We start from the raw sequence: 72089 nt of genomic DNA, 5'->3' as shown, positions 1-72089 counted from the left end.
GGCAGAGAGAGAGGAAGAAGCAGGCTCCCTGCTAAGCAGAGAGCCTGATGTGGGGCTTGATCCCAGGACCCTGGGATCATGACCTGAGCTGAAGGCAGAGGCTTTAACCCACTGAGCCACCCAGGCGCCCCACCCCTAAAGGCTTCTTTCAGAATATTAATCAAGTTTTTCCTAAATAAAGAAGTTCTACTATTGAGTGAACGTGGATGTATCTGATTGTTTTCTTTAGGACTCACGGATGTCTTCGGTATCCTGATGTGCAACTTGATTCTCTAAGAGCGGGCTCTACTATGTATCACTTCCCACACTTGTTGGCCTGGAGCTTTTTTTTTTTTTTTTTTTTTTAAACTCAACATCTATTACTGTCTCTCAGAACAGATATTCAGTGGAAGACCCATTGGGAATCACTATACTAGAAAAGAAAAAGGGTTATGCCCATTATTTTGATGAGGGACTGCTGTTAACTTCAGAGTAAAGGGGCCAGGAAAGACGCCTTAAAAAAAGGAAGGGTGGGGATAGCTGCCAATTCCACTCCTCACCCTGAAGAGAAACTCTTGTAACAGAAAGGCAACAAGTGAGAGATGACCAGGGTCATGGTGACCGTTTGATCTGGGAAGTCCGTTGTCAGCACTCTGTCTGACTGCCACAAATTCCTCCTTGAGGTCTTTAGTTCTAGAGCCTTCTGCACGCAATCATAGCTTGTCCTGCCATACCCCTCGTTAACAATGATGGAGACTGGCCCAGGAACACACTCGGAGGTTACCTGTAGGTCCAGAGTCTGTCTAGGCTCTATAAAGCACAGAATGCTGCCCAGAGTGGAAAGGAGTTGCCCTGTTCCAACTACGAACAAGCTTTCCTCTGGCCAGATTCTCCCTATGACTGCACCCCCCTGGTTCCTACCCTTCCCAAACCACTTTTATGCTCAGCTCTGTTTCCTCTTGGAAAAAAAGACAGACACCTGCCCCCTTCTTAGCAGTCCTGTGACATCCTGGATATGCCAAAACTCTTCTCTACCAACATTCTCATGCCCTAGCCCCTCGGTTGTGTATCACGAACACAAAAGAATCCAATCAGGTTAATTAATGTGCTCATGTATATTCCTCTGAAAAATTCTAGAGACAGGACTCCAGACCTGACACCTAAAGCCTACATTTGTTCTTGCCATCCTCCAGATCAATTTTTAAAGTATTACCAAAACTCAGTGTTTATGAAAAAAAAAATTACAAAACCTCAGGGTTTACTACCACCAGTCCTTATGATCTGTTTGTAAATTATGGGTGAAAAGCTGCCCCAATCCCGCAGATTCTGCTAGTTTTCAAGAGAAGTGTTTAAGTATTTAATCCCCAGGAAATGATGAAAATCATTAAAGGTTTAACAGGATGCCCTCTGGGGTCTCATTTATTAATTTGGCAAACATTTATTGAGTGCCTAAAATATGCCTGACAACTGAACTGGAACATAATGATAAACAAAAACACAAACCTGTTTTTTAGGTTCACAGAGCTTACGGTGAAGGGGGTGGGGGAGGATGGGGAGGAGGGTAAATGAAACAGGCAATTATAATAGAAACTGTTAAGTGTTCAAAGAGATGTCAAAATAGGTCGCTCTGGAAGGAAACGGTCAGGTCTTCCGGATTTGGCAGTGAGTGGGGGAGGTGTATGGAGGGGAGGCTTTCCAGAGAAAGGGACACCTGAAATCGGACCGGATGAATGAGCAGAATTTAGCCAAGCAGGTCCAGGATGGGCTTGGGTTGGAGGCGAAGGGGAGCTGCTCAGAGAAGGGAGAGAAATCTCAAAGATCACGTCAGCTAGAGGGAAGGGCCTGGATCTGGAGGGCATATGTAGTGTGCCAACTGTAGGGATTGGGCATGGAAGGAGAGCAAATGAAGCTGGAGAGCCCTAGGAAGACAGGGGAAAAAAAAAAAAAAACACACACACACAAAAAAAAACTTGATGCGGTGGCAAGCACTCTAACCTTAACCTGCATGGGTAGCAGGGACCCATTTAGGGTGTCTCAAAGCAGAAACGTGATGGGATAGGATATGCATGTTAGAAAGTTCCCTCAGGTTTTCTGGAAACCAGAGATGACCGCCCAGTTTTCCAAGGAGGGCGACAAACCAGGGAAGACTTACAGGAGATGCCTCCTGCCTGGGTTCTGTTTCAAGTCTCAGTTTTTCTGGGAGTTGTTTGGTTTCCATCAGCTAGGCAGCTTTTGGCCAGCCCCTCCTGGGTGACCAGGCCCACCCAGAAACCCAGCTGCACTGCCCTGGCTTTTTGCAGCGTGGAAGAGACGTTGTCAGCAGCCAACAATTTATCTCTGCTCTGTTCTCCAGGGCAGAAGTCAAAAGCCTTAAATCACTGGACACACCCCAGGAGGGAAGGTTGGGACCACATTATTTCATGACTAGGAGGAACATGAACTTTTCACTCGGGGAGTGGCACCAGCAGTCTTTCCGGGCCCCAGAGGGACTCCCCAGAGCAAGGAAGGTGGACACCTGTCTGAATTGAGTGACTGATCCACGCAGGGGCCCCGTAGCTGAAAAATAAATGCCCTGGATATTAGCTGGCTCTGATCCAAGAACTCCAAAGCCCTTTCCTCTCTGAGAGGGAGGCCACATCCCTCCCTGGGTGCAGCAATTTCCAATGACTTTAGGAGGAAGATGAAATAGGGGAAATCTCACAAGTGACAGCCAAGCCCCTCCGGGAGGCTTGTCCTGAACGCGCCTCACCTCTGAGTGCCTTGCGCGCTGCCCACCCACAGGCTCCTTTATGAAGTTCAGCCAACAGAGCCCCCAGCCCCCAGAGGGAAACGGCCTAATTAAAATCACACTTTGCACCGCCAAATTGGATATGCTAGTCCCAGCTCTAAAAATGTCTTGGAAAAGTATCTGGAGTTGAGTGAGGCTTGCCCAGAAGGGACTTTTTCTAAAAAAAAAAAAAGGTAAATTCAGCAGATGGAGGCAGGGGGAATCTCAGTTTTAAATATTCTGCTAGTCCATGGCTCACTCCCCTTGCTTTCTCCCTGTGCCCATTTCCTGTTACACGTTCTGGGGCATCCAACTCCTCCCCTCACATGAATCTTGTAAGAATGATAAGAGGGGACATTCATCATCGAGCACTACAGGCTGGGTAATGCAGTGACAGAAGGTAAGAACGTCGGGAACAGCCAACACTTGGGTTTGGTTTCTACCTTTTAATAACGCTCAAGGGACGTCATCCTGAAATGAAGCAAGAGGGATGCTAAAATACCTCAGACAGGTGAAAAGTGCTTGATACACTGTGAGTGCTAGAAAAATGATAGTTCTTATTCTAATTATCAGATTCCTTTGCATTACAGGACTCTGATCAATAGAGAGTCACTGGAGAAGGGCATGAGGCAATTATACATAATCCTTGAACACCTGCGAGTGAGCTGTTAGACCTGAGGGAAGCAGTTTGCCTCCAGGAACCTCCACTATGTTTGGTATACAAGAAGAATTTGAAATAAGCACTCTCTAAGATGCTTTCTAGCTCTAATATCCTAGAATTCAACATTTGCCAGAGATTTATTTTCATTGTTCGTTTACCCATTCATTTAACCAATATTTCAAATAAAATTGAGTGCTTACTCAACCCTCAGTGTACACCATCTACTGCATGCATAGCAATAGTGTATAGATACAGATCTTATCACGCAGTCCTCCTAACAATACAATTTGTAATAAAAAATATTTATTTTCTATTTTAAGATTTGCTGAGAGTCTCACTGCCCCCAATCCGTCTCCTCTGACACAGAGATGCTAGTCTTAGATAAGACTCTTCACTATGTAATAGAAGGGGAAATAATAACGCATTTAGTAAGTGTTTATTATGTGCCAGACGCTGTCATCAATTCCTTGCAGGCTGTCTCGGACACATCTTCTGCCCCATGGTGGACTCTCTCAGCGCTATTTTCTTCTAGCCCTCAACTGCCGGTACCACCTCAACTATCACAGCTCCTCCCCAAGGAGGGGTCATCAGCTTGTCTCAATGGACAACCACTTCTGCTCAGGTCTGCATAGTTCCTGCCTCTTGGAGGAGGCCGGCAGCTTCCCCAGGAGGGTCAGCCTTTGGTGGCCCATGCAGGGACAGCAGCATTTCCTGAATTTCAAGTTTTCCTTGCCACCCCAGACTTGGATGGAAAGCACAGCACAGGGATGGGGATGAGGTTTTCTGAACAGCTGCTGAAAGGGTCAGACGCAGCCATCCAGAAGTGTGTGATATCAGCTTTGAAAATCAGAATCAGGAGTATGAATCCCATTTCCTTCCTCTGTCATCTGATGGCCCTTTCAGAGGTACGGATTCTCTGAGCTAACTGCCTGGAGATGGCCCATGCGACCAAGTAGACCCACCCTCTTATGTACGGTACTGCTGTGTCTCTTCGACACTGATCATGAAACAGTGGACAGCACAGCAGGGCATCTCACCTTGCATTTATGTCCATCCTCCCATATGTCACTTTCCTTTCTCTACATTCTTGCTATCCTGGGATTGCACCTTCCACAATTAAGTATTTGCACTTGGTCCTTGCATCAGGCTGTTTCCTGGGGAACCTGGGCTAAGACCATACAATATCATATTTACTTCTTACGACAACCTATAGCATAGGAACTATTTTTATTCCCAATTTACAAAGGAGAAGAGTTTAAAGGTGTAAAATGAGTTGGCCAATATCACAAAGCAAAAGTAAAAGGGCGAGTTAACACTGAAACCATGGACTATCTTCTTTTCAAGCCAACATTCTTTTTTTTCCCCCACTCTTTTTTGTTTTTATCTTATTTTATTTCATTCCTTTTCAGTGTTCCAGCATTCACTGTTTATGCTCCACACCCAGTGCTCCATGCAGTAAGTGCCCTCCATAATACCCACCACCAGGCTCACCCAACCTCCCACTCCCCTCCCCTCCAAAACCCTCAGTTTGTTTCTCAGAGTCCACAGTCTCTCATGGTTTGTCTCCTCCTCCAATTTCCCCCAACTCACTTTCTTAACAACATCCCACCGGTATAATAAAATAATTTGCAAAGAAACATGCAATCAGCAAACACTTATTGAGTACCTCCTACAGAGCAGATGATTTTTTAGACATTAGAAAATTAAGGGTGTATAGAGACAAACATAATCCTGATCCCTAAGATGCACAATATTCTGTGAACACAGGTATTAGGGTAAGTAGCATTAGTTTGTATAACAGACAGTAAAATCTCAGTGGTTTAATATGAGAAAATGTATTTTTTTGCTCACATCACAGTGTAATGAGAGTAGTCCTGGTCATTAACCTTGTAAGAATAATAATGGAATTAAGGATAAGTTCAGGGTGGTTTGAAACCCTACAGAGGGGGTCTAGACCATTAGAGGAGCACAGAGAAATGGTATGCTTCTACTGAAAGTCTGGAGAACGAGTAAGAAGTGGCTGGGTAAAAAGCCTAGGCAGAAGTGGTGTTTTGTTTGTTTGTTTGTTTTTAAGATTTTCTTAGAATTAGTTTTTCAGAGAAGTTTTAAGTTTACATAAACACTGAGCAGAAAGTACAGAAAGTACATCTTCCTCCCCGCCTTCCTCCCATAGTTTCCCCTATTATTAACATCTTGCATTCCTGTGGCACTTTTGTTTTAATTGATGAACTAATATTTATAAATTACTATTAATTAAAGTCCATGGCTTACACAAGGGTTCATTCATTGTGTTAAAGTGTTCTTTTTCAACAATGACATGACAGGAAACCAACACATGGTGCTGTTTAACTTCAGTATGGTCTAGCTTTCCCTGCCTTCCTGTGCGCCTTACGCTTTGTCAATTACTCTCCCACGGAACTGCTCTAATTGTGAATTTCTGCTCTTCAGCATCCACTCACAGCTAACTACCCTGTCAAAGACCAAATCCCAAGTCCTTATTTTCCTAGATATAAAGGTCCTCTACATGTCGCCCACTTCTCCAGGCTCCTCTCCTCTGTGTCTACTTTCACTTGGTACTGTAGCAAAATTTCACTTTGGCAATTACATACTAGAATTTATGTGAACATATTTTTTTTTCTCCTTACCTTAAGCCATCCCTCTGCCTAGAATGCCTTTCTCCCATTGGCATAAGCTCACATTCTGCCATCTTGTAAGGGTCCACTACCAAGTCAGTGCTCAGATTTCCATGATTCCTTTCTCTCCTCTGGGTTCTCCTCTACTTAATCTTCCTGCTGATTATGAGACACTAAGTGTATCATTCCTTGTATTTCATTAAGCCCTTTTCTCTTGTTATCTTTCCAAAGGTAGAAGCCACACTTACACACCTTTGTTGCCTTCGTAACACTGAGTGCAGGCCTGCTCATTTAGCAGGTCCACAGTAAGTATGTTCTGTCTTGTGATTAGAACCTTCTGTGTCCTTTCTGCTTTCCCCATTATTGGATCCTAAATCAGAATTCTCAGCCTGATTATTCTAGGATGCACAACAGAGAATGGCTCTCAGGTCTTTGTATCCCTGGTGTCTAGCAGTATGACTAGCACAGTGGATGTTCCATAAATGTAGAATAAAAGAATCAGTTCCTGTGTCTCTGGACTTACAGAACCTTCTGATTCTAACCTGTCCCTCTATAGTCGTTGCTGTTGGTGCCCACACAGATTCCCTTCCATTCCTCTGCAGTTGTGAGTCTTGGCTGCTGGCAGCTCAGAGCACTCACAGCTAGAGTACTGCACTTGGCCAAGGATGAGTTGCCTTGCTCACCCCAACTAGGAGGTAGCCCTTGCCTTCACGCCCCTTGGAAATAGAGCAGCCAACAACTGATACAGGGTCAGAAAACCGGATCCCCTTCTTTCAAGGTGGCGCAATCATGGCACCAAGGATGCTTCAGAGTATCCCATTAGACCAAGCTGAATCTGTCTGGCTTCTTCCTTCATTATTAACAGAGATCTCTGTGCTTTTCCCCCAAAGAAGGGCCTCTACTACTGGAGGGTTTTAGAAAGCAAGGGAAATTGCTAGAAAAGTGTATATATATATATATATATGTGTATATATATATATATATACACATATATATATACATACAGCATTTTTATGCACCTCAAACACAGACAAAACTACCCATAACCCAAGCTTTGTATAGTATCAATCTGTCAACCCAGCAATATTCCCCCACTGATGTACCCTTTTGTTCTCTACATCTCCAAAGTGCTATCTTTGATTTGTTCCAGCTACAATTTCTCATTCCTCCGAAACTCAATCCAAGTCCTGGTCTACGATTTGTAACCCAGGCCATAATACTACGCATTTTGCATTTTTCCAAGAGTTGCTTCTTCTTCTTATAGCTTCTATATTTCTTTCCTTATACTTTTCTTTCCCCTGTGATCACAGCTGAATCTCTACTGGCTCTCAGGGACCAGGGAGCAATAATTCGAAGTGGCTTGGTAGAGAGCTCCATGGCAGAGGGCCAGTTCTCCCTTCCAACAGCTAAACCCAAAAAGAATGGAAGGAGAAAAATAGAGCACCCTGGAGGCAAGAATCCTTGAAAAGCCCCTTCTCACTTAGTGAGGCTGAAAAAGTTCTATTCATGACTTTTACCACCAGGTTTAGGCCTCTGCTGAAAAACAACAAGGAATTTCGAATATCTGTTTAAAATGAGTGTAAATATTTACCCACATATGCTGAAATATTCTTGTGACATTTAGTCTGATGCACACTGCCAGGAGAGAAGCAAGCTCCTGAGCCAAACACAGGAATTTTTTTTTTTTAATCTTCCCTGGGAGTACAGCAAACATTTGCAATGATATAAAATGTATTAAATCCACTGACCCTGGAATTCATAACTGGTTATGCATCAAGTACGATCATCTTGTTCGGAACCCCAGTGTTTGCAAACTCCACATTCCTTACTCTTCCCATTATCCTTTGAGAATATGGACAGGGTTATTCATATCATTCTCATAATTAGACAAGCAGATATGGATACACACATTTGTCTTAATGTTGTAACAATTACATTATGATTTTTGAATGTATGCCTCTATTTGCAGAATGCTCCATCACTGGCAAAGTATTTTTATACTCATGATCCAGAACACAGTAGGCACTCAAATGTTCACTGACTTCATCAATCACTCACATTTACTGCATGACAGGCTCTTTGCTAAGCAATGTACATGGGTTTTCCGGTTTATTAGGAAGATGGATGAACTAAGTAGGGCCAGTATTATTTTTTATAAGTATTCCTTTATAATTATTACTTTATAATATAAGGAAATAAGAACACTGAGGCTCAGAGAGGACAAATGAGTAGAAAAGGCATCTGATTAACAATCATGCATTAAATGCCCATGACGTATCAGATACTGCACTGGGTGCTGTGTATTTCCTGTGTATTTCCACACACACACACAATCTGCCCATGCCATGGAGCCCCCTACTCTGTGTGTGTGCACACCCATACTGGTGGTTGTCTGCGTGCTTAGGAGATGAAATGTGCACACTCTGTCCATATTTATTTCACCTTTTCAAATTATTATTTTTGACATACCAAAAGCTGTGCATAATTAATGTATACAACTTGGTAATTCTGGAAATAAAGGTATACACATGGAATGATTACCACAATCCATGCCATAAACCTATCTATCACTTCCAAAAGTTGCCTCCCAGCTTCATCATTACCACCACCACCACCACCATCATCATCATCATCATTTTGTAACAAGAACACTTAACATGAGTTCATATTTCGGCATGTATGGGGTATGGGGGAACTCGGTGAGGATAGAACTGAATGTTTAGCCAAAAGCAGTAAAATCACAGAAATACTTCTATTTCAAACACATTCAGTGGCTTGAGTCAAGCTGAGAAAAGTTATGTACTGAAAGATACAGTTGAAGATTCCAAAGAAAAAGAATGTTTGAGTTGGATGGAAACATTTGTAGTTCCTTAGAGCTGCTACAGTGTTTGGATGTTGTGTGTTCTTTGTAAGTTGCTGGCGTTTCTTGGGGACGTGTTTACCAGGATGTTTTTGTTTATTTGTGTTTTTACTCTGATGATGCTTTGGAACATCCCGTGAGGTCTGCTGTCCAAGCTGAATGATCCTCAGGATTGAGTTAATGAGATCGGCAGGAGGCAGCTCACGTCCGAAATCTGTCCTGAAGTCTGCCCCCCACTTCTTTGTTTGGCCAATTTCTATTCATTCTTGAGTTCTCAGAAAATCTTTTCTTGAGCTCTACTGCTTAGACTGGTCCTCTAGGTATGCACTTTTCTAGTACCTTGTACTTCTCTGTCATGTAATATTTTGTAGCTATAGTTTAAATAGTCATTTCTCTAATTGATGGCCTAGTGTTTATGGCCTCTCCCCACCACTCCACGTCATGCCTGGCCACAGGAAGGGTCTGGTTCACTGCCGACATCCAGTCTTGGTAGGACACTCAATAAGCATGAGATGAATTAATTAATTAGAATCAGACTAAAATCAGAATAGATCATCATGATAGCCAATTCAGAGTTTAAATAAGCCATTATAGCATCTGAGGGTTCCACTAGTGTTTCCAAAGCATAAAATCAACCTTGCGGTTTTAAGAATGATGGCCTCAGTTAATATTTATTGATTATATACTATGTACTAGGCTCTGTGCTAAGCATCTGACGTGTATTTTCTCATTTAATGTTCATGGCAACTTTATGAGCTGGTAACAGTGGCGGAGATAGAGATCTGTGCTCTCCTTCCATAATGTAAAGTTGATGCTGGGACTTTTTCCAGTCTGCCCTTGCAAGCATGTCCGTGGGGCAGAGTTGAGTTAGCTCTGGTCAATGAAATGGAAGCAGAGGTGACGTGTGTCACTTCCAGGTTGAGGGACTCAGGTCTCTGGTGTTCTGTCACCTTGGTCTCCCTTCACTTTCTGCAGTGACCTTGGAAGCCACAGGCTGGAAGGACACTGGGTCCCTGAAAGCCTGCATGATTTATAAAAATCTCCCAAACCTGGCTAATTTGTATTTGACTAGCATGTGAATAAATAATCTTTTGCTTTGATGAGGATGTCACTTGGATTTCAAAGTTTATCTATTATAGCATTTAGCATGACTTGTCCTAACTAATACGGGTGCAGTGAGTATGGCCAGGGTGCAGAGGAGGAAAAATAAGACTTGAAGAGGTGAAGTATTCTCCCCAAAGTTAGGCTGATGACAAATGTTAAACGGTTATCAGTGAGGACGCCACAGTTTCTTGGGGGTGGGAGGGACGTAGGCAACCATCTGTTTGGAAAAGTGTAGCTCAGGAACCTGAAACTCTGTTTGCATAACAGGGTAGGCATGACAGAGAAGACTTCAGTTGTCCAATATCAAATACTAGGGGTGTGACGAATTGGGGGTATGAGAGGCAGTATGAGTAGCAGTTTCGCGTCAAGCCCGACTGTGGCACCATCTTTGGTTTCACGCATTAGTATTCATACCTGCCAGGCACAGGGTATCAATATCTCTATTACTCACAGAAACTGTTAGAGGCAGAGGGTGTCTGCCCATTTTGCAGATGACAAATGAAAGCCTGAGGGAAGCCAAGGGACAATGCCTCTGTGGCTAATGAGCAGTGGAACTAAGACTCAAGGCCAGGTCTCTACAATCTTCTTTGTATCTTACGTGCCTGCCTCTGGGCTCAAAACGGTTCGATTTTGTTAGTCTCAAACTGAGGCATACAGAATATTAAATGCCTCTTTTTTTTTTTTAAGATTTTCTTTATTTATTTGACAGACAGAGATCACAAGTAGGCAGAGAGGCAGGCGGGGGGGTGAAGCAGGCTCCCTGCTGAGCAGAGAGCCCGATGCAGGGCTCGATCCCAGGACCCTGAGATCATGACCTGAGCCGAAGGCAGAGGCTTAACCCACTGAGCCACCCAGGCGCTCCTTAAGTACCTCTTTTATCCTCTGCAAATGTATGCATGTTTCACAGCCATGACGGATAACATCGGTTCTTCACCATGCCCTGAAGTGCTCATATGCTCTCTAACTTTTGGGGACCTTATAAGAATCTAGCCTGATAGACTTCATTTCCTTCCTTTTATAAATGAGGGGAAACGGAGTTTGGAGAAAGCAAGCAGAGCTTGCCTGAAGCCACTCAGTGAGGAGGAGGCTGACCTAAGATTTGAACATGGGTTGGCTAAACCCATGGTCAGAAGTGTTTTTCTAAAAATAAATAAATAAATAAATAAAATAAAAAAATATATATATATATACACAATTTATTAGAGTGACAGAAAGAGAGAGAGAGAATGGGGGCAGGGACAGAGGGAGAGAAAGAATCTCAAGCAGACTCCACGCTGAGTGCAGAGCCCAATGCAGGGCTCGATCCCGTAACTCTGAGACCATGGCCTGAGCCTAAATCAAAAGTCCGACGCTTAACCGACTGAGCCACCCAGGTGCCCCAGAAGTGTTTTCATTATAACGCAGAAGCAGGGGACTGAGGAAGACCTCATGGAGTGGATGGGGACTGACATTTGCTGCTGTGGTCCTCAAAGATCACTGTGCATTACGACTCAACTAGATCTTGTTAAACATACTAACAAATGGACCCAAATTCAGAGCTTCAGCGTCAGTGTGGTTTGAATCCCACATTTTTCCCAGCTCCCCAGACCAATGTGCTGCGGGCGGGCCTCAGATGGACCCACTCCCGCCATCAGGCAGGGCTTCCGGTCTGGCATTTAGTGAGCCTCAACTTCTAAAATCCTTGATTGCTCTTCCCAGCACTGAGGGAGAAAATGACACGTCTCCTTCTGGAAGCGAGCGGAGGCCTGGAGCTTCCAGTCCTGAGCATTCTGAACTTGGCTTCCGTTCTCTGCGTCGATGAGGCCTTTCAAACCAATTAGCATTATATATTGCTGAGATTTATAGTCCTCGGTATTTGAGGTTACAGGACTTCCGTTCTCAGGAAGAAGCTCCATGCCATCACTTCTAATCAGCTCAGCACAATGTCTGATTTCCCCTCTGTAAGAGGGCATGCTGTTCCATTAGAGTATTAATAGCCAGGCAGAGTGGTCTCAATTGCAGTGCTTGGGGAAACATAAAAATTGGTTTTGGGGGGGGGTCCATATTTTTAAAGAACTGTCCTCCTTCTTATCAAAATTAATGATTCAACAAAGATGACTAAGGGGGGAAAAATCCCTGACTTCTAACAGACAGAGTGTACTATACAGAAAGTTAATCTCTCCATGGGTGGGCAAGATGGTCTTCCCTGGGCTTACCTATGGTAGAGAGGATAATTCTGGTCAAGTTCAAGGCACACATACTGCACAGCACAGTTTCAGGTATCAGTTTATTTAATACTTACTAAACATTGACTGAATGAATAAGTGAACATGCAGATGAGTACAAGACAGCTGGTGCGTGTATCACTGTCATTTGCTTGTTCATCCATCCATCCACCCACCCACCCAGCCATTTACTTGAAAGATTTCTGAATGCTACTGTCCAGTCATTATATCAAGACCATGAGAAATTCAGACATGAAACTAAATATTCCGTTCATAGGGAATCACTCAAGAAAGATGTGTGATGCTTCTCCATCGCCCATCCAAGAAAGAATTAACTAAGTCCTTCTACCATGTGTGCCTAGCCTACATGTCCAGCCTCATCCCAGTCCTTGGTCACACATAAAGGAGCCTACGTATCTTTGTTCTTCCTTCTTCCTCACACTAAAATGTCTGCCCTTCTTTGTTCATATCTGTTTGCCCAAACTCCATGCTCTCATGTGGGGCTGTTGAAAACCTCCCTGTTTCATGACGTCTGTCCTGACCCTCTCATTAGGTAAAATAATGCCCTCCTTTGAAAGGCCAAAATCATTCTTAACGTTAATGGGCATAATTACTCTTTGGTCTATTTCAGAGGTATTTTTGTTAATTGTCTTCTCATCTCATGAATTTTGAGCTTCTGTGATTAAAAAAAAAGCCTTAATAATCTCTATAACCCTTATAATAGCCTTGCCAATATTAAGAGCTCAGAAATTTCAGTGAATTGAATGGAGGCATTCAATGAGGGATTCCAGTTGGGTAGGATTATCCCCTAAGCCTGCTGTCAAATTTCTATCTTAACTCTGTTGGCAATAGTCATGCTGAAAACAATACTATTGATATTAACAATTTGTTGACTACTTACTCTTGCTAAGTAGGGGTCTAATTATTTTGAGATTTCTTAATTTCACATATCCCTAATGTCTCCTTGTTGAGGTAGTATGACCGCCCTCATTTTAGAGACAAGTAATCTGCTGCCAAGTGATCCAGTGAGGTCCAGATGTATGTGCTCCGGGACTTAGCTCTCACCACTAGAAGACAACCGCCCATGCTTTGGGTGAATTTTAGAGACTGGAAGCAACACCTAGAAAAGCATTCTCTCTTATGAAAGGTAGTTCCTGAGGTTATCCTGGGTCTGGAAGAGCAGGTGAAAAAGAGGAAACGCACCCTTACTTCCCTGCTTGGGAAGTACGGACTCTGTAGTGTCAGGGGAGCAACCTAAACAACTAAGTTGTTGGTCTCTATATTGCTTGATCTGGGCACACGCCACCAGTGAGTGGAAAAAGTGCTCTAGGATCCATGTTCCATCGAGAGTATACTGCTCTCCTAGAAAAATAATCCTCCTTCAGCCCAGCATAATTTTTATTCCATTCTAAGATTCGGTTTCTCTATATCCATACTCCTTTCCTCCAATGAGAAAACAGCTGGCCTGGCTGAAATGTAAAATTTTATGCATGGCTCCTACACTCAGAGAAGTATATAAACCCAGAGTCACGGAATTTAGAGTATCTAGCACAGCAATCCTGTTTACGTGTCATGTTACTTTACATAACCTAAATGCCCCCACTTTTTGGAGTCTTCAGAGTAGAAAAGACATAGTTACATTAAAGCTGGCTTCCAAGACCTCACAGCTTATCAGAAAAGTCCACTAGCTCTACTAATGCTTTACCTTGTATTCGCTTTCCCACTACAGTGATGTTTGGGTTCCTCAAACGTTGTCTTATGTGTCTAGTGATCAATGTGGGCTCCCTACCACGAACTGCTGACATCCACCATAAAGACTGTGATAAATCATTGTCTCCAGCCTCTCACTGTGGACCTTGTACTAGATGTCCACGTGGTTATCTTCTTTGGCCCAGATCTCCAGTTATTTATCTGGTATACCATGCTCCACATCCTATATGATGACTCATCACCTTCCTGCAAAGGGAGGAGATTATTTCTTCCCTCATTTGGGGAAGTCTCACAGAAGGGCCACTTGGGTCCCTAAGTGATCTAGAGCTTATTTAGTTACCTCTATCCATTCTACCCGCCCTTTTACTCTCCAAGTCCTCATCATCCCAAGCTTTTTTTCCTTTAATGATGCATTCTTTCTCTGCAAACTCATGGTCCAATCCTCCTTTATAATCCACATTTCAGCTCTCTTCTCATCCCTTGCACACACAAGTACTATGAAACTTGTCTGTATATGTCTGCACCTAACTTTGGGGTGATACTTTTCTAAGTAGGCTCCTTGGACCCCACTTGATTAGCTTAAGCAAATGGGGACTTGGGACCTGCAGTGCAGCTTAGCATCATATACCAGACCTTCCATCAGTCATCAGTACTCTTGCTCAATTTACAAGGAACTTTCACACTCAATGTTCCAGCAGTTACTCATAGAGGCCCTTGATAAAGCACAGCGTGTGTCATTATCCCCATGTTAAAGATTAATACAATCTGGCCAGCCAGCATTAATTGAGTAGTTACAATATGATAACATCACTGCTAGGAACTGAGGATATAGAGATGACTATGCCACAGAAGGTCCCTTAGGAGCTCACAGATAATAAAGAGGGCATAATGAACACCATTTCCCCTTTGCCTTTATCTGTTTTTCTTCCCTTCCTTCCCAATCCCTGTTTCCCTTCCTTCCTTCCTCCTATTTTTCTTTTCTCTCTCCCTTTCTCTTTGCCTCCTTCTTTCCTCCCTCTGTTTCCCCTTTCCTTCCTTCCCTCTCCCTCTCTTTTCCTTCCCAACAGCAGCTTTTGGAATACCCACCGCATGTCAGGCTTATGCTACATGTTAAGGAAGTATGAGGGAAACAAAGATTTACTAAATCTTAAGATTATATGTAGGTGGACATTTCCGTAGGTGCTCTAATTTTCAACCTTCCAATGAACCTTGGTAAGCAGACGTTATCATCACCATGTTTTCTACCCTTCGTACAAATAAATGGCTAAATACCTCGCTCAAGGCCATTCACTTGGGAGGGTGGAATGAGGATTTCAGTCCAAATCTGCCTCTAAAACCCAGATTCTTTCACTTCACACTGGTAGAGCAAGCACACAATCCCAATCCAGCGCAGGAAGAACAATTGGGTGATTGATGTGAGTACAGGATTCTGTCGGAGCAACTGCTCTTGGGGGTCAAGGAGGCTGGCAGGCAAAGGGAATTTACAGAGCAGTTCAGGCCCAGAAGAGACAATATTTTCCCGAAGAACATGCAGGGTGTGTGTGTGCACATGCACAAACACGCACGTGTGTCAGAGCAGTCAGGACTAGTGTTCAGATCTTCGAAAGTCAGATTCAATCCATAGGCACCCCCCGGGATGCTCACACTCTACTGTTTGAACGTTACAGTCTAACCTTGGAGGACTTATTTTCATGTAGGACCAGGTGACACCAATATCTCCTCCTTAGAAAACACAGTGGATGCTAGGAATTGGAGTAAAATCCCAGCTTTTTATATATTCTGCTTTAAGATGTTGACTTCTGTACATGCACGTTTATGGAGAGGTGTGCTTCCCCAGAAGTCTAAAATATGCTCTGAATTAGCAGGGGAGAGCTCGGAGCCTACTAAAGAAAACAAAAAGCGGGTGAGAGTCTAAGGTAGAAGGTGTGGGCAGCTTTCCGTCCAGTTGCGGCTCTGAAATCCTAAGAAGAATTTGTTTGGGTGGGATCAGCTGGAGGGATTAAAAAACGGAGGGGAGGGCTGTGATCCTCCACCATCCATCCTCAGCACATCTGTCCAACACTGCTCACGCCTGCTCCAACCTCTTTCCATGTGTTACAAGTATGTCTGGCCTGGCTGGTTTCTCCCTGCATTAAGGCAAGACTTCTCTTCCTAAAATTCTCCTTTATGTAACACAGAACCTGGCAGGCTCAAGGAAAAAATAGCTACCCACATCCCTACAGATGAAGAAAAATCTGGGCCTTATTTACTCTGTTAGCAAACAAGTATCAATTAAGGAAAGGCAGGAAGGGCTAGGCTTTGCCTTCTAACGTGAGAACATCTATGAGGAATCCACGGGTTCTTCCCGTGCCGTGTGGCTACAGCTGAGAGGCTGGGACAAGGCCACATCAGGATTTAGGGACCCATCTGGGACATTTCTTCTGGAATGGAAGGAAACACTTAATTCATTAATAGTTTGGGTTTGTTTGTTTGCCTTTAAGAACAAAACACATGGGGAGAACTGCTAGGCAGGTAGAGTCCCGTCACTTCTCTATCAAACCATGTAAGAAGTCAGGAAACCTGGCTTCTGCACCTGGATGCCAACTGTCTAGTCATTTTCACTCTCTGACATTAGGAAAGGATGGCATTAGGGTCAGATCAGAAATGGCACACGTCCAACCTGGAGCTGCTTCCTTGTTCGGGGCCGACATCACCAAAATACCGTGATCCTACCTCGTGGTCTGCCAAGAGTGTAGCTTCAGGATTCTCAACACACTCCACTAGAAAGCAGCTGTCTATTAAACTATTACTCATCTCCAGAATAGATCATCTCTTCTATCCTTTCTAGATTCTTGAAAAAATGTTATTGCCAGGGCAGAAGTCTTTCTTTTCATTGTACTTACACGTTTTGCTTTGGAAGGCATGTTCCAGCCCCACCCAATAAGTGAAAACTTACTTCGGCTGCATCTTTTTCAGGCACGTATGAATTTATCCACAATAAACTTTCAGCAACTTTATAAAATTTGGAATTAGTGGAGATAAGAAACCAAATGTTTGGATACTGAGCCGAAAACCATTTGAAAGTGTTGCGTGTGATCCATCTAAATCCAAACACTCAGTTGGCAACCTCACAACAGACCCTCAAAACACACTTTCTTCTGGTATTTCAGATCTAGCCATACAAATGAGTAAGGAACATGCTCTGAACATGACGCAGACCTTTTCAGTCTCATTGATCACCATAAGTTTTGGCACTGAAGTGGATCAAGATCCAGGACTTAGAAGAGAAAATGATTTTGCTTTTAGACAAACTTGTCCTTCCCATGCCCAGATGGAGTAGGTGCAAGACAGGGACCCAGAGATGGAGAGGACCTGGTGAATGGACAAAGTGGGAGTCCCAAGGTGGACAGGGAGGCAGAGTGCAGGAACTCGGGTCCACATTCCATCCCTATCTTGTTATGAGACTTTGACCTTTCCCTTCTCTTGTTCAGATGTACAGCCCTACGTGATGCTGAGCACTCAATCTCGCTCCTCTGTTCCATGGTTCCAGAAATCTGTTTCTTGGCTTCTGAAGGTCAATGGATAATCTTGGAGCTTTCTAGAGCTCTTCCTTTTACATTTTCTGTATTTTCAATTCTTTAAAATTTGACGAGGGAGAGGAATGCTTCAAATATCACCTTTGTTTTTCCCTTTAATATTCTAAGAAATTACCTTTTTCATTGCAGATTAAGTGACCCTCCACTGTAGAAGTAGGAGCTTTCTGAATTTAAAAAAAAAAAATTATCACTGTAGTACCTACTTTGGTGTTTTTGTTAATAAACTTGCTGTGAAGTCCTCCTCCTTTGGGCTTTCTCATTTTACTCCTTTCCCTTCAAGTCCCACCAGCCAGACCACCCTCTTTCTGTTCTTCATGTGTGTATATCCTGTGCATCCTTTAAAGCCCAGTGACTGATCTTTCCTATGAACTCATCCAAGGTCAAATTCTTATCTGTTACACAGCTGATCATGTACAATCCTGTTGCCTTTGTTATTTCCCCCTTTATCATTTATCTGTACATACATTTATTCTCCATGTTCTAATAGGTTTTGAGGAGGCACAGACATAATTTTTTTAAAAGCCCCTCTTAAATTATGAGCACTGCAGTAGGAATGCTCATGTATGTATATATACATTTAACATGTAATACTCCTAAAAAAATCACAACTAGATGCCATTATTTTTTGGTTTTTAAGTTGGGACAACTGAGGGGAGAGACGATTCAAGTTGTATATCTAGCAACAGAGAGAGCTGAGCTTGAAACTCAGTGTCCTATGACTTGAACAGGCACGCACTTCCTTGTCACAGATCTTATAACCAGGGGTGGAAAAAAGGCACATATGAGAGGCTGGAAAAGAAAAAGGGGAGTCAATAATGGCAAGAGAGAAAATAGAAGTAAACTGAAGAAAAAAGAAATCCTGGTGGAGTAAAGTTAGAGAAGTTGGGTGCCAAATTAAGTATTGAGTTTCCTGGAAGCCTAAGTAAAGAGAGAAACATGATGGGTATCTACTCTTGGCATCTAGCAGAAGACGACGTAGATAAATATACATGTTGTCCCAGATTTGACTTCTGAGATAAACCTGTCACAAAAGACACTGAGCAATACATTGGAAGATGTTTGCACCAGCGCTTTGATCAAGAGTCCAAAAGATGTTCTGCAAACATCTGGTTTTTATACTAGCAGCAGACAGGATGAACACCAAGAGAATAGTGCTAAATCACAGTTCCAAAAAGATAATTCATTAGGGGCCCCAAAGAATATGGTCCAGAGATGTGACTTCTTCCTGATCTGGCTTCACATAGGGATAAATAGGAGAATTTTAAGGTTTGAATAGTTAGCATAGCTCTTACACCAGTATTTCCTTGTGATGATGAGGAATTTGTTTTGTTTTTGCATGAGAAATAAAACAGGATTTCTGCCCATATTTTAGTGTGAGAAACATTGTTGATTATTTTATAATTATATAATTGTGTGGTTACTCTACAAAAGCTTGTTTATAAGACTCAGTGAACTATATTTGTAAATAGCAGGAAATCCTAGGAGAAATGATCTGGTGGAGAAAGTCATGGTTTGGAGGTAGGGAGTGGGCAACAAAGCCTGCCATGGGGCAGTGATATTTGAGTTGATAACTAATGACTCATTAAGAGAAACCAAGGTTCAAGGTATAGAGAGAGCCCCCAAGATGAAGTGACCGACTCTATGAGAATGGGTCCCAGTAGAGGTGACATTTGAAATAAATATTGAAGAGTGAGTTTTCCCAGTAGGCAAGGGGGAAGGGCCTTCTAAAAAGGGGCCACTGTGTTTGAAAAGGCACAGAAGCACAGAACATAAAGTAGCAAATGCACAATCAGGCTGTTTTAGTTGCTTTGTGTGGTCGGAGACTGCCCTTGTAGGAAAGGGGCCAAAAACCAGCCTGGAGGTCAAACAGAGTCAGAAGATCAAAGACCTCCTATGAAACGCCAAGGAAGTTTTTTTCATTTTTGTTTTGTTTTGTTTTGTTTTGAGTTTTGTTCTGAGCAGCATGGGGTTTGAGCAAGACACATGGGACTGACTGAGGAGAGGAGCTGGCAGTAGCGTGAGGCCAGCCCCAAGGAACATGGTGAAGATGCTGCTGTGGGGACACAGGGAAGAGGTGAGCGAAGCAGAACGAAGAACTGGTGACCGTGAGAGGAGCCGGGGGAGGGGGCTGGTATGGAGAAGTATTAAGGCAACAGAACCAATAGAATTCAGAAACTTATTGGCTGGGGGAGGGGTGTCAGAGAGGGAAGAATCCAAGATGATCTGAGAATGGACAGAATTGTGGAAGGAAGGAACATCTGTCTGGGGATCAGTGTCCCCCAACAGCTTGGACAGTGCATGACTCACGACTGCACTCTGATGACCCACTGTTAAATGAATAAATATTTCTGGAGTTGGGGGTGGGGGGACCGGAAGAACAGCTATGTCACCTCCAGGACTCCACCAGTGATGCACAATTGAGGACACCAGCTGGTATGCGTAAGGCTTCTCCAGGACTAGCACGCATTTATCTATCATAATAATGGAACATTTACTGAGCTCTCAGACTGTGCTAGGCCCTGGGTTCGGCACTGGGCGTTATGGTACTGCAGTTACTGGTCATGACACTTCTATGAGGAACCTACAAGTACAGCAATAGTCATTTTAGGGTTGAAAAAACCTGGGCCCTGAAAGGTTAAGAAAATCATGCAAGGAGTAAGTGGCCAAGCCAGGATTTGGACCCAGGTCAGTATGAGTCACACCCTGCCATCTTAATTGTGATGCTTGCAGATTTAGGGAGAGCAACATGATCAAGGGCACTTAGAAAACAAGGGCTTCCTAGGGACTGGAACCATCGCCTTCTCTTCTACTCCATGTTTTGGTGAAGAAGGCTGGGTAAACCCTGGGGATGTTCTATCACAGGACGTACGTGCAAGCCATTTGGATAAAATGCAAAACCATATAGTTTGTTGGGCAAATACCGGTAAGCCCTCTACTTCTCTTGAGTCTCCAACCAACGAGCTTCTTAGTCCAGACTTCACAACTTAAGATGGTAAGGAGTTAAAAGAGGAAGACAGAAGGGGCCAATGGGTTGGGTATCCTGAGTGAGTACCAAAATAAAAGAAATGATTTTATTCTTACTGTAATGTGCTGACAGCCAACGAGCTTGGGAGCTGCGATTATATTAGGAAAGAAGAATTTTCACAGAACACTGGCATTTGCACACTTGCGGCCAAATGCTGAGGTATTTAGGAGGAATGCTGAAACTCATTTTCTTTCATAACCATAATTTATTTCAAGGCCAAGTTTCTATATCAATGGAGAAGATCCTTTAAGAGGCATGCTTTGAGTGGCCATAGGAAAATTCTTCCTTTAAATTTCTCTGTCACAGGGACACCTAGGTGACTCAGTCAGTTAAGCGTCGGCCTTTGGTTCAGTTCATGATCCCAGGGTCCTGGGATTGAGCCCCACTTCAGACTCGCTGCTCATCATCGAGTCTGCTTCTCCCTCTGCCTGCCGCTCCCCCTGCTTGTGCTGTCTCTGTCTAATGATTAAATAAAATTTAAAATGTGTGTGTGTGTGTGTGTGTGTGTGTGTGTGTGTATCTGTCACGGACAAGCAAAACAGACAGACACTGAAAAAGAAAATTCAAATATCAATAACAGCTCAGGGGGCATATTCTCCAGAGTCCACTAGTAATAGAATAGTAATAATGTGCCTGACCTCCAGCCTCTCCTTGAGGATGTCAGGTGTGACCTGCTTCATGAGGAGTTTTGTGATTCGCTGGACTGTTCGAGCTGTTGAGGCTGAGTTCCTTTATTGATTGGGGTCTGTGAAGCTGTAATTTTCTTTCCTAAGAAACCCCTTCCTCCACAAAAATGGTTCCTAACACACTGAAGGACAGTCCTTATGTCCCACAATACCCTTTCTCTGCAAGGTTTCCGAAGGAACAGCTGAAGTCACCAATATGACAAGAGTAGATAAAAATAGCTTTCATTTATTGAGCACATTAGACCCTGTTCTAGATGTGCTCGGTAAAATGCCCTGTCTGGTTTTTACTTAGTCCTAACTGTACCTCAGGAAGGGAAGTAATGATTATCTTCATGTTACAGATGAGGGTGTTGAGTCTCAGCAAGGCATTAAAAAATGTCCCCTTTGGCTCCCTAAGTCATGGTTCTAGAATATGAATTCACATAGGTTTGATTCCAGAGATCAAGACTTTTTCTCATATACCATATAACTGCCTTTTGAATTTTACCTACTTTGACTTTTATTGTCTTTTATTTGCCCCCTCTATACACATAGTTAAGTACATACGGAAGGAAGCTCGGTTATGAGGAAAAAGAAATCTGTTTATTCTTCAGAGAGTTTTATATCACACTTATTTTGAGTCATTTTCTAGGGAAGGTTGTAACCAGATGAAACACCTAATGAATTTTTTCTTAATCAACATCATTTTTTAAGTACTTTTTTTTCCCAAGAGATATTAAGAAAATAAACATGAAAATAACCTGAGCAAGTCAAATTAAAAACTATTTTCTCTGCTAATGGGAAGTTACGCTTTTTCAAAGGTCAATTTGTCAGTAGGCATCCCAAGGTTTATTGTTATGCGTATGTTTTAATAGAATAGATAATACCTTCATTCTTTCATACATGCCTTCAACTGATATTTATTTATTAAGCATCTACTAACGTAGGGATTTTTCCGGCTTTTGGGGGTGCAGTGATAAAGGACTCATGAAGCATACATTCCAGTATGCAGAGACAGAAAAGTACGTGTATATCATAAAGGGATTTATATGATGGTAAAACTAAAGCAGGGTATTGACAAGGTTAAGTGTATGGGGTGGGGAGAGTGATGGGACTTGAACTATTTTAGAATGAGTTATGAAGGGTTTTGTTAGAGATCTGGATGAAGAGTTTTCTGGAGGAGGAGAAGCCACTGAGAAGGTCCTGAAGCAGGAATGAGCTTGTTCCATTGAGGGAACGGAACAGTGGGAGGGCCAGCAGAGCCAGCCTGAAATGTGCAGGGGGCGGGGCGGGATGTGCCACAGGGAGAGGGAGGCCACAGGCACAGCTAGGGACTAGATCACATAGCATTACAGAGATTTGTAGGGCCAGGATGGGGATTCGAGTCTAAGTATTCTAGGAGTAGACTGACAGATCAGCATCTGACTTCATTTTTAAAAAGATTTCACATCTTGGGGCACTTGGGTGGCTCAGTGGGTTAAGCCTCTGCCTTTGGCTCAGGTCATGATCCCAGGGTCCTGAGATCAAGCCCCTTTCTCTCTCCCTCTGCCTGCCTCTCTGTCTTGTGATCTCTCTCTGTCAAATAAAATATTAAAAAAAAAAAAAAGATTTCTCATCTTGTTAAGCAAAAGAAAAAAATCCTCAAGGAGTCATTATACAAAGAGGGAAACCAACGGCCAAGTAATAGGAGTGATGGGGGGTGGAGGGCAGTAGACTAGGATGGTAGCCTTGGGGAGGTGATCAAGGGCAGTGGTGTAAGGGGAGCTGGTCAAGGGCAGTGGATTCAGGGAGGGGGTCTAAGGTGATGGTGTAAGGGGAGACAGAGTAGAGCAGTGGAAGTGAAATTGGTGGGCAGTGCTGGGATTTGGGATAAGTTTGAAGTTGAGGGGCCTGGGTGGCTCAGTGGTTTAAAGCCTCTGCCTTCGGCTCAGGTCATGATCTCAGGGTCCTGGGATCGAGCCCCACATCAGGTTCTCTGCTCAGCGGGGAGCCTGCTTCCCCTTTCTCTGCCTGCCTCTCTGCCTACTTGTGATCTCTGTCTGCCAAATAAATAAATAAAATCTTTAAAAAAAAATTTGAAGTTGAAACTAGCATGACGTGCCAAATGATCTCCTGTGGGGATCTCTGTTACTGATTTCACTTCTGGAAGTTTATTCTAAGGTAATGATCATGGATCTCCTTAAAGATATGATTCTAAGAATGTTCATAATTTAAAATAGCAAAATATTAGCAATGGTTGTATTTATAAACCTTCAAACCTACTTAAATAAATTAGGAAAATTCCTGCAATGAAACAAATCAAAATTCAGCAGATAATTTGTCTGGATAGTGTAATTTTTCAGCCATTATTTTTCTTTCTCTTTCTCTCTCTTTTTTATTTGTTGGTCTGAATTTTTAAATCTGTTTAAAATGAGACTGTTTTATTTTATAAAACAAAAAAAAAAGTGTCAAAGTTATGTTTTAAAAGTAAACCTGTCCTTATTTGACTGCACTTCTGCACAGCAGGGTCCACTGACTTTTCCATTTAAAATGTGTCCCAAGAACTCAATTCAGTTGGACATCCTGTGAGGACTTCACAAATACTCATGATAGATTTACTACACAGCAATGTGAGCCCAAACTGAGGCTGACACTGGGATTCATACATGTCTGGAGAGCTGGCCGGGTGTGTGTTTATTTATATGTGTAGTTTGCACTGGTTGGAGGGGGCGGAGCTGGGGAAGGCTGCAGAGAAAGAGGAAAATGGGGCTGGGAGAACAGCTGGGCGCCTATGACGCGGCTGGCATGGTCCAGGGGCTGAAGTTGAAGGAGCTTTTATTCAAAGGTGTTGCGGGCACAAAGGCACAAAGAGGGCATCGTGGTACCCAGGAGATGACACATGGCACAGAATGGGGGTAAATAACCCTCCTCCTCACTCTGGGGGAGGACACAGGCGGACCTGAGCATTGGGAAGACGTCTGAGAATGCAGAGTGTCAGGAAGCACCAGTCTGAGAGCATCGTCACACAATAGTGTCCTTCGAAATACTGAGAATCCCTCCCCCCAAGTGGATTCGTCATCATTCAACATAAAAGTGGGGGGCTGGGGAAGTAAGGGAAGGGCATGAGGACACCACAGAGTACCAGGAGTGAGCGGGCTTGTTTGTGAACCCACCGTAGGACATCTGCCATCTTCAGAGAGTTAACAAGTAGATGCCTGAAAGTGGAATTCCAAATGCAGAAGAAAACCCGGGTTATCAGCTCTACTGTGGCCCTACTTACACACCAACGGTAGGGTGATGTGGGGAAAGCCATGTTACCACGGGATAGAGTCAGAGCCCCCAGATCTTAGAGGTGGCGAGGGCACTGGGGTTCTTCTAATGCCTTCCTTCCACTTTGCAGCCACCCAGCAAGAAGGTTTCTCAGTCCCTGAATGGCTTCTTTGATGGGACCTATTAACTCTTTTCTGGTGTATCAAGGTTGTCTGACTTCTCCCCTCCCGGAAAAATGTTACTTGGAAACATGGGCAGGGCTGTCATGGCTGAGAAGATGAGTATAGTGTGGGCCAAAATCCAATCTGTGCTCTACTCCCCAAGCTGTGTGCTTGGGCTTGGTGAAATGATGCCTCCTTCTTTCTTTCTTTTTTCTTTTCTTTTCTTTTCTTTCTTCCTTTCATTTGCTAATGGAAAGCAACTTTAAAAATTAATTCTCCCTAAAAAAAAAAAGAAGTCTTAAAAAAAATTCACCCATGTGTGCTCAACAGCGGTGCTGTACCTGTGCTTCTAGAACTTCTGAAATGGTCCAGGTTCCATGACAGCCTCACAATTCTATTACCTTCAAGTATAAGAGAGGACCCAAGTGCGAGAGAGAAACTAAAATTATAAGTAAGTTCTCTGCAATAGGTGCTGTGCCAAACCTTTTTCACATAGCATCTCATTCAACCCACACGCTATCCCCTGAGAGTAAATCTGATTCCACTTTTATAACAAAGAAAACTGGGGTTCATCAAACTCTAGTTCTTACACCTAGAAGGCAGCGGCATCAGGACACCGGCTTGTCTTTTTCTGTAAAACTTCTTGGACTTGCTACACATGGTTCTTTGGGTCTTTATGATCGCCAGCTTCTCCCTGTTCAATTTCCCATCGGTCCCTTTACAAGCACCCCCTCGTCTCTTGAACTCCCCGTTTCTGGTTTTTTCATCAATTAAGCAGAATGCTACCACCAGCCTCTGTCTTTGGGGGCACCTAGCATGCTGCCCAACAATCTTAGCTCTGGCAGTCCTGGAAAAGGTCTCAACTTTGCAGTACAACCATCTTTACAATTCCACAGACTCCGTCCAGGTGGCGATCCCTTCCACTGTACGTTCTGTGTCGTTCAATCTCTCCACACATCCTAAGACATTCTGATAACTGCCCCGTATAATTCTTTCCTCCTTTCAAAAAAGCCCTCTTCAATCCGTTCCCAAGTGCCTGGTCCTGGGTCTACCCAATATTTATTTACGGCTTCACTTCTCTCCAGAAATCCCAGTCGAATCCTAGGAGCAGCCTTATCCTACATCGCTTTGGCAGACATGCACACCAACAGATCCACTACATGACTACAGTGAACTTCCCCCCTGCTTCTCTCTGTAGCTGGCCTCTGGTGGACTCCCAGGCCTTTCCTTCTTTCCTTCAACTTGACCATCAACTCCTGGATGGCAACGCCGTGTACACAGAGGTCATGCAATAAATATGTTCTGATGGGTTTGATTCTTTTGTTACTCCGTGCTCCCTGCCTGGCTGTGGCCGCCCCGTCTCCTGGTCACCTGGTTAAATGTGCTCTTGGTAAATACTTACTGAATGAAATAATGAGCCAGCACCAACTAAATATAAGGTGTTATTGTAATAATTGGCTGGGTCAGACAGAGACTTAAATACCACGTGGAGCTCTGTGGCAACACTGGAATGCCACTGGATATATGGAGGTCTGGCAGACAGCGAGCTGTGGCTGGATTTGGGCACAAGAGGGTGAGGGTGGGAGTGGGAAAAACTGAGCAGGAGTCATTATGTCTGGGATGAAAATGGAAGGTCTGAGCAGGGAAAAAAGCAGCTGAATGGCAGACGGGCTCTGAGTATTGAAAAATCAGGTGTGAAAATCAACAGTGGCAGGAAGAGTAAAGTGATCATATTAAAAGTAGACACTCCTCGCCTGGTTCAATGTGTGTTTAATTATTTTCTGAGGTTGCCCAACCTTCATGCTGGATATGGGGACTAAGATTGCATTTGGGGGGAAAAATCATAAGGTATATTAAATTCCAATTCATGGTATGCATGCTGGAGTTCTGGGTGTTGTATGGGGATGACCACAGCTTATTTTGAAATGAGTCACAAATAGGATGGATGATTGATAGAGGGAGGGAAGTCTGGAGATGGCTAGACGGGCCGTGAGGCAAGTTCAGTAAAACAGTAATTGTCAAATCCAGATGGTAGGTATAATCTATGTTGACTGTAAAAATCTTTCAACTTTTCTGCATGTTTGAGAAGTTTCACAATAAAATGCTCAGCGGAAGATGCATGGTGGAGGTGTTGCTTCAGGTCCCTCAGGTGGATCCTACAATCATCAGAACAAAACCTAGTTCACTAGGTAAAGTTTTCCAGAGTGGTCATAATAAATCTCCCTATTTCTACAGGGTTCTATAGTCCACCAAACACAGTGTGATGCAGAGGGAACAGGCTCTCGAAGTGAGACTTGCTGGTTTCTGATGGTTGGCTGCAGGCAGGTCATTTAATTTCTCTATCCCTTGGTGGCTTCATTTGCAAAATTTGTATACAAATTCTTCTCAGAGAGGTTGTAAAGATTAAATAAAGCAGTAAATTTAAAATACTTGGAAAGTGCTAGGAAACTAACAAGCTCTCCGTGAATGCTCACTATTATAATGACCATAATAATCATTAGATCTTTCCATTTGCTCTTTGGAAGAGGAAGAGTTACTCTGCTTGACAACTGAAGGAACTGCAGTTTAGAGAGATGTCTCCTGCCCAAGACCATGGAGGTAAGTCAGTCAGAGGTGATGACTCAGCTAAACTCAAGACTTCTTTGCCTCTTTCATAATATGCTTCTGCCTGTCTCCGGACTCCCATTCAAATGTTCAACCAACTCCAAGATGAAAGAAAGGCTAAATACCCAGCAGAGTGCTTGACACATGGTTGGCGCTGAAAAAGTAAGTGAATGATAAAAGTTCATTTATAGCACTATTACCCTGCTAAGCGTTATGCATCATCTCAAAGTATCCTCATAAAAGCGCTAAGAGTTTCGTTTTACTATCCTACCCTTACTTGCCAGATGAGAGCAGAGGCTTTAGAAAGGGTATATTGCCCAAGATCCCACAGCCATCAAGTTTGAGCCACAGATGCATCTGGTTCCAAAGCCCATGCATTTTAAACAACACTGTAACACTTTCATGAATGAAGGGAGAGCTGCTTCAAAGCTTAGCGGAATGGTAGAAATTAGGAAACATGAGCCATTTTACCCTTAATCCACAGAGCTCCCCCTGGGTCCTTCTCATCATAGATGCATTGTATTACTAGCAAATGTGAATGTTTTGATGAATTAGGCAAACACTCCAATTGCCTGTACATTGCAACATCTTCCCTTCAAAGGCCAGGGAATGTAGACTGTACGTTCTTTGTCCAGCTTGTCTGAATGCGTCAACGCTGTCTGGGAGGCACAGAGGTGGACGCTTTCCTAGCAGGGGTGAGGCCCCTCCTGCATGTCCAGCTCCTGTATTTGTAACATTGCCATGCGCTGTACCACTGGGCCAAGGAATGAAGGGGCCCATCGTCCCAGCCACCTCGGATTATGCAAGCCAAGAAAAATGTGCAAATCGCATGAGAAAAGCAGGCAGTCCCCAAACATCTTTATTTGTTCATTTCTGTACCCTGACGCTTTGATTGCAGTCTTGCACTTAGAAATTTCAAGATAAGTATCAGCAGCTGGACACTGGGTAAATCAGAGGCACAGACTCTGTGTAAATACGGACGTTTCGAAAGCACAAACTTATGGCCAACAGCTTGGAGCAGAGGACCCGGTGGGAAGGGAGGGGGAGTGGTGTTATGGCTTTGGCAAAGTCAACCTTCTGAGAAACTCGTGGACATGTCTGTACATGCCTGAACTTGTCTGACAAAGCCAAGCAGAGATTTCAGGATCTGCCAGATCCAGATACAAGCAGCCTGCTTGCTCAGAACCAAAAAGGAACAGTCAGAGGAAGTTAAGGATTAGGACGAAGAAACAAAGGATTATGGGGCTGAAATCCCTCAGCAGAGGTTACAGGTGGGTAATCACAACAGTGACAAGAAACGGAGCTGCTGTCTACTGAGCAGCAACCATTAACAAGATCGCAAGTTCGGGCTTTTTACATCCACTCACACAGTTAACTCTAGCAATCATCCTGAGTTATGGACAGGATTTCACAGACCAGCTATAAATTTTAGCTAGTAAACCCATCCATTTGATCCTTTTGCTGGTAGAAGTGACTGGAAGAGAGAATTCCATTTAAGAAGAGAAGAAGTAAATAAAAAGCAAGAAAGCAACTCTCTCTTCCGGGGTTAAAATGATGGCTGGGACCAACCCGTTGGCATAGTCTGAGGGGAAATGAGAGAGCTTGCCAATGAGATCTGTCAAGGACATACCAAGAAGGTGGACTGGAAAAGTGTGGGAAATGCTGGCTGTGACAGCCCTGGTCAGTTGAGCTGGGTGCAGATACACTGGTGAGTACAGTTAGAATAATGGGTTAGTTAAGGTTGCTGAGGCTGCAGCTGTGCTATAAGGCTTCAGGCGCTAAGATCACTGAATGGCAAGCAGCTGGACCCAATTTTGCAGAAGCAGAAAAGAAAAAAATGTGAGAATAATAAAAGCACACAGGAATTTCTCTTGGAATAGCACGAACAAAAGATAATGTTAATTATGGGAAAGTAAACTCAAGATGGCTGGGAGCATGAGGAGGGATGATGCTGGGGAGGACAGAATCCAAACCCCGACGTTCCTTGTGGACACCACTAATGCACTCAGATGCAATTCTATATGCAACAGGAAGTCAAAAAAGGAGGAGTAACATCGTCAAGAAGCAGAAAGATGGGGTGATCAGATAAAATGCTCATTTGATGGTCTGGATGGGTTGGAAAAGGTTATAGTCAAGTGTGACTGTTGATTTCCTTGGCCATATGCATGCCATAGTACACACATGCCACTAACCATGACAGGTAACATAGGGATGACAGGTAAGAGGTAGGAGGAAAAGATTAATGATGTATTTAACTTGGGACAAATTGGGTTTGAGATGCCTGTAGGTCCTCCAAGAGATACTGACAGAAGCTCATCTGTGTGTGTGGAGTTCACAAGGAATATTTGGGCTCAAAGAGTTATAAATACAGAGCTGCTAGCACTGAGACAGTGAAGGAAGCCATATAGCATTGGATCGGGACATCCAAGGAGATGGTAAAACAAGAGTCTCATAGATAACCCTAAAAATAAAAACAATCATTATAGGTCAGATGTATTAAGAAGAATATTTCTTCACATTTCATAAGAAGAGCAGAGAGAGAAGCATGGCAGTGTAAGGACTTCTGAAAATCTACTTCTCCATCAAAGCAAGGACAACACTGGAGAAAAATTGTCAAGATCAACTTTTTTTCAGAATTCCAGAAATTAATCAAAAGCTGGCAATAACCTGAGAGTGTTTATTGAAGAAAATCAGCTGAATCTCAGAACAATGAGGCGCTTAGTGGCATTTCTAGTCTATCTCCTTCCTCCCAAAGAGCAGCCATGAAAACCACCATCCTCACAATTGTGGCAGCTGTGAAACCAGCAGCCTAGCAGGGACAGAGGTTAGAGGTCCTCTAAAAGCCTCTTTCCCAAAGAAGTATTACTCTTTGATCTGCCTGGCAGTTCCCCGGAGTATCCCATTCACAGGACTTGTCTTTATTTGACCTAACTCAAATATTCCAGAAATACAAGGTTACGTTATCATCTAAAAATCAATTGATATAATATACTACATTAATAAAGGACAAAACCCAGAGGGTCATCTCAATACATATATAAAAAGGACTTGACAAAACCCAATACTCTTTCATACCAGCCCAACTCAACAAACTATGAATAGAAGGGAACTTCCTCAACCTGATAGAGGGCATTTATGAAAAACCCACAGTTACCATCATATTTAATGATGAAAGGTTGGAATCTAAAGATCAGGAATAAGCCAACAATGCCCATTCTCACCATTTCATTTTGACTTTTCCCCATAGATCCTAACCAGGACATTCAGTCAAGAAAAAGAAATAAAAGTCATCTAGATTAGGAGTAATATGAAACTTTCTATTTGTAGATGATGGGATTATTCACATAGAAAATCCTATGGAGCACCCCGCCCCCAAAAATAATTAGAATGAATAAGTGAGTTCAGCAAGTTTATAAGATACAAGATTAATATGCAAAATTCAGTTGTATTCCACATTAGCAGTGAACAATTCAAAAAGAAAATTAGCCATGAGGGAAATTCAAATCAAAACCACACTGAGATACCACCTTACAACAGTTAGAACAGCAAAAATTGACAAGGTAAGAAACAACAAATTTTGGAGAAGTTGTAGAAAAGGGGGAACCCTCTTACACTGTTGGTGGGAATGCAAGTTGATGCAGCCACTTTGGAAAACAGTGTGGAGATTCCTCAAAAAGTGAAAAATAGAGCTACCCCCTGATCCAATAATTGCACTACTGGGTATTTACCCCAAAGATACAGATGTGTGAAATGAAGGGGCATGTGCACCCCAGTGTTCATAGCAGCAATGTCCACGATAGCCAAACTGTGGAAGGAGCTGAGATTCCCTTCAACAGACGAATGGATCAAGAAGATGTGGTCCGTATATGCCATCTGAAAGGATCAGAAAGGATGAATACCCAACATTTGCATGGCTGGAACTGGAGGGGATTACAGTGAAGTAAGTCAAGCAGAGAAAGTCAATTATCATACGGTTTCACTTATTTGTAGAGCATAAGGAGTAGCATGAGGACATTAGGAGAAGGAAGGGAAAAATGAAGAGGGTGAAAACTGGAGGGGGAGATGAACTATAAGAGACTATGGACTCTGGGAAACAATCTGAGGGTTTAGAAGGGAGGGGGGATGAGTTATGAGTTAGCCTGGTAATGGCTATTAGGGAGGGCACATATTGCATATTCAATGTAATTGAAAACTAATTATGTACTGTACAGTGAATAACCTGAGATTGAATCCTGCACTGGGCTCCTTGGTCGGGGGGGGGGGAGTCTGCTTCTCTTTCTCCATCTGCCTCCCCGACTCCTGCTCTCTCTCTTTCAAATAAATAAAATCTTTTTAAATAAAGGAATTTAAAAAGACCTATAAATTAACAGAACTACACCCTATGTTCACCAACTGGCAGACTTAATACTGTGAACATGGCAATACTCCCCAAGCTAAAATGCAGATTCAGTGTAATCTCTATCAAAATTTCAAATACCACCTTTTTTGTTTTGCAGGAAAAAAAAAGCTAATCTTAAAATTCATAGGAAAATATAAGAAACCTAGAAGAGTAAAAAAAAAATCTCAAAAAAGTAGGACAAATTTAGAAGACTCGCACTTCTTGATTTCATAACTTAACAATGAAGATAGAGCATTCAGACAATGTGGTACTGGCATAAGCATAGGCCTATAGATCACTGAAATCGATCTGATGATCCAGAAATAAATCTTTAAATTTATGGTTAATTGATATTTGATAAGACTGCCCAGACCAACCGACAGACACAGAACAGTCTTTTCAACAAATGGTGCTGGGACAGCTGGGTTTCCATGTGGAAAAGAGTGAATGTGAACCTGTCAACACAATACACAGAAAAATTAACCTAAACTGGCTCAGAGACTTGAATATTATATATAAAACTAAAAAATTCTTAGAAGCAAACTTAGCATTAAAATTTCATGATTTTGAATTAGGCAAACTTTTCATAGATATAACACCAAAACATAAATGAAAAGAGAATAAACAGATGAACTAGACTTTGTAACATATTAAAATATTTTCTTCAAGGACACTATCAAGAATATGGAAAGGCAGCCCAGAGAATAGGAGATATTTCCAAATCATATCTCTTATAAAGGACTTATATGCAAAATAAAAAAAGAACTACAACAACAGCAAAAAAACAACATAATTTAAAAATGAGCAAAAGATCTAAATAGAGGTTTATTTCCAAAGAAGATACAGAAAGGGCCAATAATCTCATGGAAAGATAGTTACCAGAAGCCATGGGAAAAATCTGAATCAAAACCACAATGACAGATCTAGAATGGCTGAAATTTTAAAAGACTTAAGAAGTCCAACAAAGATGTAGAGAAGATGGAACCCTCATTCATCGCTGGTGGGAACAATTTAAGTCGGATAGCTGCTTTGGAAATCAGTTTGGCAGTTTTTCAAAACATTAAGCATTTTGAAGAGTTACCAGATGACCCGGCAATTCTATCCTTATGAATATACCAAGAAAAATGAAAATACATCCCACACAAACACTTGTATGCAAACATGCACAGCAGCATTATTTATAGTAGTTCCAAAGTGAAAACTATCCAAACATCCTTCAGTAGATGAATGGATAAACAAAGATGGTATATCTATACAATGGAACACCATTCAGCCATAAAAAGGAATGATGTACTGATGTATGCTACAATGTGGATGAAACTTGAAAATATCATCCTATGTGAAAGAAGACAGTCACCAAAGACCTCATTGACTAATTTCATTTACATAAAATGTCCAGAATAGCTTTAATAAAAAGTAGGTAGTAGGGACTGTGTGAAGGAAAGGAACTGGGGATGATGGGGCTTTCTCCCAGAACGTGTTTTTTGTTTTGTTTTGTTTTATTTTGTTTTGTTTTTTAAGTGATGTAAATGTTCTCGAATTAGATAGTGGTTAGTGTTGCACAACTCTGTAAATATACTAAAAACCACTGAATTGTACATTTTCAAAAAGGTGAATTTTATGGTGTGTGAATTATATCTGAATAAAACTGTTACAGAAAAAAAAAACGAGATCAGGAGACATAACGAGAACAGTGTCATATGCTGTGAATAAACATATGGAATGAGGAACATTTATAGAATAAATATATGGTATATATGGAATAAATGTATGGAACATTTATGGTATAAATGTCTGGAATGATGAACATTTATGGGATTTAGCAACAGTGAAGCCTTTGATGAACTTGGCTAAAGATGGTGGAAAGGTGGAGTGGAGCAAGTCTGACTCATCAGCCAGGACTTATGAAATACACATTACACGTTGGTATACGCCATCGAGATGAGGAAGGAATAAAAGAGAAGAAAGCCAGATAGGCACGTGAGAAACTGAAAATGGAGGATGGGAAGGGGAAGGCCACAGGTGTGGATAACCCTTCTAGAAGTGTGGCCGCAAAGGGCAGAAAGTAAATATGTTAATCATTGGACGGAGACACAGATTTAGGTTTGCGTGGGAGAAACTTCGATTTCTTAACATGGGTGAACCAGCCTCTGTTTGGTGCTGATGGGAATGAATCATGGGAGAAAGAGGAATGGGGTTGATGACACATCACGGGGAAAGGACTGTTGAAAGGACAAAGTTCTGGAGAAGTTCACCAGAACACTGACACAAAGGAATTATCTTTAGATACAAAGGAAGGGACATAAGCACATTCTTTGTGTGATAGGAGGAACAGAGGGAAGATAGATGGAGACACAGCTTATCTTCAAGACTTGGGGAAGAACTTTGCAGGAATTTCCCTGTGCTGGCTTCTCTGAGAAGGGAGGTTTCTCTGTGGAAAGCCAGGACAGAACTGGTAGAACTTCCAGAGCCAAGCAGAGAGGGTAAAGAGCTGTGAAGGGGGGAAGACACCGAGCAGCAGTGTGTACGGGAAACAGGAAAGATGGCTCTCGGTTGTTTGGGACTCAAATGAGGTTTGGGGCCATCAGTCAGTCATGGCTTCTGTCCACAGTGTCGGCATTTTTTTTTTTTTTTTTAATTCTCCCAGTGTTCAGCAGCAGCATTCAGATGGCAACACGGATGAGGCAGATCTTTGCGTTTATCCAGGACAGTTTTCCCAGAGAGGTCCTGGAATGTTCCATGTGGGAGTGGAAGGAGATGAAAATACGTCACTGATAAAGAAATTCTGTAAAGTTGGGCACCTAGACTCTAAGCAGAGGGAAGGAAGGGGAGTCTGCACATGACCGATAGGGAAAAGCCAGAGGTCAAAGAGTTAGAGGTGCTCCTCCCGCTTCCCGATCTGTTTTTATCTGAGACACCCCACCTTGCCACCAGCCTCTCCTTCTCCTTCCTAAAGAGATGCTGGTTTAAAATCGCTTCAACGGATGTGCTTCATCAGTTCGTGCAGAACCATTCACTAACGGGCACCTGAGCTGGAGTGAAGCCTAGTTTCTGTGTCAGAGACGACATGGGCAGCTCTCAGTTCCACTCTACCTGTGGTGCTCTTCTTTGATCTTCAAAGCAATGGTGTCCTCCAAGTGAGGCAAGAAGAATCAGCCTCCACAGGCTAAGGGACATAAGTACCAAGGGGGTTAGTGAAAAGCCTCAACTATGAAGACTGTTGTGAGGGGAATCCAGGTCTGCTTTGTTATACCCATCTCTAGTCTATGCAGACAGATGACTTATATATGGGAACACATAAGTTCAGCTGACCAGAGAGAGCCCTGCTGATCTGGGGGGGATGGGTAGCTGATGTTAATCACAAGAAACACTTCAAAAACCATACTCCACCACACATTTTAAATGATATTATCAATCAATGCAGTCCTTCTTTGGGTTTCTAGACCATCTTTTCAATAGATTCATTACCTGTCCCCTACTCTTGCATACATTTTCTTTAAATGAGGACCTAAATATGAGCCGGGAAGCATCCTACACATGATGTGAGAAAGGTCACTACTTTCAAGGGACTTAAAATCCAACTGGGAATATAAAACGTATCTGTGCATATGCCTGTGTGCATATACAGCATATGGTATGTGGAAAAGAGTTAATTATTTATGTTAACTTTTTAATTAACTTTCATGTGATGACACAGCTTCCTAGCAAATTCACTTGAACATCTGTTTCCTTTAGTAGCTTAAAAAAATGAAAAAAATTTATCTTAACATTATTACATCCACCCAGTATTTAGAGCAAAATTTTTACAAGTCTCCAAAAAATTTGGTGGTAGGACTTGGGTCACTTGGGTTATCCTCAAACCAAATGTCGATGCTTGATGAACATCTCATTTCCACGGAGGTGATGAGCCAAAACAGATACGAAATCTTCGTGCAAACACCTATCTGTCGGGGCTGTTGCAGATCTGCTAATTTTCTAGTTTTGAGACTCACAAATCCTTCAGTAATTAATAACTCTGTGACTCGAGGCAAGTCTTCATGGGACTCCTGGGTATCGGGTTTTTCACTCATTAAATGGGGATAATGCTTTCCTCCTTACCTTACAGGGGTGTTGTAAGAATCAACTAAGAGATGTGAAAATTCTAGGTGCCCGGGTGGCTCGGTCGGTTAAGTATCCGCCTTTGTTTCCGGTCACAATCCCCTGGTCCTGGGATGGAACACGAGGGCAGGCTCCCTGCTCAGTGGGGATTCTACTTCTCCCTCTGCCACTCCCCACTTCTCACGCCCTCTCTCTCTAAATAAACTCTTTAAAAAGAAGAAAAAGGAGAAGTGAACATTCTATGCATGTTGGTAATTGGATGACAGTTGTAAGAAATGAGAGAGAGTATCTTTTACCCAGAGAGAAACACAGCATAAAACATTATTCCACAGACTCACAGACCCGCCATGATCTTTGAAAAACTGTTATTTTATGGGTAAAAGCAGAAAATATTCAAAGCGGATGTTGCATGCACACACACACACACACACACACACACAGAGGTGTGCGTGTACAAATGCACATGCCTTCTTCTGAAAAGCCATTTACCCAAAGAGTCATGGTACATGGTACCTTCACCCTCGATATGGGTGCATCAAAAGAGACTAAGAGATGAATCTAATTGCTGATGGCTACTATTGATTAGTGACAAATGGCCCTGAATGTTTTTCATTCAGAGACTACCTTTAAATGTTATAGCAAAGATAATTAGTATCTATTAACCTTTGAATGGAGGTTTCTCCACCACTACAATTAAGGTCTGCATAATTCTTTGTTGGCAGGCGAGGAGAGGTTTCCCTGTGCAGTACAGGCTGGGATACAGAGCAGCAGCCCCTGGCTCTGTCTCCTAGCTGCCAGCATCATCCTCCACCAAGTATGACAACCCAAAATGGCTCTAGATGTTGTCAAATGTCCCCAGCAGGGGGGTGGGTAGGGGCAGGGGCAGAGTTACCCCCAGTGAAGAACTACTGCTTTACAGATCTGTACCCCTGAAACAAACAATACATTTACATTAACATTATATGTTAGTAACATTAACATTATATGTTAATTTTTTTTAAAAAAAAGAACTACTGCTTTAAATAATATGAACCAACACATTCATGCAGTATTTCACAAGGCTCTTTTGAAAAGGTTATATATTAAATTCCCCACAACAACTAAGGTTTTGAGAAAGTACATGGCTTGCCCGAGATCACATGGCAGGGCGCCAGGACTCTGACTCAGTCTTTTGGTGTCCCAATTTCATGCCGACCCCCCTTCTCACCCTGTCTCGTGTACTATGTACTATCAGGTAGGGACTTGTAAGATCCACTGTGTCCAAACCAAAAAATCCACTTCCTCGTTCTTCACAGACCCATGAAAGGACTTCTGGAAGAGAAAAACATGCCAGACCCTCTTCCTCTCTCTTACTCATTCTGTCTCTTACTCATTCTTTTCTGATCAATGAGATGGGAAAGAGTCTGACTTCCAATGAGCCCTGTTATTCTACTGGACAATTAGGGTTCAATATTAGGGTGTTAAAGGTCACTGTTTCCAGATGGACTGGCAGTTCCCCCTCTTTTGGACTGACTTACCCTTAGGATGTACTTTCTTTTCTTGGCTCTTATACCAGATGGTAAGCTCTAAAAAGGCTGTTTGGGGGGGCACCTGGGTGGCTCAGTCAGTTAAGCATCTGACTCTTGATTGCAGAGTCAAGATGCTCCCTGCCCCTCACCCCCCACCGTGACTTGCATGAGTACCCTCTCCCTAAAAAAAGAAAGGGAAGGAAAGCGGAAAGAAGAGAAGAGAAGAGACAAGACGAGATGAGACAAGACAAGAAGAGAAGAGAAAAGAAAAGAAAAAAAAGAAAGGGGTTTTGTTCCCTATAGAACCCTCAAATCTATTTTTCAGTTGAACAAAAGCTAGGAGATAGAGTGACTAGCCTGTTCCCAGTTTGCCTGGGACTTTCCTAATTTTAGCACTGAAAGTTCCCTGCCCAAGAAACCCCTTAGTCCGGAGGTGAAATCATATCCTCCACAGAATTGACTGGTGCCGTCAGAAACCTGGAGATCAGAGATGAAAATAGAGTTCGCATGTTAGCATAAGACAACAGACTCCCTGACATTAGCCCAGAAAGAGAAATCGAGGAAGGGGCAATCTCTTATTTTGAATTACGTCTACTTGAATGAAGACAGCGAGAGAGAGACAGTAAGAGCAGTGAGCTTTCCCCAGCAGACCTAAGATTCAGGAGACGGGTAAGTCAGGAGAATATCCCCATATGGGCACACAGTACATCAATATGACTTGTATGGCTACATGAGAGATTTCTTTAACACAGATTCTAATTTAACAGTTAAAAATACCCATTCATTTCATCCGCACGAAACCCCATAATACCCAAACAGTAAGCACCACTAACTCCAGTTTATAGACCAACAAATCAACACTCATGGGAGTAAGTCTCACAAGGAGACTTACTTAGAAGGAGACTTACTGAAAGCCACAGCTGGGATTTGAACCCAGATCTGCCTTCTCTCTCCTTGCCCCTCTGGCCCTCTCTCTCTGTAGCTGGCACCTAAAAATTCCCATTTTCTGAAGGTAATAGGTAGCTATCAGTGTTCCCTAAATTCCTTGGAGGTCATTATTAGGTTTTCTACTTAATTCAACTAACATTCAATTAATATTTATTGAGGGTCTCGGCTGAACTTGAAACTGCACAGTATTCTGAATAAGGTGGAGTTTGTGTATTTCAGTCTTCCCTGGTATAAACAAGTTTGAAGGCTCCCCCCACCTTCCTTGTTTTTGAGACTCTCATTGCCTCAGTTCACATCAAAGTGCACTCAAGGGCAAAAGGGCTTCTTTCCTGTTATCTGAAATACTTACAGTATTTTATGGTGGGACTATTAACGCACTGTTAATCCATCCAGCTCTCGTACTTTCAGACAGATGTGTGACATGCTTAAAGCACACCTGCTAAATGTCCTACTACATTCAGGCACGATGACTTCTGTCTTCAGAAAGCAAGAGTCTAATAAGGAGAGTGGGGATGTTCATGACTTTAATGTGGGCTGCAATTCCCTCTTCGTTAGCCATTTTTGAACAGCAGACCTTCGACCAGTGTGGGGTTAGGGATGTCAACCCCTCCCTGCAGTCAAAAATGCACCTGTAACTTTTGACTTCCCCAAAGTTTAACTACTAATAGCCTACTGTTGACCAGAAGCCTTACCGATAACATAAAAATCAATTAAAACATATTTTGTATGTTCTATGTACTATATACTATTTTTTTTGTTTTTGTTTTGCAGATCTGCTAATTTTCTAGTTTTGAGACTCACAAATCTTTCAGTAAAGATTTTTTTTTTTTTATTCAGCTGAGAGAGAGTGAGAGCACAAGAAGTGGAGAGGGTCCAAGAGAGAGGGAGAAGCTGATTCCCTACAGAGCAGCAACCCAAACAGAGGGTTCAAACCCAAGACCCTGGAATCATGACCTGAGCCAAAGGCAGACGCTTAACCAACTGAGCCACCCAGGCATCCTTATATACTGCATTTTCATAATAAAGCTACAGAAAAGGAACATTATTAAGAAAATCATAAGGAAGAGAAAATACATTTATAGTAAAATCTGCATATAAGTGGACCCATGTAATTGAAATCCGTGTTGTTCAAGGGTCAACCGTTTTTCAAATTTCCAAGGACCGCTGAAGCACAAAGCAAACAATGGCACTGGATTCTAACTTCCATGATGTACAACCCTAAATTTCTTTCATCTATTTCTTTATGTATTACTTCTTTCATTCCGCCCATGTGTTGGAGCTAAGTACAGAATATCATGATGAGTAAGGCACGATCCTTGTTCTGATGAAGCAGAAAATCTGATGAGGCAAATGACCAGAAATACGGACACAGGACGGAAGGGTGTCTCAAGGGTCTATGCCGCTTACAATGGAAACACACAGGAAGAAGGAAGCTCGGTGAGGAGAAGCAGAGGAGTCGCTCTGTAGGGCCAACACCCACAGTAACTTATATACAGGTAGAGGTTCCACTGGGGCCGGGGTGTTAACCCGCTGGAATGAGCAGCACATGCCACGTTACAGGGTCAGGGAAAACGATGCCACTTGTTAGAAGCAGCAGAAACGTACTCTGAATAAAGTCTATTTTATTTTTTTAAGATTTCTGTATTTATTTTATATAGGGGGAGGGGCGGAAGGAGAGGGAGAGACAAACCCAAGTAGACTGCATGCTGAGGGCAGAGCCTGATGTGGGGCTTGATCTCAAGACCCTGCGGTCACGACCTGAGCTGAAACCCAGAGTCGGACGCCTAACCAGCTGCACCTACAACAGGCGCCTCAAGAATAAGATGTATTTTAAAAAAGTGACCAGGGCTGAGGCTGAAGTCCACGCAGGACTGGAATGAGAAAGATTGGGTTTACATGTTAAAGGGGATCTGCCACGGAACCGTTTAGGTGAGTGCTGGCTTTGAGAAACATCCCCAGGCTCCATCGTGGAAGAGGACGGGGAAGCAGCAGCCTCCCACCGTGTCCAGGTGAAATGAGAGGCCAAAAATACCTCGAGCCGGGGCAGTGTGAGCAGAATGGAGGGAAGAAGGCAGATACGGCAGGAAGGGATTCCTCTGGAGGAGAAGAGCCATTTTATAGACAAAGAAGCTGAAACCAATGGAGAAAACTTATCACACACAGACCTTGCTGGAGATGTTCTAGAATTGTGGGCCGGGGCAGCGGCTCTGGAGACAGACAGGGATTCAATCTCTGCCGGTTTTAGCTTCGACCAAAGGCAGAGTGAAGACAGGACCCAGGAGGAGGAGCAGTGTGACGTCATCAAGAAGATGCATGACTGGGGGACACCGAGGATGAAATGAAATCGCGCAGCAGGAAGGTGGGCACAGGGAGGTAGGGCTGCTCCCCATCATGCTGCCAGGCCTCCACGGCAGGACGAGGATTCTTTAAGGGCCCTCCTGGCATTACAGCACTCACATTTGCCCCGCTACGTTCCAGCTTCCCACAGCAGTTCATCCGACTCTGGAGGCGTATTTTCATTCTTACCCAAGTTACACCGATATGCATTTTTCCCCCTTTTCTTCACCTCGTGGTAAATCCCCGGGGGGATGAGATTCACGTTTTCGTTGCCATGTTATTATACACAGCCCCAAACACAGAACTTTGCTCTTCAATAATTAATTTTAGATTATTAATAATGAGTAAGAGGGGGCGCCTGGGTAGCTCAGTGGGTTAAGCCTCTGCCTTCGGCTCAGGTCATGATCCCGGGGTCCTGGGATCGAGACCCGCATCGGGCTCTCTGCTCGGCAGGGAGCCTGCTTCCCCCTCTCTCTCTGCCTGCCTCTCTGCCTAAATAAATAAAATCTTTAAAAAAAAATAATAATAGTAAGAGGATGTCAATTAGAACATGGGCTCTTAGGCCTCATAAAGTCCACAGTGGAAAGTCCACGCACTTCCCGAGCAGAACCAAGAGCACCTGGCCAATCACCGGAGTCACATGATTTCATTTACACCTTGATGGGATTTTAGGAAGTCTCTCAAGTTCCGAAGGTATTTAATAACCAAGTTACACAAAGGAGTGGGACAGATAGACGGGAAAGGGTTGACTTTCTTACTGGAAGAGCTGTTTGAGATGGTGCAGTGGTGTCTTTCAGAATTAGCCAGAGCTGTCCACCCAGTCACAGCAGCCCTGGGTGTCCCCAGACCTCTCAGGCACGTCCAACGTATGGCAGAGGGTAAACGAGAGCCCATGTTCTCAGAGGGCAGACAGATTCCAGAGAAAACAGGGATGTTACTGAGCTAATTCCTAGTTCTCTGTCCCAGTCAGATTACAGGGAGGAGGGAACCTAGCAGTGTTTGCATATGGGCCCCCCCAGCATGCAAACACACAATCTTCCTGGGAACAGCGTTCCCAACCATCATAGGAAATAGGGGCGGTTAACCTGCCCTTTTCCCCAAAACGAGAAAGCAGATTCTCCAAAGGTAAGGGACTGGGCTCTAGGTCACATAGGAAGTACACAGCTCTGCGCAGATATGAAACCAGGACTGTGGGCAGGTCCCGAGGGTCTGAATGATACGCTCTATTACCTCACTGCCTCTTTGGCTAAGGTAGCCCTTCTGATTCTCTGTGTCCGTTACAAGAAAATTCTTTAAAAGGATGTTGATTTATTAACTCAGTGCCTTTGTCTGAGGGGTCATTTTGCTGGCATTTGAATGGTGATTGATGAGGGCAGAGTATTTGCAGTGCTCTACAGTCTGAAGTGCAGGAAGGGTTTTCTATGTCCCTGAGGAGGGACAGAGAATGTAAATTTAAGAGCCAGTAGATGGGTTGACAAAGCTTCCCCGGAGAGGGTGTACCCAGGCTGTGTGTCACTTACCCAGATCATCTGGGCGGAATCTCCTTTGCTCACAGTCTTTCCCCACTTGCCACTGACACCCCTTAAAAGAAAAATCGGCAATTTGCGCACAAAGAATACGTAGATTGCAATATTCATTTTGATCACTTAGGGGTCAAGAATTATAACTAAACCAATGTGACACTTTCTAGACCTTTCTGAAATTATCCTCTGCGCATCGAGGGAATGAACATAAGACCCTCTCTTCTCTGTTCATGTCAGCTAGCGTTACATCCGACAGGACAGAACATAATACAATGTTACCCAGGGGAGGCTGAGCATACGGTGCCTCCATCCAAAAACTCGGGGGACCCTCGGAAATTCATTTCACATTTCAGGACCTCTTCTCCCTCCTTGATAAAAGTCAGTTGATTTCTGCTTCAGTCTATCATACTGGAAACCGTGTTTACAAAATAGTATGTTAAACTCTGGAGCGGAGTAGCTTTTAGAAGCACAGACCCTCGAGGCAGGTTGAGTTGGTTTTAAACCCTCTCTGTATTTGTTGGCTTGACCTTGAGTGGTCACTCGGCTTCTTGCAACCTCAAATCTGCCACGTGGGAAACATGTTAATAATGCTTGCCCTCTTGCTTCTTCTGGGGCTGCATTAAAAACACTGTAAATAAAGTACTTTGCACGGTGCTTGACACATAATAAATGCTCGCTAAATGGTGGGCTGATTTCATTATTATGGTAATATTAGACACTATTATGATCATCTGGCCCCTAGTAAGTATGCGTTTATGAGCAATGTAAACACAGACACTTTATGGGAAGGAACCTCATAAAACTCATTCTAAAGAGCATTTTAGAGATAACGAAGAGGACCCCTCCCATTAAAGCCCATGTTAATCCTCCAATGAGGAGGACCCAAGAAAGAAATTGATTTCAGCCCGTCAGGCAGCAAATAACTGTTTCCTCTTGAAAAGTAGCATTTGAACCTTGTAACTGATTGTGTTCCCCTCTTTGTTTTCAATGCTAGGAAGCTCATATTCAGAGGAGAACAATAAATTAACACTTACGTAAATACCCTTTTATCCAAGGGCTCATTATACCGATGAGAACACTGTGGCCCAAAATGATTTATTTTACGTATTTGACACAATTGCTCCTTCCCTCCAACTTGAAGGGAACTCTTTTATTCCATGACAAGCTGCTCTTCTGAAAATTCTCTCCCTTTTTTTCTCTTCTGGCTTTTTGTATTCGGATGCCTAGCCCACATGTTTAATGTGCTTTATCCGCATCGTATTTAATTCTCTCAGAAGTACCCTGAAATGTGCTATTACTTTGCCAAGATGGAAACTGAGGCTTATGTGATTTGCTTCTACCCAATATACTAGTCTGTCCCCCACATCCTTCAGGACATCTTCCCTCTGAGTGATGGGATCTTTGTGTGGCTTGAGTAGTAGTCGTGCCCCACAGTACCCAATTTATGCCCCTATGGCTCTGAACTACCTCTTGAACACTAAAGTATTATTTCCAAATGACTACTAGGTAGCCCACAGACACTCTATAAATACAATATGCTGAGAACCAGATACGCATCCCTCAGCTGGAGACTGTTTCTTTTCCAGTAGACTCATTCTTGTGTAACAGAATTAAATAATTAATAAAATAAAAATTGTGAGCTCCCACCATTTTCCTGGTACCACGTGAATTTTAAATGCATTACCTCACTTAAACCTTATGATAATTTCGTAAGGTAAATTTCCCATTTTTTGCAGCTGGGAAGTATGCCATTTTCCCAAGGCTACTCATCAAGTACCCCCTGTAGCTGGACTGATTCTTTAGAAAAGATATTGAAACAATAGCCTTTCCCCCAAGTCATGTGGGCTGCAGATCTTCCCCAGTCTCCCTTCTTCCTTCTTGGTGACATCCAGTGAGTCATCCAGACCTAGAATTCATAAGCCAATGGTTCTCAAGCTTGGCTACATAATGGAATCATCTGGTTACAACTAGTTACAAACTATTTACACCCTGCCCCACCCCCAGAAATTCTGACTCAGTTGGTGCGAGCTACAGAGTAGCACAATTCTAAGAAACAGAATTGTTTAAAGCTCCCTACGTGAGTTCAAGGTCAGCCTCCTAAGAGCAACTGACTGTCACCCTTTAAGTATGTGAAACTACATCGTGACCCATCACCCCCACTTCGCCTGCCACCACACTGACCACATCATCTCTTCTTGGACGTTGCAAGGCCCCCTAGCTCAGCATCCTGTCGCCCTTTTTTTTTTTAATCCCTTGCCATCCATGCTCCATAATAAGAGTCAGAGCCATCGCAACACAGCACAGATCTGACTAGGCCACTTCGTGGGTTACATCTGGCCATGGCTTCCTATTGCCCTTAGGGCAAAGTCCCAAATCTACCTTTCTCTCCTCTGTTAAACTCTTCCCTCTGAGCAGGTCCACGTGGGGGGCCACGGCTCCAGCCTTTGCTCCTACTGCAGCTGGGGCTGGAACTTCCCCAACCTGTAGGGTCAAGTTTAGATGTCATCTCTCTGAGACCCTCCTCGTCTGATTCCATCCTGAAGAAATCAATTGCTCTCTTCTCTGTGCTCCTAAAGCACAAAGCTTTTAAGATACTTATAATTTCGTATCAATGTCAGCTTTGCTAGATTGTGGGCTCATTGAGGGCAGGGAATGTGCCATTCATTTTTCTGCCCTATGGACACAGCCCATACTATAATAGAACTGTTATGAGAGTTAAATCATAATAGTTCCTGAAAAAATAAATGTGTGAATGAACACTTAGTTCTTTTTTAAATGTGATTTCCTTTGATTTCTTTCTTTAATGCAAGCAGAACAGCTCCATTCCTATGGAGATTTCTAAAACTGTATCCCATGGTTGGTGACCAGAGAGAAAAAGAGCTGGCTCGTGGTTTTCTCCCACAAATCGTTCAGTGATCTTGAGAAGACACGAGTTAGCCTTTGACACTATAGTTTTCTAATCAGAACAATGGAAATAACAATAATATCTACTTCAGAGGGTTATCAGGAGGATTTAATGAGATAATGGATATAATATGTTTAACTTAGTGCCTGCCTGGCACACAGTAAGTACTCAACAAAATTTTTCTCTCCTCCTCCATGAAGCCTTCCTTGCCTATACTAACCCTCACTGATACCTCCCTTCCCTTTATGTGTATATTTACTTAACAAATACTAACTGAAGCTCCAGTACACAAACACACATCTCTGATACGTAGCAATGGGAAAACTAGAACAAAGCCTTACCCTTTAGGAACTTAATTTCTAGTTTGTGAGGAGAGAGAGAATAAACTGATGAAACATACAGAACATATGACGGTGTCAAGTAGTAAGGAGAAGAATGAAATAAGGGAGGCAGAAAGAAAATGCTGTGGTAGGGATGCAATTTTAAGTAGACAGCTAGTTCCTCACTGAGAAAGTCACATTCAGATAAGAGCTGAAGGAGTTGGGGAAACCAGCTGTGTCGACGCTATGGGGCAGAATCCTAGGCAGGGAGAAAGGCAAAAAGGCTCATGGGGCTGGAACAGAGTATGCAGGAAGTGGGTGGGATGGATGGGTGAGGGGTTCAGAAAAGGAACGGGAGGCCAGAGAGAATCAGACCCTGTCAGTTATTTTAAAAATATTGGCCTTTCCTCCAAGTGAGACGAAAAGCCTTTGGGGAGAACTGAGAGGTTTACCAGGACCACACTGGCTACTGAGTTGAGACCAGGCTTATAGCACAAACACAAAGGAAGGAAAACCACCAGTTATATGAGTGTGAGGAGATGGAGTCTTGTACCAGGCTGGTAACCACAGCCATGGCAAACACTAGTTGGACCAGGATGTATTTGGAAGGCAGCTCAAACCATACATCTTGACCAGCTGGGTGTGGAGTATGAGGGAAGGAGAAGATTTTACTTGTTGTCATTGTTCTGAGCAATGGGAAAGGTAGAGCTGCTGGGAATGGAGGCTGGGAAGTCTGCCACAGGAGTGGGTTTCATGGGAAGAGATGAAGATTGACTTTACAAATGGTAAGTTTGAGACTTCCAAGGAGAGGAGTCAAGAACCCCATTGCACATACCAATCCGAAGTTCAGAGAAGTGGTCCAGGGTGGAGGGCACAAGAAGCCACTGCTGTGCCAATGATATCTGAAGCAGTGACAGGGAAGGGCATCACCCAGGGGACAGATGTCGATAGAGAAAACGAATGGCCCAAGGACTGAGTTCTGACATGGTTCAATATCAAGACATCGGGTTGAGGAGCAAAAGCTGGCTAAGAACATGAGAAAGAAGACCAGGCAGTGAGGACCCAGCAAAACCAGGAGTGCATACAAAGTCTCGGGAGCCAAGTGAAGGAAGTGTTTCATGAGGAGGTGGTGAAGAAGTGAACTGTATGTTGCTCACAGGTCATCCAAAATGAGGACTGAGAATTGACTCTAGGGTTCAGTCATGTGGCTGTCAGTGATGACCTGGCTGAGAACACTTTTTGGTGGAGGAGGAGGCAAAAGCTTGACGGAGATGATGAAGAAAAAATGGGTAGAGAGAATTTCACCAGCTGTGGAGCATCATACAAGTTACAGACCCTCAAATCCCACATCCCTCCCTCTGTTCTTCCTTCTGTCCTTCCCTGATCCATAGAGTGGGATAGGAATGTCAATTTCATAGCGATTTTATGAAGTCATGTGTGCTGAGGCTGGTGATGGTTGGCATGTCCTCAGTAAAATGTAGTCCCTTCCTGCCCTTTCAGGATCCTAGGTTTTGGGCCTGGGAAGGGGGCACCCATTAAGTATCCACTGATGGGGATAAATCAGGTCCCTAGTTCTCTTTCTGGCCCAGACAGGCATCTCGTTATTTGTTTGGATCAAAGAGAAAAACATTCTTGTCTAAGGTGAGGAGGGAAAGCTGGAGGCCACCACAGGCTTTTCAGGAAAGAAGCCTGTTGGCTTAGAACTCCACAAAGCTTCTGACTGTAAATAAAAATTGCAATGGCTTCTGCTTGGAAGGAGGGATGGGAGGTCTGAGGATAAGTGCATTCTGTCCAGGGCAGCCTCCTACGGAAATGATTTCCGGAGCACGGCGCCAAAGTGCTTTCGTAAATGACTCTGGCTCACCCCTTTCCCTATCTCCTGCCTTGTATATGCAACATTTATAAAAATAAACATTTGCAGGAGACATTTGGGAGGAGGCCAAGGTGGAGCACCCAGCAAAGCAAACAGGAACACCAGAGAGCTCAGAACTCCCAAGAAGAATATTCGTTTTCAGAGAAGGGGACAGAGGACCGGTGGGTGTTAGGGACGATGGTGGGAGGAGAGGAATGTGTGAGTTCTAGAACTTCAGCACTGCCTTCTGTCAACCTCTCCTCTCATTTATGTCTTGTACCTCATCCTTGGCCCTGCTAGAATGCGTGACCCTTGAGGCAAGGACCACTTTCTACTCATTTATGGACTGGGGTTATTTATCCAGAATGACACATTTATCAAGCATCTACTTCATGCCAAGAACTCTGCTCCTCCGATCCCATCTATCAGGCCTTAGTGTTCCATAGTTAAATGAGGATTCTTTCATCCTTAGGAGTTGGTACTGTTTCACTCCACTCAGACTGGCAAAAAATGTCACCTTCTTAGAGGAGCCCTCTCTGAACTCCCATCCCAGGCAGAATGAGGCGTTTCCTCCCACATGCTTCCAACCTCCTCAGATTCCGCCTTCTCACAGCTCTGTAACGGAAGCTTCCTGGGGTCAGTGCTTTGTTTTGCTCACCTGTATGTCCTACTGCCTGGAACAGTGTATGGAATATAGCAGGTATTCAATTAACATGAACACATGATTAGCACCCACTTCATGGGCGTTTCAGTCAGTTACTTGATGTCCATCTCTATTGCTAACCTGATTTCTCTGATGAAAGAGACGGTGCCATTTGCTTCTTAATTTCTCCATTTTTCCATCACATAGAAAGTGCTCAGTAAATGTAAGTGGGATAAACATACAAGCAAACCTCTCTGGTTCTTTATGAGTCCCTGCTAAATTATTCTCTACTTTATTAGCTAATTAATAACCAAGTACTTTTATCAAATAAATACAGATCATATAAAATACAGAATAAGGCAAAAATAGTTAAAAAGAGAGTTAAAAAGGGAGATACGATCAACATGCTCATCATTAACAGCAATAAATGCTTGCTGCTATATTCACCAAAAGTATTTTTGAGCACCTACTATGTGCTGATGACATGCAAAGCACTATAGAAAGAATAGAGGTCAAGAGGTACAGTCTTTGCACACAAAGAAGTTGAAGGAAAGGGCCAAGATCAGGGCAATAATGGGGGCTCTGGAGGAACAGAGTCCAACCCGAAACTGATGTCATCAAAGAAAAACTCCCAGAGGAAGGACCAATACAGCTAAAGAGTGAGTTGGCATAAATCATATACTCGAGTGATAGTGAAAAATCATGGATTCAAGTAGTCTGGGATTGAGTTAGGGACAGAGAGTGTGGTAAGGAGAGGAGGGAGAAGTTTGCTCAGGGAGAAGGAACAGCATTTAACATAAGATATAAGTAACGGAGTTAAAGGGCATTCAGGAAAATAACAGAAGTTCAAAATGGCCCCAAAACCAGATTGCTAGAAGACAGGGATATCAGGAGGAGAGTGCGCAGGGTCGAGTAAGGCATGTCAAGTAGAGCCCCCCTTATTTTTGAGCAGTTTGGACTTTCTTTCCTCAATGCGGATTCCTGTATTTTCTCACCTTTGATTTCCCTAAACACACAGATGCATAACTAAGACAAGTATCCCACTAGAAAGACTAGTAAACCGATGTCCAGAGAACCTGTGAGAACTGGATTCAAATCCCAAATCTCCACACTCTCAAATTCAAGCCACTGCACTAGGAATGGAAACCAGATAACATCCTTTATGCCAATTATAATTCCCTGGGAGTGGATGTCTGGAGCCCGTGATTTTAGAAGGGTTCTGTGGCTACCCTCTGCGTCTTTGGGAAAGAGAGCTAGAACGGATTCCTGCTGCCTGCCTTGGATGGGGGAGGGGAGAGCCCTGCCCTACCTGTCATGGAGCTGGTATTTCCTGCTACTGCATTGTGCGAGTTCTCTAGTTAGACCGCACAGACCTCTGCTTCTTGGTGAATTCTTTCTAAATGATCAGGATTCTTCATTTACCCTTTTTCCTTGTTTGAGCATTTCCTCACCATGACACATACCAGAGATTTTCCTAGAAATCCAGAAATCTGCTAGCACGGGCCAGTGAGACTGAAGATTATGAAATTCTCCAAATTCAAAAATGGTTCATTTGAGTCAGGCAAACCAGAGGGATCTCTTACTACTCTCCCTCCTCCCCCCAGTTTGTGAAATAATGGGAATTAGGATGGCCCTAATATGGTTACAAGAACCATTATTTCAAGGTGATCACTGCCTCAAGACGATTGCCTGTTCATTGTCACAGGAAGCATTTTAATTAACTGGACCTTAAGTACTGACAATTATATGGAAACTAAACTGCCAGCTTTCCCATGGAAGGATATTGATACTTCTGGGTAGGTCCTTATCACATATTTCTTTATTTGTCATACTGATGGCTCATTTCACTTAGTAGGTATTCGGTAAACATTTACTGAACGGAGAGAGGAGTTTAACGATGAAATAAATAGGTAAGTAAGTAAAGACAGATACTAATAACTGCTATCTAGCTCTAATGAAGAAGCTTTTTGAGAAGAGGAACCATGAACAGTTCACCCATGTGCTGTCAGAGAGCCTATCAAAGTATGTGGCATGTAACAGTTCTCTGTAACTATATATATATAAGTTAACTGGAACATTATCTGTCCCTAGTAGAGTATATGTCTCTGCCACAGAGCCTACAATAGTACCTGCACTCAGAATACATCAAGCAATACATATTTTATGTCACCTACAGGATGTGATTTTCTCTGTAAGTGGTTCATGGACCACTTGTAGTACAACATAAAAATTAAGTAGGAATAACTGCTAGGTGCCCTTCCAAGACCAATCATGGACATTTTCATCATGTTCTATGGGGGATTCCAATGCATACAAGTTAGAAAACCACTTTTTAAACCCAGAGTTATTTGACGGCAAGAACTAAATTCATGCATCTTTGATTCTCTCTGAGTGTCGTGCATGAATACCCACCACAGAATAGGTCTTACTCATTGAATAGAAGAGTTTTCGGGGGTAATTTTATGCATCTTTGGCTTGTTCAAGTGTAACAAGCATAACACCCTGCACATAGTGGACCTCACTTACTGTACGAAGGACTTTTCAGGGACAGTTTCTTACTGGCTGTGATGACTATCACATTGCTCTGCATCTCAGACTAAGCTAATGGAGGAAACAGATGATCCTACAAGAGTGAAATTATACATCACAGTCATTTTTCCCAACCTGCTTCTGGAAGTTGAGAGAGAGTGAACGTCTCGACTTTTGTGGAACTGTGGGTTCTGGAGTCTTCCTGCTGTGTGAGATCAGATTTAAGGAGTAGACTGCTGGTGCCATTACTGCAATTATTTTCACCCCAATGATACCATCCAATAAACTGAGTCTGAGCAGGTTCCCTGGAACCAGACTCTGGGGCAGAGATTTTCACATCAGAAGTTTATCAGGAGGAAGTTTGGGGGGATACACTTGTGGCAGAGTGAAGGCACTAGGAGGAGGCAGACGCAGGAACTGAAAGATGATGCAGTCATAACAGAGGCCTCAGCTGACCCCCACAGGGAGCCCTGTGGATGGCCCTGCCAAGATGTTCCTCATGAGGCAAGGGGCCAGGCCTTTGAACTCCACGATGAGGAGTCCTTGGATATGTCCTGACTTTGCACCCTTGGCCGAGGAGCACCCCCGTCGTGGAAAACTCCTGGTATCTAGAGAGCTGACGGCGACCAGCAGTCCCAACACTGGGGCCGACGAGTTCTTCTGTCCTCCCGATGGTTATCTGTGTGGCATCCCACAGTGTCCAACACACAAGTCATCTATAACAATCATTTCTACAGAACTTAGAGTTTGAAGATGGTGCATGTTGTAGTTAACCATATCAGAATCATGCCTCTTCTTTCTACTATCTGTGTAACCTGCATAAGGCCCTTAATTTTTCCAAATCTCAGGTTTTCCTTTGTAAAATGGTGGCTAACCATTCCTTAGGAGATAATATAGGCAAAATATCTCCGTCTCCTCTCCCTTTCCCCTTAAAGGTCATGTAACATCACTTTAATACCCATTCATTTCATTTGTAATATAGTTTTTGGTTGGTGTGACAAATTATATTATCTGTAAAACTAAAATGACTTGGGGACATCGGAGTGGCTCAGTGAGTTGACCATCCAACTCTTGGTTTCAGCTCAAGTCATGATCTCATGGGTCGTGGGATCAAGTCCCGCATCAGGCTCCGTGCTCTGTGCAGAGTCTGCCCGGGATTCTCTCCCTCTGCCCTCCACTTGTGCTCTCGCTAAATAAAATAAAATATTTAATAAACCTAAAATGACTTAGACATGCATCTCATATATATGTATATATATATACACACACATACACACATACACACACATATACATATATGTATGTGTGTGTGTGTGTGTGTATATATATATATATATATATATATATATATATAGCCAAATTGTCTACAAGAGCCAAATTATAGGAAAAGCCCAGTGTCCATCAATAAATGAATGGAAAGGGGTGCCTGGGTGGCTCAGTGGGTTAAAGCCTCTGCCTTCGGCTCTGGTCATGATCCCAGGGTCCTGGGATCGAGCCCCGCATCGGGCTCTCCACTCCGTGGGGAGCCTGCTTTCTCCTATCTCTCTGCCTGCCTCTCTGCCTACTTGTGATCTCTGCCTGTCAAACAAATAAATAAAATCTTTGAAAAAAATGAATGGAAAAAAAATAAATGAGTGGATAAAGATGTGGTGTGTGTATATACATATATATAGGTAGACCGATATTAATAAATATATACATACTATTCAGCCTCAAAAAGAATGAAATCTTGGCATTTGCAATAACATGGATGGAGCTAGAGTGTATTATGCTGAGCAAAATAAGTCAGTCAGAGAAAGACAAATACCATATGATTTCACTCATATATGGAATTTAAGAAACAAATGGCAAAGGAAAAAGAGACAAATCAAGAAACAGACTCTCAATTACAGAGAACAAACTGATGATCACCAGAATGGAGGCAGGTGGGGGATGGAGGAAATAAATGGGGATGGAGGAGGGCACTTGTGATGAGCACCAGGTGATGTATCGAAGTGTTAAATCACTACACTGTACACTTGAAACTAATATAACATTGTATGTTAACTACACTGGAATTAAAGTAATAATAAAAAAACTAAAATGACTTGGGGGCAGGTAGAGTTACACCCCCAGAGCATGCTCTCAAAATTGGAGCCCTTTTTTTTTTTAAGATTTTATTTATTTGACAGAGATCACAAGTAGGCAGAGAGGCAGGCAGAGAGAGAGGAGGAAGCAGGCTCCCTGCTGAGCAGAGAGCCCGATGTGGGACTCGATTCCACGACCCTGAGGTCATGACCTGAGCCGAAGGCAGAGGCTTAACCCACTGAGCCACCCAGGCGTCCCAAAATTGGAGCCTTTTAAACCAATAAAATTTTAAAGCAATATATTGACAGGTTTTCCAAACATAGTGAAAGGTAATTGAAGGAGGCCATGTGAAATAAACAATCACTTCTTTAACAAAAAAACTGAGTGCCTACAGTCTGCATCAAACCCGCTCTGTGTGCTTCAGTTCAGCGGTGAACAAGGTAGATGGAACATATATTTCACTCAGCACTCATCTTCTAAAACGTATTTATGTACGTTTTAAAGTTATTTCTAATTGTATTTAAATAAATAGATACATAAATGTATTTTATTTATTTACTTAAACAATTCACATAAATATATATGTTGGAAAGTTGTAACTGCAATGGAGGAAAATAAGGCAATTTTAGGGAAGGGTGCATGTTGCATTTTAAAATAGGATGGTTAGAGCGAGTTTCTTTGAGAAAATGAAAAATGACCTTTGAATGTGAGCTGAAGAAAGTGTGGGAGTCAGTTTAGAAGAACAGAATTTCAAGTGTAGACAGCAGCCAGTGCAAAGGTCCTGAGGCAGAACTATGCCTGTCATATCTGAGGCACAGCAAGGACTCAGACTCTGAAACAGAGAAAGTAACTAAGCTGTGGTACCTTAACTGGTCTGGCCCCTGTACCAATCCACAGGGTAGGGCCTCCCCTACTCCTTCCCTGAACCTCTTCTTGGGTGGAGTAGCCCCGTGCTATTTTAAGTCCCCCTTCACTTTCCAACTCTCCACGCAGAATAGCAAACTATATGTACCATGGCATTTTATTCTAGCTATCCTCTTTTTTACAAAAACCACAATAGTGGATTCAGTCTGGAAAAAATCACCAGGATAGAATAAAAAACATATACGCACACAAAATCTAAGTTACAAACAAGCTTGGAACTGACATCTCAAATGAGCTTCCATGAGAAAGCCCAGGGCTCTGTCTTCATTGTGTTCCAGCCCACCAATGGATGTCACTACGAAACCGATCTCTCCTATTTCCACAACTTGACTGTTTCATTCTAGAGTGAGATTTATAAAATGGAAAGAAAAAAATAATCATTTGTGATGTAAATAACACTGCATTTCAGCCTTCTTCCCCTGTGATCTGGATTCCATTTGGGATAAAAATTTCGGTAGATGTACTCAGACAGACTAGCTCCCATTGTTTGAATTCACACATTCACACTCACAATGCAGCTTCATCATCCTGAAGGAATTCAGGGATACATCTCAGAATCCTGTAAAGAAAACTGTGCAAGACTACATCTTGACTTTCATATCTTCTAGGATCTCATTTCCGAGTATTAGTGAGGAAGGAAAATTCTGGATCCTTTCCCTATGTTTGGGAGGAGCCATATAGTATCAGTCCTGGAAAGCCAGTTTCGTAATCTAGATCTTCGCTGATAGTGGCCTGGTGCATATGACAGCACTCAGTTCTCGGGAGGACTTAAGGATGTCACAATTTTCCTGATAACCTACCCAAAGCTCTCATTTTTGCTTGGTGTCTCTAGCAATAGCACTGACTCTGCTACCAAATGACTGATTCTGGCCAAGACACTTAAAAATCCCTCAAACTCAGGGTGCCTGGGTGTCTCAGTTGGTTAAGCATCCAACCCTCGATTTTGGCTGCAGTCATGGTATCAAGGTGGTGAGACTGCATTGGGCTCTGGGCGCCATGCTGGGTATGGAGCCTGCTTAGGATTCTCTCTCTCTCCTTCTACTCCTCTCTTCCCACCCCTGCTCCCTATCTATATCAATCAATCCCTCCAACTCTTTCCTTACCTGTAAAAAAGAGCCCACTACCTAGAACATGAAGACAAAGGTCTGGTTCTTGGCTCTGTCACTTTTAACTCTGTGGCCTGGGGCAAAACACTTCATCTCTCTGTGCTAAAAGCTCCTCATTTGAATAAGGTAACTCACAAAATATTATGACACTTCATGAGCTTTGCAGAGTAACTATGAAGTGATATTGAAGTGAAACAGGCATTAATATCTGTTGCTGGTGGTCACTGTCGCCCGTTCTCTGCTGTAAAGTTCTATGACACCTAGAAAAGTCACTTAATTTTTTTTTTAAAGATTTCATTTATTTATTTGACAGACAGAGATCATAAGTATGCAAGGAAACAGGCAGAGAGAGAGGAGGAAGCAGGCTCCCTGCAGAGCAGAGAGCCCGATGCGGGGCTCGATCCCAACACCCTGGGATCACGACCCGAGCCAAAGGCAGAGGCTTCAACCCACTGAGCCACCCAGGCGCCCCGAAAAGTCACTTAAATTTTAATCCATTTTAAAAATAATCAAAGGCAGCTGCATGCACACTTGCTATTCCACGAGGGTGTCTCCCCTATGGGGCAGCCCCTTCTGAGCCCCAAATCTCTGGCTCTAGAACCGGCATATTTCTTCACTAAGAGAATCAGTTGATGTTAATAATTAAGAACTCAGCCTCCAGCACCAGAAAGTTTCCAGACTCTTTCACTCACTAGCTGCATGACCTTGGGCAAATTCCTTAACTTTTCTAAACCCCCATTCTGTAAACTAGGAGTAGTCATAGTGCTTTCTTAATAAAATGTTGATAAGATTGAATGAAATAATGTATATACCTGTTTTAACATAGTATCCATCACACAGCAGATGCCAAAAGATGATTCTTGCCATTATGATTGTTAGTATTATCGCGTAACTGTAAATATTATACAACTGTATCTTTAAAGTTTGGCTTTGAAAATCAGCCCATCACAGGAAAGGGCTCTGTGGGTTAAGGTTGTAATTTCAACACGATGGCGATACATTTTGCTTGAGGATCATTTTTAATTTTTTTTTCAAGAAAGCCATTCCACTATGTTTGTCTGATGTGTAAGTTAAAAAGAGGGTGGGGGTAGAGGATGGCAAAGAACTGAACCATCAGGCTTAACTAAGAATCCACTGTAATTAAAGTGCTGAGCTAAGAATAGAACTGAGGTATTTGGCCTCTAATCAATATGTATTTAAAAGAGAGATGACTTTCAAGTAGAAGCTAAATGAATTCTGTGCCAGCAACAATTCTACCACCTTGCACTCCACTCCTTCCAATTTTGCTAACAAAACACAAGGACAGAAGCCATCAGAAACCTACCGTTCCAGGTTGCTCTTACTTGCTGGCCCCAGACTGTCACACCCTCATTACAACCTGATGCTCCCCCCCTCCCCACCCCGCCAAAAGGTTAAAAAAGAAAAAAAGGTTGAGGTTGGTACAGGTGCTCTGTGGGACTATGGAGCCTCAAGTAATTTATCGTCTTATGGACTTCTGTTTGAATCTCAGCTCTGCCATTTATATTAACTGGGTGACCTTGAGAAGATGTTTAACATCTTCTCCTTCCGTCTGATGTGATTCAATGAGACCAGAATCCACTTTTTTTTTTTTAAGACTTTATTTATTTGACAGATAGCGATCACAAGTAGGCGGGGGGGTGGGGGGTGGGGGGGGGGTGGGCAGGCTCCCTGCTGAGCAGTGAGGCTGATGTGGGGCTTGATCCCAGGACACTGAGATCATGACCTGAGCCGAAGGCAGAGGCTTAACCCACTGAGCCACCCAGGCGCCCCTCCACTGTCTCTTGAGCACCTACCAGGCACCAGGCAAGCTGAGAGAGAGAAAGAAATCTAACCATGGAATCTAACCTTAGGGAATCCTGAGAGCAAGGTCCATCTCCATGAGTAAGCAGCAGCACAAGGGTTGTGGGCTTCAGAGCAAGATAGATAACTCAGACACATCAGACTGTAAGTTTGTCCTCAGTCACTGAAAGTTACATGATCACTTTGCCTTCCTTGTTCTCCATCTCCGTAACGTAGAAGAAATAAAACCTCTCCGGCGCCTGGGTGGCTCAGCAAGTTAACCCTCTGCCTTTGGCTCAGGTCACGATCTCACGGTCCTGGGATTGAGCCCCACATAGGGCTCTCTGCTGGGGGGGGGGGGCTGCTTCCCCCTCCCCCTCTGCCTGCCTCTCTACTTGTGATCTGTCAAATAAATAAAATCTTAAAAAAAGAAAGAAAACCTCTCCATATGGTAGTTGTGAGAAATAAATGAGATGTAGTGTAAATCAGGCAATATTATTTTGTTCATGATGATTACTAAATAAGTGATAGCTGTTTTTTCTTTTTTTTAATCATTGTTGTAGTAGTAGTAATAGTATGATCCTGGTTACCTGTTACTGAAGGGACAGTATCAGGAACAGGTGCACAGTTCTTCCAGGTAATAGGAGCAACCTAAGCAAACGGGTTTGGGCTGGAACCCAAAATGTAATTGGGGGTGGGGAACACTAAACACACATGTGCACCGACAGCACTTCATAACCAGGGTAGAAACGTAAATGTGGGGTCTGGAACCCACCTCCAGCCCCCACTCTTTACCCCATACTCCTATCCCAGGACGAGCAAATATAAAAACAGCACCACGGGCAGGTTTTGACTCAACTCAGGGCAGCCCTATTCTCTCCATCCCTACAGCTAGGACCGTGATATAACCCTGTCTCTCTGCAGCAGAAGTTCTGGCAATGAGAAAATGGGGGGAGGGGGTTCAAAGGAAGCATCTGTAAATGCCTGATGGAAGTTTCCGCAGGTTTCTTTCTCCTTCAGTGTGGGACCCATGGCGAATAGGCTACAGCCTTCCTATGCAACAACAGGGTAGAGGGAAACGGGATGCCAGGACATCCCAACAGAGCTCAGCAAATCGATTGCTCGGTCCCTTCCTTATTTTATGTGTGGGGAAACTGAGGCTCAGGAAGGGGGCAGCTTGGGTAAAATCATACAGCTAGATGGCAGTAAAGACTACAACAGATGAAAACAAGGATGTGAGGCTCCCAACTGAATGCCGCTTTCCCCATATCACACATGTGTGTTCCCCTGCACAGAGCATAATGATAGAGTGTTGTACGAGAGTATACCCAGAAGGGCTCAGAAATTCAAGTTTCCTCAGTTTATAGATAGGAATTCTGAGCCCTGCACAGGAAATCGGACTTAGCTCAGGTAGCAGTGGATGGATGGGCAAATTCGAATTAGAATTTAAGTTTCTGTACTCAGTGTGCTTTCTAGTGCCCACTCTCACACCTGCAGAGCCTGTGGGCAGGAGAGGACGCTGCTTTTCAAGTTTTCCTGTGTGTAGACCAGAAGTCAGCCTGGAAAGACTGTCAGCTCACTGCCTGTGGTTGTCCATGTCCCACACTGGCTCCAGGGGTCTCTCTAGGGCAATTCCCATGAAATACTTCACAAAAAAACATGGAAAGGAATGAAGTCTTTTGTTAAATCTGTTTTGGGTGTGCCACCTGCATTCACATCTTCCTCATTCTCTTGGCTCTTGCACATAAGCTACAGATGCTGAGCTGGGGGTCTGGAGGGCTCCAGAACACGGACCCCAGGGCAAACAATCCCCCAGGGGATTTTTCCACCTATGACACATAGCAGCGGAGGGGTCCTGGCCAGAGCTACTGGGGCAGACAAGTCATTCTTCTCCTCGGCCAGGTGGGAGCCAAAGGACCACAGCACATAGGAGCTTCTGGAAACGTGTAATCCACATTGGCACAATTGCAGGGGAAAGGCGATGCAGTATGTTAAATTATTTCTGTGACCATGGCTCTGTCTTCAACAGGGGGGAAAAAGAATCACACACAATGTTTTGTATTTCCATTTTAAATGAGGGAGGCTCTGTTTTGAACGTCAAACACATAGTTCGGATCAAGGCGCACAGTTGGGTTTGTAATTTATTTTCATGTGTTTATTTATTTATTTATGGTTAGTTGAGTTCCAAAAAGGATCTGAAGCAAAGGATCTGCAGGTTTTTTTTTTTCCTTTTCCAAGTTTGTCCAGGCCCAACATTTTCATTAAGTGACTTATCACTGTGCTGGAAACATGGGGGACAGATTAAAACGATGATGTACACACGCCGTAACCCAATTTAATCTTTCCAGGTGACACCATACATAAATAGAATCTTCTCCAGCTTATTCATGATTAAACTGGTAGGAAAGATGGTCCAATCAGGTTCACCTAATCAGGTTCTAGTAGCTCCTAGAACCCAACCTGGAACCTTAAATGTCGGACTCTGAAATCAAGTCCTTGACTGCCCGGTGCAGGCACTAAAAAAGAAGGGAGGAAGAAAGGCTGAGGAAGAAAGGTTTCGGAAGGCGTTGTGAATGAGCTATTATATGGACTGGGTGTGAAACATGAGCAAGGGTTTGGTTTTGGTAGAACTGAGAAAGTCACAGCAGTGCCGTGATACGCTTCCTACTCCCTCATGATGAGGACAAACCCAGTTTAGATGTATTCCATCTCCACATGGTGCTGAACACCATTTGCTCTGCTTCATGGCCAGAAGGACCCTGGTGATGGCCCAGAATAACTTTAAGGTTACACAGTCCGGCTCTCATCTCTCCCCAGATGGGGTCTGACTTTGTCCATAGCCTCCACTGGGCCCATCATGGTCAGAGGCACAGGAGTCTCAGCTTTGGCAGGATCTGTGGAGCCTCAGGCTCCCTAGAAGCGCTGGTGGTACAACCTGGAAGTAATGCCCATGGCGAGGACTTCTGCTGATGGAAAAAAAGAAGGCTGCAAGGATGCCAGCACATAACTCCCCTTCTCCATTTTCCATCCTCCCTCTAACAGGCTATTCTAAGATGCAGTGTTTCCATGTGGAACCTCCCTGGTAAGGTCCTAAATGACGAAGAAACTGGTTGGGTTTTCATGAGAAGCTGTGGCCAGCTTGTTAATGCACTATCCTATAATGACTTTCCCTTGAAATACCTGCTTCCTGTGTTTCCAGGATACCATAGTCTCCTTACTTTTCTTCTTCTTCCTCCTATCTTCCCAGAGTCCTGTGACAGCTTTTCTGTATCAGACTCCCTTAACATTGCCATATCCAGGTTTCAGTCTTTGGGTCTTTTCTCATCTAGGCTCTGTTTTGGAGAGGGGGCGGGGAGCAGGGTGGGATATTAGTCCTGCTGATGAATCTCAAATCTATCTCTCCAGCCTAGACCTGTTGCCCAGACTTTAAACTTGTGTACTCAGCCAACCGCCTGATGCATACCTCCACATGTCCAATGAGCACCCCAACTTACCATGGCTAAAACTGAACTATTCATCCTCTCCACGTACATGTTTCCACCAATAAATCTCTCCTGCATGTTCCCCATCTCAGGAAAGGTCCATCCCAAACTGCTGTTGTGGGGCTCCTCTGGACAGTTTTTTCTCCCCCAGCCCTATTTTTACTCCATCCGTGGGTACGGAGTCAATTTCACGGCTCTCCCTTTGGCAGCTCTCCTTCTGGTCCAAGATGCCACTTTCCCCTGCTGGATTGCTGTAAGAGTTTTCTAACCAGTTTCTTTTTGCCAGTCCATCCCCCTACTTTCAGCTGAGCAGACTGAGTGATTCTTTTAGAACATAAATCAGATGACATCTCTCCTTAGCTTAAAAAACATCTTAAATTTTCCATCTTACGCAGAGCAGAAGCCCGTCCTCCAAATGACCTACAAAGCTCTCTTTGATCAGCGTCCCCAAGACTTCAATAACCCTTTCTTTTCTCTCTCTACAGCAGTGTTTCTGGCCTCCTTGCCTGTCCTCAAACACGCCACGCTTGCTTTCATCTCAGGGCCTTTGCACTTGCCATTTCTCGGCCCCAAGGGAACATTCTCTAGATATATGCCTGACTCACTTCCTCACCTCCTCAGGTCTTTGCTCAAAATACTCCTTCCCAATAAGGCCTGTCCTGACCACCCTATTTAACCTTACCACTAAATCCATTGCCCTGCTTTATTTTTTCTTTATAACACTTCTTGCATTCAACACGCTGGGTATTTTACTCACTTATTTGGTTTACTGTTTATCTCCACGTTCCCTTAGTTAGCATCATAAGACTGGGGCCCTCCCTCACTTTCCCATCCCAGTCCTTGTGACAGTGTATGGCACATATAAGATGCTCCATAGACATGTGTTAAATGAATGAGCACTTGACTGACTTTGCATGCTCTATGACTGTCTTCCCTTTGGGATCAGTGTTTCTTCTGCTGAGGTGATGAGAAAGGTGTGGCAAAATGTCTTTGTGGTATCACTTGGGGCTTAGAGCCTGAGCAGAAGCCGTATCTCTCATGTGCAGGAAACTATAGCATGTGTTTTGCAACATGACAATGACTCTCACCATTACCAAGGAGGGAGCAAGTCCATTAACACAAGCAGAGCTCAGGCTTACAGAAGGCTCTCAGCCCCTTCCCTCAAGGCTCCTGCAGATTCAGAAGGTAGGTAACACATTCCCAACCAGCTGCTAGAGTGTGCTGGCTGCAAGAAATTACAGAGTATCATTTGTATATGCAACAGGAAAGGGGTTGTAGTTGGAAAAGACTTTAATTTTTCATTTTGTTCAAGTCTGAATGTGGTTTTCCATAAGCCGAGATGAGATGGAAGGAGGCATTCCAAAGAAAGCAAGCAAGAGAAAATGAACTAAAGAATGAACAGACAAGAGAAAGAGAGAAAATGGATGGGTGGGTGGGTGGATGGATGGTTGGATGGATTTTTCCCATGGAAAGATGGGACCTGGCAGGAACGGGTTCTGGCAACTTTGGCTGAGCATTGGGCTTTATTCAGGGTCTCACGTGCAGCATTGCGGGTGGGCCCAGGGTCAGTGGAGACCTCAGAGAGCTGGGCATCAGGCAACAGTTTGTGGGAGGATTATAATAAAAAATTCAGAATCGACTGGCCCTGCCAGTAGCCCAGAAGTCTCTTCACTCTGAGAACAAAATATAGATGTCAAAATGTATATTTGAGGGAAGTGAACAGTTTTTTATGGTTTAGTACAGGTGCCAGTTAATGATGAAGGGAGAAAACAACTATTATAATTATTACTATTCTTATTATTATTAAAATGCCAATTCATGGGTGTTTGTATTGAGTAAGGGGTTCTTGTGTAAATAACAATTACTGATGCACATCAGTATCAGATTTGTTATCAGATTATACATATATATCTAAAATCAGAATGGTATCAGATCATAGAGAAGTTCACTTATAATTTACTTATCATTGCTCCCCATCCCCTCACCCTTTTAATGGTTGGGAAAGTGAACGCAGTTTCTATAGCACAAGGAATTTACGCTATAAAATACATTTTGTGGCCCTGTTAGTAACCTGATGTCCTAGCAGAGGCAGAGCATACAACAGTTCATCAAAACCCAGCCTCTGTCCTCAAACAGCAGACGGAAGGATCTAGAACTAGAAGAGCAGAATTTTCAACGCTGGCCCTGCTAATCTTTAGCCATGCGAACTTAGATACCCTTCCCAAACTCAATTTCCCTCTTTGTGAAATGGAGATTGCACTAAGTTTATTGCCACCAAGAGCTGAAGAGATGAGATCCAATGACAAAGAGGGCTTTGGCAGTTATATGTCTCCTCACGCATCAGTTTTTCTGTCTCATCCCTAGGGTTCCTACTAAGAGACACTGAATTTAAAAAAAAAAAAAAATTTTTATTTTTTTTAAAGATTTTATTTATTTATTTATTTGAGAGAGAGAATGGGAAAGAGAGAGAGCACGAGAAGAGGGAGGATGAGAGGGAGAAACAGACTCCCTGCCAAGCAGGGAGCTTGATGCGGGACTCGAACCTTAGGACCTGAGCCTAAGGCAGTCACTTAACCAGCTGAGCCACCCAGGCGTCCCGAGACACTGAATTTAATGTAGGCTCTGGTCTGAGCTCCTTTTGTCTTTCTCCCAAGAGCTCACTGCTGGGGTGGCCACAAGCAACCTGCAGTCCCCAAAGAAAGAAGATAAGGGAGGTGTCTAGAACCACAAATGGGGCACTTCCTTCAGTGAAAAGAGTGGATATATGCAGGCTCATTCATTCACAGAGATTGCGAGGATATGACTCTATGCAATCAAAATGCTATTTATCATCCCTCATCATCTTCTTCAAGGACAGAAAATAGTAACAACCTAACATGACTTTTGGAGAAAATAATATTTCCATGGGCTTGCTACAGCTGTCTTAAAAATATTATAAAATATTCCATAAATAAAGGATTCATGTCTGTAACACACAAAAAAAATCTAAAATATCAATAGGTCAAATAAAATGGGCAAAGGCTGGGAACAGCCAATTTCATAATTTCAGAAGAAAAAAACCTAATGGCCTAAAACTTGGGAAAATATGCTCCATCTCATCAGTAATCAGGGAAAAGTTAAAAAAACAAATGGAAAACAGGAACAAACAACTATAACAACATCAAAACAGACTTTACATTCATCCCCTCATCAAAACCTGAAATTCTGCCATATTCTTTTCATAATCCAATAGATTCTAATCCTCCTGTGTCCTGTGTATTTTAGGCATCTTAAAGAGCCTCAGAATCTTTTGGGGTAAAAGGGGATCAAGGGGCCACTGAGATTTTGTTTAAGTCAGGTTTTCCATTTATTTGCAAAACCTTGCCCATTACTTTGTAAATTACTCATTCAACAGCCAGCACTGAGCTCAAATGAAAAACTGTGCTGTTCCCATCCTGGTTTACCAGAAGTTATCTCTTTCACCCTCAACCCTGTTGATCACTTGAGATGCCAGGAGGCTGAGAAAACCAGGGTATGACCAGTTTCTGGGCACTAGGTGTGCCTAGTCTAGTCACTGAGATGAAAACTAAGCATTTCACAAATAAACCACTGACTTTGTTCTTATCACTTCAACTCTCCAGGTTCTAAAATACTTTTCAAAAGGATCATTTCCCCTGAATTCAGTGGGATACTGGGTTCACTGACTTTTTAGATTCTTCATAATTTTATGACCCTGTGACTCTGTAGTATTCCAAATGCTCTTGTAGTATTTTAAACATAGTATTTCATGAAAAATCAGAGGACTGGTGGGGAGAATTGGCAGAGGGAGAAGGGTGGGGGATGAAGGAGAGGTCAAGTGGTCCCAATTGTGTGTTGGAATCCTGTAAAAGGAGCTTTGGGTCCCAGATGAAACCTACAGAGAGTTTAAATAGTAGCATGTGCACAGAGTTAAAGTGGAGAAGCATGTGTTTTGCCAGAGCACACATCTGAGTCTCCACATCAGGCCAGCAGCCTTGGGAGGTGGGGTCTTGTAGCGACCCTTAGATGCACATGTAGCTTTTCTTCCAGAGTCCCCTGGGAATCTATCCCCATAGGAACATCCTGTCCCAACATGGAACAGCGCCTCCACGTCCTGTTTTTCCAGTGTTAGAATGGGTACCACCTGCACAACTCTGCCATGGGATCCCACCATTCCTTCCTCCTTAGAAGAGGCTGCTGGGACACACACTTGGCTCCATGCACATGTGCAGATTGTGTCAGAGCCTTGGGAGAAAAGCTCAAGCTCTTGAAAATGGGATATTTGTGGCTGTTTCCCAGCCTACCAGAGAGTGGGGTGGATGGGAATGTGGATAGGGAAGACATGTCCAAAGCCAAGATCCCTGGAAGTCAGCAGAATTCCTTATCTTAGTGAAAAAGAAAATAATGAAAGGACGAATTAATAAAGTGACTTACTTTACTCAGAAATATTTACTGAGCTCCTACTATGCTCCAGAGGGTGTTCTAGACTCTGGAAACACCTCAATGAAACAAGACAGACAGGTTACCCACTCTTAGAAATTCACATTCTAGGGGGAATCAGAGGCTAAGGAGATGGCTTAAAGGCTCATCACCATTTCCAGTATTTAGTAATAGCTAAATAAATGGTACTTATTTAAAAATACCCATATGTTTATTGCAGAATTATTTACAATAGCGAAGATATGGAAGCAACCCAAGTGTCCACTGATAGATGAATGGGTAAAGAAGATTTGGTACAAAGGATACAACTGAATATGACTCAGCCATAAAAAGGAATAAAATATTTCCATTTGCAACAACATGAATGGATCTAGGGGAGCATAATGCTAAGTGAATTAAGAGTGTCAGAGAAAGACAAATACCATAGAATTTCACTTATATGTAGATTTTAAGAAACAAAACAAATTTTAAAAAAAGAGATAACAACAACAACAAAAAAACCCACTCTAAAATACAGAGAATAAACTGGTAGTTGCCAGAGAGAAGGTGGGTGGGGGATGGGTAAATTGATAAAGGGGATTAAGAGTACATTTATCTTGACGAGCACTGAGAATATATAGAATATAGAATATATAGAATATAGAATTGTTGAATCACTACATTGTACACCTGAAACTAATATACCAGTATATATCAATTACACATTCACTGGAAAAGAAAATACCAAGGGGTAGGTAAACCCACGAGGGCAGGGCTCTGTCTTGGATTATCCTTCTCCCTGTTACAGGCATTTTATTACTGAATGGCTGAATAAATAAATGAAAGAATCTGAATTCTGGACTTGGCTCTGCCAATTAAGTAGATGCAGGACTTACAGAAAGTCACTTTCTCTTTCTGGGACTCAGCTTCCTCCTGTGTGCAGTGGAAAAGTCATTGATCACATGGCTCCCAGTTATAGTCATATCACCATGCCCCCACCCCACTCCAGTCCAGAGAATACAGTCCTGTTCCTTAATCTCCCTTACAGGACCTTTTACAGAGAAAATACACTACTTATATTGTCAACCTTCTCTCTCGCTAGCCTCCTACAAGACCTCAATGCTTAAGATAAATCAGTAGAATCACAACCTTCTAAATTTCCCATGTGTTCCTTGACTGTGGGCCTTTGGCTCATAATACCTCCTCTAAGGGCTTTCTTCTTTCCATCAAGCTGACTTTTTCTGTTATTCAAGTTTCAGAGTCAATCACCATCTATAGGTAATACTCCTTACAGCTCTCTCCACCCTGTAGATCCAGGGCGGGTTTAGGGACCCCTCTATTATACTGGATAGACTCCCTGGGATTGTTCTTAATTTGCCATGGGACACAACTAATTGTGATTCTCTGTTTTTGTTTATTTCCTCCTTTTGAGACCAGAGATAATTTTAGCCTCCAATGTGTCTCCAAAGACTTTCTCATAATAGCTGCTCAGTAAATGTTTCTTGGACTGAACTAAAATGCTGTATTTTCTGTATATCACTGAGAAGAAACTGACAGTCATTATTTTATAATGGGCTCACATGAACACTCACAAGAATTTGTTATTTTTATAAAGTTTAAGTTCTTGGAACACACTTAGTTAATACAACAGGCTCTATTCAGTGTCTAGCTAAAGAAACACATATGGGAAATTTCAAAGTCTGGATGTTAAAAATAACATATCATTCTGTGGTAAGCTAAAATAATTTTACAAAGGAAAAAATCAATGCTGGGGCACCTGGGTGGCTCAGTCAGTTAAGCGTCTGCCTTTCAGCTCAGGTCATGATCTCTGGGTCCTGGGATGAAGCCCTGAGTCCGGCTCCCTGCCCAGCAGGGAGTCTGCCTCTCTCTCCCCCTCCACCCCTCCCCTCTACTCATTCTCTCTCTCTCTCTCTCTCAAATAAATAAAATCCTTTTTCTAAAAAAGAAAAAAAAATCCATTAAAGTAGAAATTCAGCTATACTTGACATAACTGGCTCTTAAACTCAAGTTCTGTCACTTAATTTAGCTACCTGCTTTCTCTCAGAAGCAATACAAAAGAGTAGAAATAGTACTGGTTTTGGCATGACATAAATCCAGATTTAGTTACTATCTCCATCTTTTTTAACTTTTCGAACAAGTAAAATTAATATTCCCTAAGGCCCCGTTTGCTTATCTGTATCCTAGGTCAAATGTATCACATGGGCTCTTCGTAACATTTTACGAAATGTTGAAAGAATTTAGCATAGTATCTATCCCATATGAGACACATTAAGCAATTAGTACCCCCACCCCATTTATATTATGAGTATCTTGGGATAGGATTCATCCAAGACCTTAGCCATATCTATGAAAATGGTATACCCAATTACTGGCAATAGTTTGACAATAAATACACATGTCTGTTAAAGTAATGAAAATGATGGCATCACAATTCCCCCACGGTTGGCCATCAGCACTACTTCTTGAAATGTATTTCGCTCAGTTAGCATATAGTTTTCTGATGAAACAAGAAAGAAAAAAAGAAAAGAGGAGGAAGAAGAAGAGAGTTTTTTTTTTTTAATTTTATTTATTTATTTGAAAGACAGAGATCACAGGTAGGCAGAGAGGCATGCAGAGGAAGAGGAAGGGAAGCAGACTCCCTGCTGAGCAGAGAGCCTGATGCTGGGCTTGATTCCAGGACCCTGGGATCATGACCTGAGCCGAAGACAGAGGCTTTAACCCACTGAGCCACCCAGGCGCCCCAAGAAGAGATTTTTAAAAAAGGATGAAGAAATAAGACAAACAAACAAGAAAGGAGGAGGGAGAAGAAAATTGAATTGTTATAGAGAGATGAGAAATTTTTAAATTTTCTTAAAGTAGCATAAACTGATAGCTCTGTTATTGAGAGGAAATTCTATCTCTGGGAGATAGTTCTTAGAGCTTTCAGCCCAGATTAGTCCTACTGGATTTTGTCTATACCAAAGGATACCATAAGACGAAATGGGATGAACTGCTTTCATCCTGATTTTAAAAGGCCTTAGGATGAAGTGCTCTAAACTTGCAAATTTCTTGGAAATCCAACATGGCTATGGCCTATCTTTCTGTGACCAAGGCAGCATAATTGCAAGGGTCTGAACTGGATTTCCTGATTTAGGTTCAAAAGTCTGATTTTTTTAAACAGTTCATGGAAGTTAAAAATATCCAAGACTTGACTTCAGGGAATTACCCTTTAAAAAAATTATTATTTCTTCAGAAAGTGCCACATGTCTGTTTTTTTCCATCTCATCATTGGCATGACCATTTTTGCAGGCTTAGTAATGATACTCCTTTTAAACTTTAGTCTCAATGATGAGGCCCTTTTAGGAGAGAGCCAAAGGCCCCTTATTTAACTCTTCAGCGAAACAGTATGAGGAAGAAGTTGAGCTTCCCATATGCTCCAGGAACAGTTCAACGAGCCTTGAGATGCAGTCAGGTCTGCCTGTGCACTAGTTTTAGGATCAGGAGGAGAAGAGGGGTGCATGTCAACTATTGAGAACTTTGCTTTTCCTTCCCTATTTGGTTTAATAATTTCATCAGCCATTTTCTTTCTTTGATCTCTTTTAATTCATTTTGTGTTTCTTTCATATGTTATGACATTAAAAACCAAAATGCCAGAATGGACTATAGATGCCTTAGGCACAAGTTTTTCTGTGTCATTTTTTTCCCCTTGTTCCTGATTATGAAAGGAATAGAGGATCAATGGAGGAAATGTGAAAAATAAAGAATATACTAGAAACCATATAAAACATCCATACACCACCAACCAGAAGAGTGTGTGAGTGTGTTTGCACAAACACACACTACGACTACTACTACTATAAATATGTTGGCCTACTTCTTCCTTTTAGTCTGTCCCTCTTGCTTTTGTCTTTACATACTACTTATATAATTTTATTTTCAGCTTTTTTTTTGTTGGATTGCAATGCATTGTTTTTATTTTCAACCTCAGATGAGGCATTTAATTGAGTCAATATTACTCTTTATTTCATGGTAATTATCACTGATTCTTTCAAGGCTCCACACTTGTTTTATTTTACTTTATATTTTATGTTCCATTCATTGCCTCTCCCTTCCCTGTCTTCTCTTTCTTTCCCAAAGCATTCACCCCAGTGTATTTGATGTTTCCTTAGATGTATCATCAACCTTGAAAAATACTGTATATGTGTATACATTTTTCAATTACATAAATACAATTATAAATTTCCTGTTTATTTTATTTCTTTATTGGTTCAATAAATGCTCTGTTTTCAATATCTAACCTTATTTTTCTCCATGCATCTATTTCTTCTGTGACTTTACTCCATCATAAACACCCTCTCCTCTTTAATGTATCCAACATTTTGATAGTAGGCATTTCAGTTGGCTCTATTGCCCCACTACCACACCTACGTTATGAATCAGTATGTTATGCATGTGCCTTGACTGACCTGTGTATGGCTCTCTCTGGAGTAGGTACCCAAGAACAGCATTCCTGGGTCCCTGGACGTGTACGTATGCAATTTCACTTAGTACTGCCAGGTTTGCTGTGCAGGAAGGCTAACCCTGTGCAGGTGCTCCCCTGTGGTACAGAAGGGTGGGTTCTCATATCACCTCCCCCTGCATACCCAGCAGCGTGCAGTGTTTTCTGACTTTTAGAAATCGGCCAACCAGCTAGGTATGCAAGAATCTATGTTCTCTCGGTCTGCAATATTCTTTCTCCAGACCTTCACAGAGCTCTCTATCCTTCAGTCTTCATTTAAATGTCTGTGTTTGTATGAATCATGGCCACTACATCAAAAACTAATGAAGTACTGTACGGTGACTAACATCATAATTTTTTTTTAATTAAAAAAGTAAATGTGTTTTTCATTGAGATCCTTTTAAGACTTTCACTTTTTGTTCCCTTTTTAGTATTCAGTAGCACTTCATGACCTCTCACATGTTAATTTTTTTGAGAACGTTTCAAATGTCCTTGAAAAAAATGCATATTCTCTGGTGGGTATATGATTCTGTATGTATCTATTGGCTTGCACCGACTATATTATTGCCATATTTAAAATATTTTTGCTTATTTTTAGAGGTCTCCTTGATTAGAAGTGTTAAAATCTCAACCTACAAATTACTGACACATTATCTTTCCCTGTAATTCTGCAGGTGTTGCTTTATGAATTTTGAGCTAAGTGCATGTATGTTTAAGAACACTGTACACTTTTGGTCTGTTGTTCTTCTAACTATGCTGTTCTTTTAGTCTTATTCCCACTTTAATCTCAAATTATATTTATCTGTCATGAAATTGCTACTTCAGCTTCCTGTGGTAAACACTGTCATAGGCAAGTTTCTATGCCTTCATGTACACTATTTATATCCCTTTTTAAAATATTTTTTATTAAAGAAAACAAATTGGCAGACCTTGGCATAAGAAATACAATCTTAAGAACCTCTGGCTTTTGAGCAATGAACTGAAATCATAGACACCAAATGTATCACTAGACCGGTAGGATGCCACCCCGCGGGACTCCTTCGTGCCCTTTGCCATGCTCTCTTTCTCTCGTTATTTCACCCTTTCTCCGGTCCAGTGGGTAAATTTTCTTCTGCTTTGTTGAAAGTTATCCACCCTTTTGAATGTTCTCAAAAATTCAGAACCAATTTATGGAGAATCGCAATTGTCTTGTTTTTAATTTTCTCATCAATTCTTAAAGTCTTCACTGTGTATGGTTTTCCTCTGATCAAGACAAACGTTGAGCCCATTCTCTTCTTCCTTGACCTTGTGGCCTCCATTCCCTCATTGGGAGAACTCCCAATGGGAGTTTTAGTCTGAACTCCCATGTGTTTGCCTTTCCTTTCCTCCACTGTTTATGGGAGAGTTATCACTGATTAAGACAAGAACTTCTAAGGTACTTAACTTTATTCCTAGGTTTCCTCCAGAGAAGTGATTACCTACTCGCTATAGGACTGTCTATAAAAGTATCTTCAAACCCAGTATTTCTGCATTGAAATGTCCGAGACTTTGTATGCCTTAGCTTATTTCATGTTTGCACTGGAACTTGATACACAAGTGCTTTTAAAAAACACTTTGGAAGCGTTTCTCCACTCTCCTCTTGAATCCAGTGCTACACACAGAATGGGGATTTTGACCTGCCATCTTACTCCTTTGTAAATCATCTTTTTTTGTTTGTTTGTTTGTTTTTGTTTTTCCCCTTCAGATTAGACCAAGTTCTTTCTGGCCTTTAATTTATGCCCTATGCTTGGTTGTTTATTTCTCTGTGTCTTGCTTGTTTTGATTTTTTTATCCATATTATTTAACAGTTTGAGAAGTCTCTATCTGAAATGCTACTTTTATTTATTTATTTTTAATTTCAGGACATTCACAAGTGTTATTTCTTCAAATGTGACGACCTCTCCATTTTTTCACTGCATTCTGATACTTCTCTTACAAGGACACTGACATTCTGCTTTTTCCCTCCATCTTTTTTTATCTATTTCTAACAACTTCTAGGAATCTTCTTTGAGCTGATCATCTAGTCTACTACTTTATTCTTTGCTGTATCCAAGCTGTCACTCACTCATGAGAACTTTATTTTAACTATTTCATTTTGTCCACCTGACAACTCAATTTTTCAAGTACATTTTTTTTCTGGCTTTATATTCCTAGTAGACTCTCTTATTACTCTGTGTTTGGCTTTTCATGCTTCTATATTCCCAAGCAGATCCAAGTTTCGTGGAGCCAGAGTCCTATCTTATTCACCTACTTCTGTATCTTACTGCCTGATAAATATGAGGAATTCAAACAATACTTTTTAAATTTTTTTAAAGATTTTATTTATTTATTTGACAGAGAGAGACATCACAAGTAGACTGAGAGTCAGGCAGAGAGTGGGGAGGGAAGCAGGCTCCCCACTGAGCAGAGAGCCCAATACGGGGCTCAATCCCAGGACCCTGAGATCATGACCTGAGCTGAAGGCAGAGGCTTAATCCACTGAGCCACCCAGGTGCCCCCAAACGATACTTTCTAAATCAGCTGAATCACTGAATGAAAGGAAAGATAAATGTATTCACAGTGTATGCATTTTCAAGTGTGTTAATGACTCCAGTATTTTCAAAGGACAATTTATTGACGAGAGGCAGAGTTCTGTTTTTTTACATTTATTCTGTCCGAGTTTTATATGTTGCTGTATTTTTAGTGTTTAGAACCAGGCCTTACATATAGGAGTCACATGGCTCAAAAAGATAATTGTTGGGTGATACATGAATGAACAAAAGGGAAGTTCCACAAAATGTTTCTACAGTATAGTAGGCTGAGCACAGGGTATACCTGCCTCCTAACCCCCAGAATCTGTGAACATCACTGATTATCACACAGGTTGTGACTGAACGAAGGATCTGGGGAGGGGGATCTTATCCTGGATTATCTAGGTGGGCCCTGAATCCAGGAACAAACAACCTTCAAGAGAGAGTCAGGAGATTCAACAGACAGAGACTGGAGGAGAGGCAACGTGGTCATGAGGGACAAGGTAGGAGTGACAGAGTCACACAGCAAGGAATGCCAACAGCTGCTGGAAGCTGGACAAAGTAAATAATGGATTCTTCCCAATAATCCATAGGTAAGGATGGCCCTGGAATACACAGTGTTATGATTTCTACCTATCAGAATTGGGAAAGAATAATTTTCTGTAGTTTTAAGCCACTAAATTTGTAGTCATTTGTACACTAAGCATGAGGAACTGCTTTGGAAGCCCTTTATACAATGGTCCCTCTCCCCACCATTTTGATATTTATAATCCACATTAAGATACTGAGAGATCTATGAAGTCCTGTGAACTTATGTTGGTCATTGTTTCCAAGACTTTTTTGAACCTGGCATTCTCCCCCTTCTCCTTCCTTCTAGCATTTATAGCCTGTGTGACTGTGGTTTTGGAGATTACACTCTGAAGAATATGGAATTAAACATTCTTCACTCTGAGATTAGGTGAAAAATAGTTGCAAAATCATGACATATATATATATATATATATATATATACACACACACACTTAAGCTT

This window comes from Martes martes (assembly GCF_963455335.1).
Source record: "Martes martes genome assembly, chromosome: 12".
Classification (NCBI taxonomy): Eukaryota; Metazoa; Chordata; class Mammalia; order Carnivora; family Mustelidae; genus Martes; species Martes martes.
This window is presented reverse-complemented; position numbering follows the sequence as displayed.